Here is a 72,089-nt window from a genome sequence, read left to right on the forward strand (position 1 = left end):
TTCACTTTTTTCACTTATGCCTGCAAATGCTTTGAACAGTCCTCTTGGCATATTTAATTTGAGGCAATCAATGGTTTCTGTATTAAAAAACAGACACAGGAACAATTTATGAAAGACTGACTTCTGAGCCAAGCATGTAGACTCAGTAAAACTGGAAATGTAGAAAAGGACATAGTGGACCCAATTCTCCATGGCCCTGCACCTCATGTAGTTATTTACATGAGTCCAAAGTGGGCATAAAACACTGGTGAATCAGAATAGTTATGAATTACACGCCCTTTGCGCTGGTGTTAAGGACTACAAAAGATGGAGGGCAATGGAGAATCTGGTTCACTGTAATTGGCTACATATTAACAGACCCTTAGTACTCAGAGGTCTAGTCACCTTAAGATGCAGCACCTGCAAATACTACCTGCACAGTCTTTTGCTTTTGTTCAATTCCCCGGCTTTTGCCATCCACACACGCTCACACGCATAGAGCTGTAATGTCCCAGCTTGGCCTGGTGGTAACATACATGAGATAGGCACGGTGAATGATAATGTAAACTCAACTGAATTCACTTAGGGACAGGGCTTAAAACCTTTATCTGATGCCCAATAACCACAGCGTAAGAGTCCTGGGTCACCATTCCTTCCAAGACCACAATACCTAAAGGCATGTTCATGCAGTTTAAAACACTAACACACTTGTATGGTCTATGCTATGCACTTTATTTAATGAGGTAACATTGTCCCTCATCTTTCTGTTTAGTGTAAATATATAGGGAGAAATATAAAAATTACTCCATCTCATGCATTAATTTTCCTTTCTTTCCCTTCCTGGTTTCACTACACTTTTTCTTACCTAGAATAGGACATGGGCTATCGTCTCCTTCCATGACTGTTTTTCTTTCTCTCTCATTGTATTTCCTGTCTTTGCCTTCTTCTTTCCCATCCCAATAATCTCTTTCTAAACCACACTTCTCTTTTCTAATTTACCTGACGAATCTGTCTCTGTCTTTCTCAATCATCCACACACTTTCTAACTGCTGATTTTGTCTTTCCCCTGCCTTTGTTACCTGTTTGTCTAGGAAGATGCTTAACTTTGCTGGTGTGGATAGAAGAGGAATTCTCATCCATTGCTTTTCTTCTACCCTCCTCCTTTTTCTTTTCCTTCCATTGTACGTACATGTTAAGTCCTGTCTTTCTGATTCTCCCTCCACAAGAAGTTAGTTTTCTTATGTCCCACAACAATTACTTTATGGCTTTTTCTCAGTTTCCTTCTATGACTCTTGACCCCCTCTCCTCGCCCTTTTTTGCATTCTGAGCATTCTGATTATGTGAGTAAAATTCAGCCTCTAAAATTGCATGACAAGAAGCGGAGTAAACCCCTCTGCCTTTTACTGGTGAGAACAAATGAAAAACTGCACTGTCTCCTTTTGTGGAAATGGCAATGCCCAATTGAAAGCACACTGATATCAAAGGCTATCTTTCCATGGACTTTACCGGGCTTAGGATCAGGCCCTTCATGTCCAGATTCACTGGCTTCACATTTTCATGTGCATTTTTTCCCATAGATCTAAGACTTTCTGTCCTTAAACAGTCCCTTATGACTTCCTGTATATTTTAGATGGCACGGCTAATGGCTCAGATTAGCTGCCAGTGCTGCCAGATTTTACATTTCTTAAGCTACACATTAATGATACAAAAAAGAAGGGGGCCAGGAGTGGGGAAGGAGAGGGGAAATGGGAACTTGACTTCTACTGCGCTACAGATGAAATGACTGAACTTCAATGAGGAATTTAATCTTTATTTTTATGATAGCACAATAAACTCACACAGTAGCATTGATCTGTACTTATTTAACAAAATACATTCTAGCAATTTACAAATTTTTCCATTTGAAAACATTGCATAACAGTTTATTAAACACAATATTTTATATATAGAATTTTCATTGAAAAACATATTTAATTTTATATTTCCAGTATTTTTTTCTCAGTAGAGCACAGCCTAACAAAGAAATTGGTTCCCCCTTTCACAAGTAAGAAAAATTAGAACACTAAGAAGATGCCACCTGTCAATTTATTTCATCCATTTTAAATTAAGGTATTAGTGGAATGTAAACACAGGTTAATTTTACAAAAGGCTCCTTATCAGAGATACATGCAGAAATCTGAGTTCCAATGTATTTCTTATTACATTTGTTTTCTAATGTAATATAATTTGATAAGCCATTATTAAAAAGAGTAGCCTTTGGCACTTTGAGTAAAAAAAGAATATATCAATATTATGTAAAGAACACAATTTCAATGATTACACAAGTGCTTTAAAATCTTTTGTTAAGAAATAGGAAAGCTTGATAGGAAAAATATCACACTGCACTTGAAATAATGCAGCAAATTTCATAGTAGTAAAAGCAACATATGCTAGATACCCATAAATGGCTCAACTAAAACCAAGGAATAAAGAGCAACCACTCCCACCAGAAACCCGGTCATCTCCAAAACAGTTATACTGCTGGAGAGAGTAGTGTATAATCCTTGGTTTATTGCCAGTATTTCCAGTTGCAGTTTTCCATTTCTTTTTTCAGGTTTATCTACTTATGTCCCCTCCTCTTGAATTTATAGGCCAGCAATGACTGTGTCATATCCATTCCATTAAAGCTAATCCTACTTGCTTAATTGTACACCCAAACTAAGCTAAAGCCTACATATTTTATCCAAGACAATCCACGTGTTTGCAATCCCTAGGAAATGTGTAAAAAAGGTTTGATATTAAATACCAAGGACTGAAGACTCAGTTTTATTTATATAAACAAAAACAAAACAAACCTTGTAACTATTGTAATCTGAAACTGCATATTCTAAAAAATTACTTTTCTTTTCTCACCGTTCCCTGGTTTCTATGGTTACGTTCACCACTATAGTGCCCAGTAGTAACACTCACCATTAGTAGCAGACTACACCACCCCCACAGGATAGTTCCTTAAACATAATCTGCAGAATTCAAACTTGGAATCTCAGAGGTGAGGAGGTGGGGGCGTCTGTTCGGATTGGTGGGGAAAACAGATACTGGCTCCATTAAGGGTCTCCCTGCCCCCTTCCTTCAGGGGTTTGGGGAAGGGGAAAGCATCACCTGAAGTGGTGGGCTGGCCAGCAGGGCTCAGGTCAATCATTTGTCCCTGTACACTGGATTGGGGAGAGGGTATATAAAGCCTGTTCCTCCGGCTGGAATCCCCCTCCATGCCTCCAGTCCCTGGGATTAAAGTAGGTCCTGGGATTGTTTGGTCAGCTGTGGGCATTGCACTAGGCACCTTATTTCGGACTAGGAAGGATTTTTTCACCTTACTGCCAGATTGGGGTTTTTTTGCCTTCTCCACAGCAGCTCAGTGACCTGGTGGAGTAGGTTAGGAGATTAAGTTCAAGCTGCTGCAATTTAGTAAGTGGAAGATGTTCAGTACAGGTACTCATTCTATAGGGGCCCAGCTCCCTCATGAACCAGAACTGGAAGTTGATTTAGGGGTGCCTTCCCCTAAAGAAGTTGACTTAGGAGGTGCCTGGAGAGGAAAGGGGTTAGGGCTCCTAACGTCTGATTCAGCAAGAAGACAGCCCCCCATCATCAGCCCCTTATCCCTCCTATGAGGGCTCCCAGTGGGGTCCCAGCAACAGGCTAGAGACCATCTGTGGAGAGCTGGGGGACTGATCCACTAGGTGGAAACAATTAAGGAAGGAATCAGGACCTGAACTGTACAAGACATTGCCTGGTAGTTTCCAGATGAGCTAAAGTTGCAGCCTAATTACACCAAATCCCTTGCATCTTGTCTGTCCTCCTGCATGTCCAGGACAAAGCCATTTTAGTTCCTTTTAGAGTCCAGTTTAGTAATTCCTGGCAACACAGATTCTAAGAAGGCAAGTTACTTCCTCATATTATAAAAGTATTACAGGAAGAATCACACCATTAGGAGTTCATCCATATTCTCTCCAGTGCCAGGACACAGCCCTCTTGATTCCTAACTGAAAAAAAGCCATGTTTAAGGAGGGTCTTATGAGTCTGTCCCAGGGCCCCCAGTAGCACCCGAGGCACAATGCAATACTCGTGTATTGATTCTGCATACTAAGACATTCCAAATTTAAAGCAAAGCATTAAAATAAGGATCCACTATGACGAGAGTGAAGCTTATGGTCATTTTGTGCTAAGCTAAGCAAGTGAAGTGTGTACATCCAAGTGTGAGCTAGAATGCCAGTTAATCAATAGTTAGTGACTGATCAGGCAGTAGCAATTTCAGTTTTCATGGCTCACCTTCTTTCACAGCAAATTTCTTTGCAGTTATCAGTGTCAAGCATTATCTAGTTAAAAATTAACAGAAAAATATAAGGTCTGCAGAGAGACAAAATGAGAGCTTGTAAAATGCAAAATCTGTATTATTTTATGTGCTTTAAAAGATCCCTTTAAAAACAATATTTAAAACTGTTCTACAAGTTAGCCCACTAAGAAGAAGCCTCTTCATTAGTAGCACCTGTACTTAAACAAAAGTTGAGCAGCAGCAGCTAAACTATTCAAACTAGATAGTTATTCCACTCCAATGGAATGTCACCCACATATTTTTTTGTTGCAGTAAACATTATTTCAAAGAACTACACAAAATCTTTGCAATCTTTTAATGTGACAAATCCACTATAACAAAGCTGTAAATATTTCCTACTCTACATGAATGCAGCCAGCATCGTCCTAGTATTAGCAGTATTACTTTTAAAGTAACTGCACATCAATATGTCATGTGTCGAGTTTAACGCATATGTAAATTTTCAAAATATGTAAAGTTATAGTCAGCACCACCCTGTATTAAAGTTTTGGTGCAAAATCTGCAAAGGTGAATATACAACACTGATACAGGCTTTGCTGTGAAAAAATTATTTGTCCTCAGACATAAATATAAATAAAATCAAAAAGTTGGCACATTCAGGAAATAAAGTGTCTGTGTTCAAGACCATCACTTTGATTGATATCGTCACCCTCTGAGAAATGTTTTTAGTCTGACGAAACAAGTTGTAAGAAAACTCTTTGTATTAGGTTCTTGCATTGTGCTTTCCCCCTCCCCCCCAACCACATGAAATCCACAAGCTCATGCACACCATACATCAGCAACATCCAACAATAGTCAGGCCGATGCTCAGTAAATTTGGCACATCAAGAATATTTCTGAATCTGCTCAAAAGAAAGAGAGCACAAGCTTTATCAAAATGTGTTAATTCTTGGTCATATGGATCAGCTGACATGTCTCTTTTCATTCTTTGTAAGCTCTTGTGGGGGATGTTCCTTTATAGAAGATGTTTCTAGTGTTCTCTGGGCTGCTCCCTCTTTCAGGGATTAAAATAATGTTACCTTTTCTTCGAAGTGTGGAGTCACGGCTTGAAGAGATGGACAGAGTTTCTGAGCCAATCTCACTTCCCTCCACTGGTGTGACTCTTATAGTGGTAACCCCATGATGGTGATGCTCACTGTTATCTATGTTACTTCTTTTCCTGTCACCAGACCCATAACTGTCTTTCAAGGAGTCACAGCTCTCAGAGTCTCTATTGAGATCATTTAGCTCATAAATTTGACGAAGGCTACCTTTCTCGGGAGCTTTCCATTTCCAAGATCCACTCCCTTCACCTTCTGATGGCACCTGAATTATGGGTCTGTTATTTTCTGGATGGGCCTCAACTCTTACAATACCACTGGGTTCATGATCTGTCAAGGTTTTATATCGGATGGCTCCAGTGCAGGTGACTGTGCTGCTCTCTGAATTCTTAGGACTGCTCTGAAGCACTCCTTGCTGCTTTGACATGGCTATTACTTGCATGATTCTTGGCTGACTGTTACTTCTACATGCAACGCTTTTCTCTGCAGCTTTCAGCCATTTGGCCCTAGCTGAACTACTTTTGGGAGATGTGTTTATATTTTCCTGGGTCTCTTCAGGAATATGGACTAGCTGTGAAGAACCAGGACGTGACTGAATAGAGACTCTTGGCCCTCCAGAAAGACCCGCGTTATTACAACCCGGAACACTGCCAGGCTGAATTTTGAGGTATTGATTGCTGGGGCCATGATGATCACCATTAACACCCACTCTGGATGGCTCAGAGCTTGATCGCATTTCAATAGCCCTTGGTGGTGAATGGCCGGATTCAGTCTCTATTACTTGCAAAGACAATTTTCGACTTTCGTTCTTGTTCTTCCATTGAGAAAGAAGTTGCTTGGAACGGGCAGAGTCCATTGATGCATGAATTGTTGCGTTTCGCCTTGCTGGATCTTCCAGTGATGGCGTGTTGACTCTTGGCAAAGTGTTGCTGAAAGTAACCATATTTTCCTTTCCCATTGGGCTTCGTGGAGTTATAATCTCTACATCAGCATTTGCTCTCTTGATGTTAGTCAGGGATCCAGAATCTCTATGGTTTCGATTCAGAATACTCTCAGAATGGTGAGAGGAACGGCCGTCACTATTGCCACCATTTTTACCCGGTAAAATTCTGTTGGCATCTTGACTCAGGTCTGTCAAAGATCTTAATGGTTCTCTTTGCAGATTCTGGTGAATTACATTCTCTTCACTTGGCAAGAAGTTCCCCACAGCATAAAGACCCTGATATTTGGATAGAAGCATTAGATAATTATGGAAAAACAAATATTTTCAGACACTTTAATTATACTTTCATGGGTTTAAATAAATAGAAAACGCATAATATTAATACAGCTAAATGGTTCAGTTTGTTTTCTTTCCATTACTACTTATCCTCACCAATACAAATCTTATTTATTGTTCCAAATTTTTCCCTCAGTTCTGTACATGCAGGTATGTATAAAGTGGTACCATTGTGATCCTTTATTACACCCATGTAGTCTAAGAGAATAACTGGGAAAAGCAGAGGATTATTTCCCCCTCCTACAAAGCAGCAGGTACAGTACAAGGGAGAATGTTTTGTTTTTAAAATAATGTTTTCACAATTCCTGGCCTTCACTTAAGTAATGTTTACAGCTACACAACTGTCTGCTCTGATTTACTGAAACTTGTTCCAGCTAGATTAGTTCTCTGCTCAGTGGTTCTGCCCTTTCTACTGTGTAATGACCATGTAATACAATATCTACATGATAGAACAATTTGAATCAATTGGCTTCCAACGTATGCAGAACTTCAACAAGGTTTAGCTTCGTGACATTTACTCCATTCAGTGGGCCAGTTGTAAAACAATATCATTTTAAAGAAATTCTAGTGAGAGAGAATATTTAATAAACAGTCCAAATGCTTGAGCTAATCACTCAGGTTAATTCTTTGCACTACTTCCAGATCTGTTTGTAATTACACAGTATTAATTTCTCCTTCTCAACCTCCCCATTGATTTTTTTTTTTTTTTACTTTTCAGAGCTGATTTGCTGGCTGCAGAGTATTTAGAATGAAGAGTCTCTGAAGTAAGCCATCATGCAACAGCCTATGAGCAAGCTTAGTCAAGAACATGCTTGAGTGTGTGTTTCAAACATAGGCACAACTCAATTTTGCTGTGAATTTTGTATGTCTTTACATGCACTTGTCATTTTATGTGGCATCCAGAGTAAAAAAATCAATTCCAGATCAGGTTACAATACACAGGAACTGACCATTTTCATATACAGTGTGATTTCAATAGTCTACTCATATTGGTGTTACTTCTACCACTCTAAAAGCTATTGCCTCTAATATCATCCTCTGGTGAGGGCATTGCATAGCAAAGGTTCTCAAACTTTTGTACTGGTGACCAGTGATGAGCTGGAGCCGGTTCGCACTGCTTCGCGCGAACCGGTTGTTAAATTTTGAAGCAGTTTTAGAACCGGTTGTTAACCCGCTTCCCTGCAGGGGGCGCTGAGGCTTTGATGGGCTCCGGCCGAGAAGTGATGTAATTCCTCCTCTGGCCGGCGGGGGCGCTGCGCTGGGGGAGCCATGTGGGCTGCCGCCTGGCCCTGAGCATAAGCCCTGTTGCTGCTGCTGCTCCCCTGGCCCTGGGGCTCCCGATGCTGCCTGGTGGGTCCCTGGCTGCTCTGCTGGGCCTGGGCTGCGTCCTGCTGCTCTCCCTGTGAGTACCCACCACCCTGCCCGCAGCCACCCCCGCACCCCCTGCCTGCACCAGCCCCTGCCTCCGGCGACCCCCGCACCCCCTGCCCGCAGCCAGTCCCTGCCTCCGGCCACCCCTTGCGCTGCCTGCACCAGCCCCTGCCGCACCCCCTGCCTTGCCCGCAGCCAGCCCCTGTCACACCCCCTGCCTTGCCCGCAGCCAGCCCCTGTCTCCAGCCACCCCCTGCCCTGCCTGCACCAGCCCCTGTCTCCAGCCACCCCCTGCCCTGCCCGCACCAGCCCCTGCCACACCCCCTGCCTTGCCCGCAGCCAGCCCCTGTCTCCAGCCACCCCCTGCCCTGCCTGCACCAGCCCCTGTCTCCAGCCACCCCCTGCCCTGCCCGCACCAGCCCCTGCCACACCCCCTGCCTTGCCCGCAGCCAGCCCCTGTCTGCAGCCAGCCCTGCACCCCCCTGTCCTGCCTGCAGCCAGCCCCTACCTCCAGTCAGCCCCTGCCCTGCCTCCAGCCAGCCCCGGACCCTCCTGTCTCCAGCCAGCTCCACACCCCCTGCCCTGCCCACAGCCAGCCCTGCACTCCCTTGCCTCCAGCCAACCCCGCACCCTCCTTTCTCCAGCCAGCCCCCGCATCCGCTGCCTCCAGCTAGCCCTGCCCCACGCCCTTGTCTGCAGCTGGCCCCCATCCACTGATGCCCTGCAGTTCCCAGGGCAGTAACCCTGCACACCTGCTTCAGTGAGGGGGGCAGGGAGCAGCTGGGACCCACACATGTGCACGCCCTAGGGTGACCAGACAGCAAGTGTGAAAAATCAGGACAGGGGGTGGGGGATAATAGGAGCCTATATAAGAAAAAGACCCCAAAATTGGGACTGTCCCTATATAATAAGGACATCTGGTCACCCTAGCACACCCCCAGGGAGTGGCAGGGACCCACACATGTGAAACTTCGCTGATTTCTAGTTCAGGCCCATCTTTTTAAAAAAGAACTTTAGGCAGGGTTAACATACACCGTATTTTCCCGGACAGGTCAGGCTTTTTGGTTCTTAAATCGCCGTTAGGGAGGTTCCTCCCGGGAAAATACAGACATATGGTAACCCTGCTGGTACAAAAATACATACTGGGGCACATACCTTAAATCACAACTTTTAATAGGGAACCGGTTGTTAAAATTTTGGCAGGTCATCACTGCTGGTGACCCCTTTCACACAGCAAGCCTCTGAATGTGACCCTCCTTATAAATTAAAAACACTTTAAAATATTTAATGGTATTATAAATGCTGGAGGTGAAGCAGGGTTTGGGGTGGAGGCTGACAGCTTGCGACCCCCCATGTAATGACCTTGCGACCCCTGAGGGGTCACAACCCCCAGTTTGAGAACCCTTGGCATATAGCCTGTACTGTCAAGTGATTACCATGATGTGACTGAACATCATCTGTTTTAATACTATATTGAAGAGCATTTCTGACTCATTTTGCTTCATAGCTGGATGCAGGGAAACATCTTTTCCTCACCCACACAGGACCCAGGAAAAATGCTGTCACTAGAATTCCTTGAGCACTGGGGAGGCTAGGAGGTAGCTAGCCTAACAGTGTTCTGAAGACTTAAGATGATGTAGATCAGTCAGACTGGGGATGTGTCCAGAGCCCCACTTCCTAGCACACACAACACCAAGCACTGGAGGAATACTTGCTATGCTTTTCACCAACAGATGTAAGGAGAGCTAAGCCCTTCTTGAATCCTTCTACCCTATACACCTGGAGTGCCTCAGAGGATCCCTGCTCAGGCCGCAGAGTTCTGCACAACCTCCCAACATGTTCCAATGATGTACAAGGGCATTACGTTGCCCTTAGTTTATTACCAACTTGGCAATTTATTGTACCTGTTTATGTTAATTTTGGCCGTTTTAAAGTTCATATTTAATTGTGAAAACAAAACTGATATTTGTAATATAAACTACACATGGCAGCAAATTCTGATCTAATCCATTATTTTAGCTAGTGTTTGGATAGAAAAGTCACAAGATACTTTCAGATAGCACACAGTCTTAGAGCTGTTTCCATGTTCAATCTTAAATTACATTTCCTTTTAATAGCAACGTTGTACATTATGTTATTTTCACTGGGTGACTGGCTCCTTTAAGATGAAGCAGGGTCCAATGCACTGCGACTGACTGGCTTTCCTCCAACAGGGGTTATGAGATGGCTCTGGGCCCAAGACGGGAGGTTCAGGAAAGGGCAGGGTGAGCTGTGCCTGAGAGCACAGGCTGGAGGAGCAAAGAAAGGGTCAGGTGAGAGCTTCTTGGGGGAGACAGGGAAGCTGCAGAGAATGGAAAGCCCTGCAGGCCTCCGTGAAACAGGGAGGGAGGCCAGGCTAGGAGACCAGCGGCGGGGCTAGCCTGCTGAGCTGGGGAGCCAGTGCTGGGAGGTTGAAAAGGACTAATCCTGTATCTGGGGTAGAAGAGTCATGAGACTGCTTATTCCCAGGTGGATGGCCTGGAAAGGGAGGCCCTGGAACAAGGCAAAAAAGAACAGGGAACACGGTGCTGATATTGACTTTTGGGTGGGTGACACAGCGGTTTTGTCCCTGAGGAGGAGAATGGAGAAAGTGTTGTACCTTTATATGTTTACTGTGGGTCTGTGGAGAATGGTTTTACTACAAAGGTTTTGGGGAAACTGCTGCTTGTGAATAAATTATACCTAGAGATGGGGCTTTGTGTTGGACACTGAGGAAATTATGTTCCTTTCATGGATGGAGAAAAAGGAAACTGATGCTAACACACCTATAATGCTGCAGCCTGCTGCATGAGGGCATCCCAGGTGGGGTGTCATCCCTATGACAGGCAATCCATTTTAAAGCCATCCTGTTCCCCCTTTATCAGTTTATCTCCAGAAACGATACTTGTGTAGAATTCACTAGCCCATTGCAATATGAATGACTTGTGTTTTCTAAAACTTAGAACACATTCATACTGTATTTACCAAATAGAGAGCAATTCCTCCTCCTATTAGAAAACCACAATAGACATCAACTGGATGGCTCTTGTACTGGGTGATACGAGTCAGGCCACATATAATTCCACAGATGATAAATGCGAAGACGAGAAGAGGTTTCAGAAGTTTGGAGGAGTCGGTTAAAGTGGAATTGAAGTACATCTTGAAAAGAAAAGAAAAAGTGATTTATGAAATTTCAGATTGATCTAAGAGGACATGACTTTATTTCATGTATGGTTTCTTCAACTGAATACAAAGGAATGCCTGGTATATTCTTATTGCATCAATTTTGTTGATTTTATTTTTCATTCTTGGTAAAATCCATTCAACTGCTATAGAAAAATCTTTAATCAAATGGGACCACTTCCAAAGGCCTTATCCAAGCCAAACTCTCACCGAAGACAATGCAACTCAGACCTGAGTAAGGATTTGGTGTGTTGCAAATATTACTAGCTAAGGAGATAGTGCTTTTGGAACATAGGAATTGTCCAACCAGATAAGACCCATCGTCCATCTAATACAGTGTTTCTGAGAGCAGTTAGTACGAGATACTTTAGAGCAGTGTTTCTCAGCCAGTGGGTCATGACCCCTGGGTGTATGTCACAAAAAGCAATCACAATGTGCTGAAAATTTTATTATAATCTAAAGCAAAGAAAATCTTGCTCCTCCACTTCCCTTAACCTTCATGGTCAAGTATTGTCTGTTGAGTATATAACCACACACACAATTAAATTATATAGACCTATCATGGTTATCCTTAATATATTTTTTACTCTTATTTTGATAGTAAGTGTAAGGGGATGGTGTAATGTTTTGACTTTGAATAAGGAATCACTAACCTAAAAAGGTTGAGAAACACTGCTTTGAGGAAGGTACAAGAGATCCCACAGTGGGCAGATGTGGGGTAATCAATCCTTCCCCCCCCCAGAAGGTTTCAGTTTAATCAGTGGTTGTTATTTATTATTTATTTGCATTGCAGAAGTGCTTAGAAGTCCCTCACGAATCAGCACTCCATTATGCAAGTCACTGTGCAAACACAGAACAAAAAGACTGTCTGCAGTAACTGATTTAAGCCCGGAAACATAAGGTTTCACACTGCTTCCAATCCTCCGTTAGCATTAACTCTAGATATTTTTGTTGTTTACATAAACAGCCACTTGCTCTTTGAATCTTGCTGAGTTCCTAGCCTCTGACCTGTGCTCCTCCTAGATTTTAAAAATTAAACATTCAACAAAGGCACAACTAACCATAAATTAGCCAGCCAATCCTATTGGTAAATATCAGTGGAGCTATTCACATCAAACAAACAAATTCCTGATGTAATTCCACTGAAGTCAATGCAGCGATATCAAGTAAGAATTTGTCCCTTAAAGTCTAGAGTTTGGATGCAATGTTTGAAGTTAGATGGGAGGAAGAAAAGAGGCAGGATATGTTAAGCATTATTTGAACGCAAACTAAAATATCACTTTATAAGACAAGTATCATATTTTGTATGCGAATAATATGAAGCATTAAATATGCTTTAATGTTACACTCCACTACAAAGGATAATGTTGCTAGATAACAAACTGTGTGGAACTACTGTGTCCCTACTGTTTCTTTTATAGTAATACAATATTGAGTTTATTTTAGCTATTTGTAATTTCATTTTGCTGTCAGGCTCAGAGGATAAGAGCTTATTTATTTCCTTACTACGTTAGGCAACAATCTAAGTCAAGTCACTTTACACCAGAGAGTAAATGACATTCTGACTTTTCTCTAGTACAAATGAATAATGAACAGAGTTGATTACTTACCGAAATATATACAGCTGCAAAGGCTGCCAGAGTCGCATGTTGAGAAGGGAATGACTTTCTGCCAAGGAAGGATACTCAAATTATGCTTCTCAGTTCAAATACACTCTGCGACTGCTCATTTAAAAACACATGGGATGGTACAGTCTTTTTTAACTTATGAATCACAAGCAAATAAATTATCTTTTATATTTTTTCCTAAGTCCCCATTCCGTATTCTGGGGAAAGGATCAGCTAAGAACTGAATTAATAAAATAATCACATTTTGTTTTAAATATTCAACACCAAATCATTTTCTGATATTAAAAAACAAACTAGATGCACCAAACTCTGAGATAGTTGATTTCTTTAAAGGGGCAAATATATATATAATTACATTTCTGGATATTTTTTCATGATGGGCCATATCCTACAAAAGTCTGTTCATATGAGTTATATAATTATTCCGTTGACTTCAGAGGGACTTCCTTTTTGACTAACAACTAATAGTAGATGTTTGGATGATTGGGTCCAAAGAGATAAGCTCAAAAATCTCATTAAAAAAAATTCTTACATAGTAAATAGATTGAGATTTCATTAATTCTTTCTTTAGGCGGTTAGTGACTGGAATGAGTATTACAGGAAGACTGCTACACATTATCTACCTTATTCTTTTCTATCAATATAGGTAGTTCTGATTGAGGGGAAAAACGTGAATAATTTATTTGAGGCACATTGTTTAGCCATCTATAGAGCTAGTCAAATAATGGAGTTTTATTATTTGTGAATAATTTATTCATCAACAATATTATTCTACTGCTAGTCAAATAATATGTGCAAATAATTGATTACATTATATATATCTCCATAATCTTAATCAATGAAGTTCATGGCTCAGATGATTAGCTGTGGCCTAAGAGTGCGCAGCACAGGTCAGGAAGCAGTCTGCTTCTGCAAATGTTGGGCCATCTGAATGCCACTCCTGGGGGCTGCTCTAATTTGTGACTGCTACCAATGTACTGTTATAGTAACTGGGTGTTGCTGGAGCATGAGGGAGTTGTGGTCACACCCGGTTTTCCCTAGCTATGCCCCCTGAAGAGTCAGTCAGGATGGTGATTAGAATAGTTGTTGCTACAGTGTCTCTACACCAACCAAGGATCACCCTAAGCAGAAGAGCTCCTCTGGTGCCAAGATCCACTGGCTGAAGGGCAGCTTTGCACCACCAGAATAGCAGAAAGTTGCTTCGCCAAATATGAGAAATGGGGACCCACAAGTAAGACTGATAATATGGAAAACAGAAAGCGTCCTGAAATGTTGTAGGTGGTCTGGAGGAGCAGTGTGAAGGCTTAATTTCTTCAGCACTCTGACATCCCCCTAAATGTCTTCCTCTGACTGCGCAGAGACCCTGCATCCTCTCTGTGCTTTCTCTCTCCTCCTTCCTCCCCATATTACTGTTGTGAAAAGGGGGGAATAACAATGGAGCTTTCTTGTCTTAAGGAGGCGGGCATAGTGAACCTTCATTTTCTCTGTCTCCTGGTTCCTCAGATTCAGCTCCCAGTAGTTCCTGACGTGACAGGCTCACGTACGGCAAAGGAACTGGAGAAAGCATTTCAGGATAAAGTAATCCAGCCCCTTCACCCAACAGCTAAAGGAGCAGACCAGCAAGACAAAAAAATTGGAAGATTCCTTGAAGATGTCAAGATTGTGGGGGACTCCTGATTTTTGGCCGGATTCTGCAACATGCTGGGGGTGGGGGGAGGCCTCAGCTCCAAGTGATGACAGAGTTGAGTACTCTCAGCACATTCCAGGATTGAGTCCCAGATAAGGAGTTATAACGAGGGTGAAAGTTACAATGTGTAGCTTAGCGTCTATTATTTTAGAACATTTGCAGCCAGAACCATAACAGCAGTAGCTAAATAAAACTGTCACATCAGATATTCTGGATCTTGACATTTGCCCCTTTATGATTGCATTTCAACACCTTCTTTTCTCTGAAAAGAAGAACAAAAAAGTCACAAGGGCATGAGAGGAAAAAAAAATAAAGGGCTAGATTCAGTTTATAAAAAAAAAAACAACCTCTGTTGTACAGCCAGGGTTCTTGACCAGAATCCTAGTTAAAGGTCTGTGGAAGATGAACGGAACGACTCTGACCTTTAAAAAAGGGCACTATAAATAGAAAATATATGTCAATTTGTTGTCATAAATATGCCCCTCTTAGAACGTTACAGCAATGCTAAGAAGATGTTGTCGTCTACAGTATGTCCTGGTGAATTAAAGAATTGTTTTTTCTTTGAGAGGCTGCATCATATTTTTTTATATTCTGCGTTTTGCTTTGTCTTCTCTAAATAATTCTGTGTAAATGAACTCTGTGGCCCAAATTCAGAACTAGTGTGAATGCAACTCCACTGATCTGAACTTTGTGTCCAGGCCCTGGTCTATAGTGGGGGGAGGGGTGGATTGGATCTAAGTTATGCAACTTCAGCTACGTGAATAATGTAGCTGAAGTCGACGTACTTAGATTGACTTACCGTGGTGTCTTCACTGCGGTGAGTCGACGGCTGCCACTCCCCCGTCGACTCTGCCTGCTCCTCTCACGGCACTGGAGTACAGGAGTCGACAGGAGAGCACTCGGGGATTGATTTATCGTGTCTAGACTAGACACAATAAATCGATCCCCGCTGGATCGATTGCTGCCCGCCGATTCGGCGGGTAGTGAAGACATGCCCTAGCAATTCCTCAGTTTTGACTCTGGCTAAATAGAAATGTGTTAATTTCTCATTAGTAAGGTCAGAGATTTAGATCTTTGACTCCTTTGTAAATTCTGAGAGCCTTTCACAAGGAATATCCATAAGTATTAAGAGTGGCATAGGGAAGAAAAACAAAAATCTTCCCTCCCTAGGACATGGAGCCTCTATAGCAGACGTGGGCAAACTATGGCCCACGGGCCACATCCCGCCTGCGGGACCATCCTGCCTGGCTCTTGAGTTCCGCGCCCCTCCCCTGCTGTCCCCCCTCCTCTGCAGTCATGTTGCCACGCCGCCAGCGCTCTGAGCAGCAGGGCTGTGCGCTCCTGCAGGGCAGCGTGGCAGCATGTCTGCCTCCGGCCGGGGGTCACAGCTGCCAGACATGCTGCTCTGAGTGGCATAATAAGGGGGCAGAGAGTGTGTGTGTGTGTGGGGGGGGGTTAGATAAGGGGCAGGGGGTTCCGGGGGGCAGTCAAGGGACAGGGAGCAGGGGGTGGTTGGATGGGGTGGAGGTTGGATGGGGAGGGATTGGGTAAGCGTGAGAGTCCCAGGGAGCCTGTCAGGGGGCAGGGGTGTGGCTAGGGGTCAGGGCAGGCAGGGAGCAGCGGGGGTTGGATAGGGGGTGGGGTTCTGAGGGCAGTTAGGGGCTGGGGGTCCCAGGGAGGGCGGTCAGGGGACAAGGAGCAAGGGGGTTGGATAGAGGGTGGGGTCCCGGGGGGCGGTTAGGGCCTGGGGGTCCCATGAGGGGGCATCAGGGGATAAGGAGCAAGGGGGGGTTGGACAGGTCGGAGGTTCTGAGGGGGCCAGTCAGGGGGTGGAAAGTGGGAGGGGTCAGATAGAGGGCAGGGGCCAGGCTGTTTGGGGAGGCACAGCCTTCTCTACCTGGCCCTCCATACAGTTTTGGAATCCTGATGTGGCCCTTGGGCCAAAAAGTTTGCCCACTCCTGCTCTATAGGCTGTGGTAGAAGCCACTCAGTTTCTCCCCCAATTTGGGTGAATGAAACCATGTATTTCTGGTCTGCACATCTTTGTCAAAGAGTCAGTTGTGCCAATGAATAGAGAGAGAGGCCTGAGCACAGCACTGGATCCAGCTGTCTGAACTTTGACAAAGTTCAGGTCTGGGTCTTAATTTCATGACTTTGATGTGTAGCTGTGTCATTGTGTTTTGGTTTATTTTCTGTTTACTGAACCTTTTTGTTTTTTTGCATTCAGTGCAAATGCAGGCTGTTACAGAGGAGAGGTACATACAGGGCTCTCTCAGGGAGATATTAATTTTATTCTTTCTTGTTTTGTTATCTTTTAATTTTAAAATGAAAATAATTTTGGCTGAAAATGTATGACTCTTCTTTGTGAATGGAAAGCATAACATCTAGTATTAATGTGGTAGATAAATTCAGAGTTCTGAAAGAAAACCTACTCTGAGCACAAGAAATAAGCTACCACTCAGAGTCATGAAATATAAACATGGGGGATAAAACTAAGGAAGCTATGAGAGGAAAAATAGTTCATATAACATGCAGAGTGTAAGAACACACAATGCAAAGGGGATAAAGAGGATTATGAAAGAAAACAGAGAGTATAAAACTGATTAAGAAAAATAGAACTAACAAAAGGAGACAGAACTCACCTATGATATGAATAAAATTATGGAAAGGCACTTTGACTATAAACCGGGGAAGAGACTGATGAGGAATGCCACTGGACCACTAAGGGATAACAGAGAAAATTAATTTTCTCTATCAGCTGAATAATTACACAAATTCTTCTCTTTACTGTTCACAGGGGAGTCTGGAGGCTAGTTACGACATATGGAAACAAAGTTTCTGGTGTATTATAAATTAAAAATGAAGGCCATTAGCAATCTCACAAAAACAAGACTTGTACAAGTTAAAATCACGACAGTCAGATTACTCTCCAAGGTTGGAGAGATTATACCATAAAACCCCAACAGGGGTGACTGAAGAGTCTGTTGGACCAATAAGAGATATCTGACCACTCCAGCATGAGTGGAGAAGGACTTGAAGGAAACAAAAATAATAATTAAGGAGGAGCCAGAAAATTATAGATCTTCAAATGCAATCTCAGTGTCAGGAATAACATAGAGATATTAATATGAGATGAGATCATAACATTTCTGAAGAAATATGAGCTGATTAAAATTGGCCACTGGCTTCATAAAATATTCATCTGATGTGACAAATCTGATTGATGTTTTAGAGGTGATGATATGCGAAGTGAGGGGTGAAGTACTATTCTGAAATTTCTAAAAGGCATTTGACAGAGTGGACTAATAAGTGCAGCAAACACAGAACAGTAGATGCCCTACTTGAAAGGATAAAGAAATTACTTGGAGCAAGGGTGGACCTATGGAACCCCACTGAACTCAGTGGGATTCCATGCAGATGCAAGGTACTGCCTGCACCAGTCACCTTGCAGAATCAGAGCCTAGGTGAGAGTAAAGGCTTATGGGGTAGGAAAGAACAGAGTGAAGAATTAGCCACTATAGAATGATAGAAATGTAGGGCTGGTAGGGACTTTGAGACGTCATCTAGTCCAGCCACCTGTGTTGAGGCAGGGCCAAGCATAACTAGACCCACTCTGACAAGTGTTTGTCTAACATGCTCTTAAAATCCTTCAGTGATGGAGATTCTGTAACCTCCCTTGGATATCTGTTCCAATACTTAATTATCATTATAGTTAGAGCCCCGCGTGGACACACAATTTATATTGGTGGGCATAAAGTAGATATCTGCGGAGCTGAAGGGCTCTAGTGACAGCAAGCGAGACCAGCAGGACCATGGTCAGCACCTGGGCCAGGAACCACACAGTGAAAGCAGCAGCATGTCAGGCCGCCGCTTGCAGGAGCCAGTGCCCAGCCCAGGCAGCTCCTCTGGCATGGCTGTACTGCCCCCAGCCCTGTCCACTATGGTGGGCACCAGGCTCACTGGCAGTTGTCCCTGGTCACGCTAGTGTGTCCAAGCAGCTCACATGCTCCGGCCATTCTATAATTTTGCTGAATCTCTTTTAGATACCTATGTGCAAATTAGAAAACCACAGTATCGAACATTCAAGGGATTTCAACATGAATGATAAATTAGAAAGGAGAGTTAACCTATTGTGGGAGAGCTAGGAAAAACTGGTGGTGTGTTCAATGGAATAAAGAGTTTTAAGAGGAGATGTGACTGCATTTTTCAAGAGCCTAAAAGTATAATTAGGGTAAGTTTCTTGAACTAACTGTCAAATATTAAGACTCATGGTGAGGACCAGGTGCATCAGAGCAATAGGATATAGAGTCCTTCATCTCTAGGAGTGACTGTTTTACCATCTGATGACTGCTGGCCTGTCTAAAACGCATTTGTGGTCTCTGAGTTCCCAGAGAACTGATGTCCAGCATACATAAACTACCGCCACAAATAGCGTTAACTTCCATGCTTGTTGGCCATCTCCATGGGAGTGATCTCCCTGAGTGACCAGAGAGAATGAACTATCCTCTTGTCCCTAGACAGGTAAGGACTGAAGCTCATATTGGTTGGGGAGTGTAGAGTAGTTTGCAATGCTGCGATCTTTTCTTAAATAAGGGACTTCAGTCTCAATGTCTGTCAATGTCCTGACTTCAGCCAAGCAGAAAATGCACAAAAAAGTAGTAAAGAGCAAAGTGTAGTGGACTTCATGAACTAAGGTATAAGGAGACCTCAGGTAACATGGGTATTTAGCTATGATCTTTCCCTACACATCATGTAGAACTTATGAAGACCCTATCAAAAGTAAAAGTAGAAGCAACCCAGGTTGAAAAATGAATTAGATACTGTGCCTACTCGAAAGGGAAGAAAATTGTTAGTTAATAGTGGGTACCACCACACCGTTAGGCACTCAAGACTGTCTGAATACTCTCCAAAGTCTCCCTTAGGCCTTAGTTAAGTTTACAGTAAACATATCTAAAGATCAACTTATTCACTGAATTTTGTTATAAAAACTGTCAAAACTCACTCAGAATTGATGATAGTTACTGATTAAGCCTGGTAAGTGGGACAGATAATTAAAAATAAGAGTGAATACCTACATCCTTTAAAAGCAACCATGTAAGGAAAGATTATTACACAATGAAATATGGAACTAACCTTCCACCATTGATGATTATGGGATCAGATCCTGAACAAATGTCTTCCACAATGTAAGAATTTTCTGAGCAGGATACATTTAGGGATGTGTAGTTAGGTTTGCATACAGTCAGGAAATATGGTGTCTGATACCCTGTTGACAGCTGTATGATGTCAGTAATGAGAGCAGTAGAACAAAGGCCAAAGACATGAACACCTAGAAAGTAAAACAAACCAGCTGGTTAAACTTAGTTAAGATCATTGGATCAAATTCACTGCAACATGAGTAACCACAGCTCCACTGCATTCAGTGGTATTAAACTTGCTTACGCCAGAGTTTAGGTACGATTTAAGTGGAATATTATTTAGTCTGTAAGCTTTTTGGGGGAGGGCCTGTCTTTTTGTTCTGTGTTTGTACTGCACCTAATAATATCCCCGCCATTACTGGGGTTGTTAGGCATCTGATAATAATAATAATTAATAATAAGCCTTTTGTGGGCCCTCTGTGCAGGGGTAAATTTGGCTTATAAACTGTAGTAAACTGTATAGTGTTCCAGTATCATATTGGAAAATGTATATGATGTTATGAATATAAGAAATGGAGATTCTGTACTTTGGAAAATTGACTCTACACTGATTTCCTTTTTTCTCTCCCAATTTTTTTGGCTTTAACTTTAATAACCAAACATCTTGTTAGCAAGGATTTTTAATAAATCTATCAAACTGAGGTACCGTATAACTGGAAACTATCAAACCTAGTACCTATATAATAAGAAAGGGGAAAAAGTGATCTAGGTAACTACAGCCCCATTAGTCTGACCTCAATAGTATGCAAGATTTTAGAACAAATATTAAAGTAAAGAATAATTAAAGACATTGACGTAAAATGAAAATGGGATAAAATGCAACATAGGTTTACCAAAAGTAGGTTGTGTCACACAGACCTGATCTTTCCTTAAGCTAACTGATCTTTTAGATAAGGGAAATGTGGTAGATCTAATCTACCTGGATTTCAGTAAAGCATTTGATACAGTTCTATTTGGTTTCAGAGTAACAGCCCTGTTAGTCTGTATTCGCAAAAAGAAAAGGAGTACTTGTGGCACCTTAGAGACTAACCCATTTATTTGAGCATGAGCTTTCGTGAGCTACAGCTCACTTCATCGGACCTGAAGTGAGCTGTAGCTCACGAAAGCTCATGCTCAAATAAATGGGTTAGTCTCTAAGGTGCCACAAGTACTCCTTTTCTTTTAGATCTATTTGGGAAATTATTAGCTTACCTGGATAAAATGGGGATTATTACAAGAATTATGAGGTGTGTAAGGAACTGGCTAAAGGAGACACAACAATTGGTTGTTCTAAAAGAAGAACTGTTGGGCTAGAGGAAGGATATTAGTGGAATTCCTCAAGGATCTGTCTCTGGACCAATCTTATTTAATATTTTCAATAATTCATTAATCTGTTCATACACCGAACTGGCAGTAGAGGAAATGGAAGTGATGACAGTGCAAGCTTTCCCACACTGCCCCAAGGATGGACAACTCTCTAGGCATGAGAATATGCATGTTCATTCAACACTTGTTCGTTCTCGTGAGATGGCCACCTGTAGTGCCAAATAATGCCAACTGGGATGTGTGGTGTTCTTTTGTTTTCAGTATGGACATCTGTCTATTAATAAGGGATCTGAGAGCACCAGCTCATCTCCCACAGACCACCAAACACCAGTCAGATTGTAATGACTTTTGGACATTGCAGACCTTGTTTGTGTCCATGCAGTGGTTTAACCCTTGAATCACAGTGTCACTCTTTTTCATTATATTACAAAAAACAAACTAAATTGTTTAGTTAAACTGCACTTCCTGTTAAGAGTTTATCTATTGAAAAATGCAGTCTTCCTCCAAATGTTCTCTTTTTGTTACTGACTAATAACACTAGTATCTTGAATGCCAAATTCCTGAGACAGAATATATATAGTTCAAGTAAATGTGGTTGCTTTACGGTGCATTTTTTTCCTGCTTTGGATGGTTTTCAGATTTGTTTCCCTGATCAACTTGAACTGTTTAAAGTAGTTTTTTCCACTGGAGAACTTGAAGAAGGCTGAAGTTATTGCTTTATCATGAGATGATTAAATAAGACATATAAATGAAAGATCAGATTCAGGGAATAAATTAAGGGTGAAATCCACACACCTCCAAAGCTTGGTTTATATGGAGTTGGAGAGGGACCCCCTTAGGTGGGATAGAGCAGGATATGGAGCAATTTTGCAGCCCTCCTTCATAGCTATTCTAGCCTTCTCAGAGTCCCCACCACTGCTGCTCTTATGTGAGGGTTTCTGGCCACTGAATCTGTGCTGTATATGGGTCCAGTAACCTCCTCCTTTTCCCACTCTAGCACTTTCCTCCATTCCAGCATAACTGGAGCTGTGGTGAAGCCCTCCGCTGCTCAAAAACATTGCCCTCCTGTGCACCTGCTCTGCCCATGCAGGTTTCTGCAGCATAGAGGACTGTGCTTTGAATCTCTCACCAACAGGTACACTTCATTCTACACGAAGAGCAAAGAATAACTGGTCAATTCAAATCCAGTGATGGTCACCAATAATTAAAAACAAAACAAAACACCTAATTGCCTTCTTATCAATGGCTTATATGAAATGAATATGTCAGCCTTCATCCATTTTCCAGGAGATAAGGGGTAGATTCACAGAGGTATTTAGGCACTTAACCCGCAGATATAGGCAACAAATTTCCATTTTTAAGCACCATTGCAATTCACAAAACTCCTGCTCAGCTGCCCAAACTCAGTACCTAAGGTTTTGCAGTAAAAATTCCCTAGGCACCTATGTTTCTGTACACCTCTGTCTCACTCTGTGTCCAGACGCCTATCTCCTATCTCCACCACAGAGTGATTCACAAACCAGTGGAAGATAGGTGCTCTTCCACCTAACTTGTGTAGAGACCCAATCTGGCAAGCATACACAAGGCCACCTACCTCCAGGCAGAGCAGCCAAGGAGGAGACTCTCCGTTATAACCTTTAGTCCAGTGGTTGGAGCACTCACCTGGGCTGTGGAAGACCACTGGTTCAAGTCTTCCCTCTTCCTGATGAGGAGATGGGATTTGAACAGGCACCCTGCCACCTCTCAGGAGAGTGCTTTAACCATTGGGCTACTGGATATTGTGCTGGGACAGTGGGGGAGGTCTCTCTTCTCTCCTATTGAAGTTGTCCCATTTAATTAAATAACTGAATATTATTTGGGCCAGAGAGAGTTAGAATGATACTATGGGCTACTGGTTAGGCCCCTCACCTGAGAGGCAGCAGATTCCTGTTGAGTTCCCTTCTTCTCATCAGGCAGAGGAAAGACTTGAACAGCTGATCCCCCCACATCCTACGTGAGTACTCTAACCATTGGGGTAAAGGGAGGTCTTCTATAACACCTATGTCCTTTTGTGAAGCCAGCCTCAGAGACCCACCATCCACACATGGAATATCAAATCCACTGATATTTTTTGATAGGGCTATCAGCTCAAGCGGTTTCTATTGTGTTGCTCATGAATAGTGATTCTTTTTACAGGGCAAAAAACATTCAAAACAAAACAAAACCCATACATCTTAACACTTAAATGGACTTTGAAAGGAGATGGGGGGGTTGGTGGGATAATGATAAGCCAAATTATTGATTTAGCAATACTGATGATAATGCAATAGATGAAAGTGAAAAATGGACAACAGAAGTGTTACGTCATTGAATGTGTGTTTTTACTTTGCAATACCATTCAACAGCTTCTCTTGCACTTTTTTTTGGCAGGATGAGAGCTATGCCAATAACTGCCGTTTACTGTCCTAAAAGGCTATTTTAAAGAACAAAAAAAACCCGTGTAATTAAAATAAAAAATACGTCACAAAAGGCATTTTTGGTAACTAATACCCAAAACCCACCAACGAATCTGACAGCTCTTCTAAGGAAAGAGTTGAAGTTGCAGCCTCCCGCATTAATATTGGCCTCGGCTCCAATCCCATTTCTTCTTTTAGACAGGCAACAGTAGAGAATTCCTTCTCCTACCATTATCTGCAATGACAAAGGAGGTATTCATGGCATAGGTAGCAGTTATGCAGCAGTTAGTGACTGGATTGTAAGGGCTGAAATATATTATAATAGAACAAATCTCATCATTCACAGATGTGTACTTGCCTTTAAAGGATTTACATCAATATGTAAACATTCACAAATGCCATTTCCCCTGAGTGAGGGCAGGTGAGAAGATGGCACTGACATTAAATATAAATGACATAAGCTCTTTGGGTCAGGGACCATCTTTGCATTTTGTGTGTATGTGTGTGTGTATAGTGCCTAGTGCATGGAACGCTGGCCCTGCCTGGGGCCTCTAGGTGATACAATAATATAAAAATGTAATAATTAGAAAATGCTGCATCATAAATGTGAAAAGCCATAGCACTCCCATCGCATTTCTGGGGTGGATTTAACACTCAACCTTTGGCTGCCTGCCTGCCTAGCAATCCCTGGCAGCCTAAAATTCCATGACAGCTTGTTCTTCCCTAATTGTATAATGGGTTTGGTTTTTAACCAGATCCACTGCAGAGACTGGGGTTCTGTCCTTATAGCCATATAAATTAACAGAGTGAGAGAGATAGCAAGCTACTGAGGGGTTACAGTGGAGCTAGGAAGGAGAAAGTAGAAGTGCAGATGAGTGGCTGCCTCATGCCATCCTGGTGGCCTCAGGGCAACCCTGCCTGTATGCAATCCCTTATCTCAGTTTCCCTTCTTGGATCCCCAAATAAAGTCCACACAGGGTTTCCAGTCCAATCACAACAGCCTTCCTTACTGGCTGATTTATTAATTAAAGTTCAAAACTAAATACAAAAGTCTTCCCTCCAGCCAGGTACAGCCAAACTCCCCTGGTCTGGGCAGAGTCCTTCCTGTATTGGTAGGCTACTCCCAGCCCTTCCTAGCTGTACCAGTTCCCCTAGTCTCAGGGTCTTCCCTGCAGGAGCCTCTCTCACTGATTGCAATCTCACTAGGGCTTTTTGAGCTTTTCTTACTATGGCTCCTTAAAGGAAAGTCCCTGATTCCCCTCAAGTGGGGCTCATTCTGTAATCAGGGTTGGCTTGCCCAGAGCAAGTCACCCGGATATAAGGAGGAAAGTGTGATATTGCTCTATGGAAGCCATGACATGGTCCTAAATTCCACACACTCAGATTTATTTGATGTTTCTGCTAAAATTCTCAGCAGTGATATAGTTATGTCAGCAATGCTGACCAGAGCTGTGTGAATAATTGTTTTCTTATATTTGTTGGCAATTTTGAAAAATCATAAAAAAAAAAAATGGGGGCAGGGCAGTGTCAAATGAAACGTTTTGTTCAACCTGAAACTAAATGTTCTGTTTCACTTTCAAGGTATTTTTAACATTTTTATATATTTTAAATGAAATTGAAAACATTTCAAAACAAAAATAATTTCAAATTGAAAACTGAAATATTTCCTTTAGAAAATGTTTAAACAAAATATTTAGACTCTTTCTCTATGTTTTTTTACATAAGCAATTTGGCGGAACAGACACATATCTGCAAAAATGTTTTAGTGTCAACGAATCTGCATTTTTCACCAAAAATTTTTGGCTGAAAAATTTTGTCCAGCTCGAATGTTGGCAAGTATATTGTTTTTAGACTTCAGAGTTAACACTGCACTGATGTGAATGGGCAGTTCAGACCTCAGAACAGATTCAGATTGTTTGTCTGCAGATTCAGTAAAATGGCACTGTGTAAGGTGTGATTCAAAAGATTTGCAATGTAGCTGAATGCTAAAAACTTTAAAAAAAAATGAAGACAAACTATGTAGGACCTGATGGAACCATCAGACAAGTGCTGATGCATTGTACTATCTCAGTGAAACCTCCTGTACAGGGGGGAGGAAATTAAATGGGACAGCAGTTTCTGGACAATCAACCCCCTGCTGACCACTCATTTGTTCTTAATTGAGTTTCCTTTCTTCCCCTGGAGCAAAATAAATGCAGTGAAGGTTGCGTCAGTATATGGGAAAGTCAATGGTAGAGGAGATGTAGAGAGTTTTATTAGCTAAGAGTTAATTTCACAAAGAGTCTATAACATTATTATCCATCTCAGTATCACCATTATAATGCTAAGACTTTGTCCAGGAGCAAGCAGTGGGATTTTAAATTAAAATTTTACAGAATCTTAAATAGCTTTTGGCAAGCATCAGGGGATATTTGGCAAGGAGAAAAAACCTGGAAAGATAGACCATCATGTGTTATAGAAGGGAAATCAGGGAAACAAAGCGGACAACATGGGGTAGTATATGCAGCTGATCATGTTGGTGTCTTTCCGGAGAACTGGATTAATCATGTTAGAGATTAAGGCTGGCAGATTCAGCAGATTGCGAATTTGCTCTCCTTCTTAGGTAATTTACAGGACAAAAGCTTGGACCATGGTAAAGCCAAAAGTTGTGCTACTTTACTAAATATTTCTGGGAGTTTTTATTTTATTTTACTCAACTGGGTAGTTGTGTTGACTGAGAAGGGGATAACATAAAGCTGCTGCAGTGGTGCAAAGCCTCTATTCTTTCTGCTTTGGTACTGTCAATCAAACTTGCAAACTATCTGATAAACTATATGATCTAACATTCAGTTACTCTGTGACAAAGCAGATAGGTTGCACAAAGGGAGCAAACAGTCTTTAGCCATCTAACATACACTGACATGGCTAAAACAACCACACCATATGAATTTTGTATGCTTTATATTTTCCTTGTAAGAGGAAAAAATATTAGAGGCCTGATTCAAAGCCCACTGAAGTGAATGGGGGTCAGGCAAATGCTGGAGATGCAATACCCATTTTGAGAGTTTAATACATATGTGTCAGAGTCATCTTGTCATTGGGAGTTACTGGAAAAAAATCCTCTGTGTGTAAATGTGTGTGTGTGTGTATATTTAGGCATACACACACACACACACACACAACGTATGCCTACACCAAGTACAGGCATTTTAGGAGGAACCTCAGGGCTGCAAATAAGTCTAGTTAAAAACTGCTACTGTTTAATGGAACTGATAGTGAGCAAAAACTAATTCGGTTTGATGGAAAGACACAGATACTCCTAAAGTAATAGCTTGGGAAAATAAGTTACTGGATGATATTGTAGTAAAGACTATTTACTCTAAAGGAAATAGACCTAAAACATACTCTAAACATGGGATAACGTAAGTGAATATCTCACCAGATAACATAGGCAAACTGATTCCTGCTCTAACTGTTTTTACCTTTCTAGGCCTCTGGGTAGAGATTGAGGTTGGGGGTTCAGAAGGGATTTGTTTTTCTTCTCCCCTTTCCTTTTTGTTAGCCATGATCATTAAATATTACATCAATTTGTATATGAGGTTTTTTTTTAACATGATTGTCATAAATATAAAGGAAAGGGTAAACACCTTTAAATTCCTCCTGGCCAGAGGAAAAACCCTTTCACCTGTAAAGGTTAAGAAGCTAAGACAACCTCGCTGGCACCTGACCAAAATGACCAATGAGGAGACAAGATACTTTCAAAGCTGGAGGAGTGGAAACAAAGGGTCTCTCTGTCTGTGTGTTGTTTCTGCTGGGACCAGAGCAGGAATGCTGGTCAGAACTCCTGTAAAAAGTCAGTAAGCAATTTAGTTAGATATGCGTTAGATTCTGTTTTGCTTAAATGGCTGATAAAATAAGTTGTGCTGAATGGAATGTATATTCCTGTTTTTGTGTCTTTTTGTAACTTAAGGTTTGGCCTAGAGGGATTCTCTGTGTTTTGAATCTGATTACCCTGTAAGGTATTTACCATCCTGATTTTACAGAGGTGATTCTTTTACTTTTTCTTTAATTAAAATTCTTCTTTTAAGAACCTGATTGCTTTTTCATTGTTCTTAAGATCCAAGGGTTTGGGTCTGTGTTCACCTTTGCAAATTGGTGAGGATTTTTATCAAGCCTTCCCCAGGAAAGGGGGTGTAGGACTTGGGGGATTTTGGGGGGAAAGATGTTTCCAAGTGGGCTCTTTCTCTGTTATATTTTTTAGACGCTTGGTGGTGGCAGCAAAAAGTCCAGGGACAAAAGGTAAAATAGTTTGTACCTTGGGGAAGTTTTAACCTAAGCTGGTAAAAATAAGCTTAGAAGGTTTTTCATGCAGGTCCCCACATCTGTACCCTAGAGTTCAGAGTGGGGAAGGAACCTGGACAATGATATTCAGTTCCTGTTGCTCCCATAATGTAGTAAGTTATGTATGGATCTCTTAGGCTTCTGGAAATTTTATGTTAGAGTATTGGAGTTCCTGGTATGGTTCTCAGTGCTTCATTTTATATATTGCATCTTTTGCATGAATTATGATTCCTTGGAAAATTAATGAAAATTTAAATACAAAATACTTAACTGTGCAACTCAAATTTTGCATAAGTATATTCTTTGTGCATTAACTTCCTAGGATTTTTATTTAAAGGAAAGAAGGAAAAAAATGAAGAAAGGTAAGTCTCTAGTTCCATAATTCACAGGTACCAGTGAGTAACAGACAACTGGTGTGTACCACTGTCATTAGTTTCTATTATTAATACAAGCTAAGTATGCATTTTGGTACAAGGAAATGTACTGGTGTATGTCCTTATTAGTATGCGTGAATTAAGGCATTCCTAGAGCTGGCTAATAATTAATGGTTATAACTTTGACGCTTCTGGACTTATTTTCTTCAAATTTGGCTCAGTATTTAAGTCTCAAAAATATTTTAAAAAATACTCAGACAATTATAGACAAGCCAAGTTCGGAGAAAATGGCTTCAGGAGTTTCGACATTATGAACGTTTAAAATCAGCAAGATAGTTTTGAAAAAGGCACAATGAACTAACTGTGATGCATCTTTTATTCCGTAATCCTGCTTGATTTACACACCTATTTAACTTGACGCATATGAGTAGTATCACTGACTCACTCTGACTACTCATGTGCATAAAATAATCTCACATGTAAATCTTTGCAAGATAAGGGCTTAAGTACGCACTTGTTGAACACAACATTTTCTACTGCACAGTCTCATGCAATTTTAAAATAATCATAACTGGCAAATCAAAACCATCTTTTTTAAAAGCAAGAAAATGCACTAGTCATTGGTGAGGATTATTTTCAAAGTAGGTTTTAATTTTCAGCCTTTTTTGCATTTAGCCCTGTCTAAAGCAATATTGTGATTAGAATTGTTCACAATGGGAAAGTACTTTTTTTTTTTTTTGGCATTCTCACTGAACTGAAGCCTAGTTCAAGGGATTTTGCTCAGACTTAGGTTTTGTCCACACAAACACATAGTTCGCAGCAAGCTCGGGTATAAATCTACCCTGAACTGGCCTGCCATGCACTAAGTGTCCATGTGGCCCCCCCCACCCCCCCCTTTTTTTTTTTTTGCTATGCAGCAAAAATTTCCTAGTTCCCTTTGATCTGCTCCTGCTTCCAAGTAGGATAGACCAAAGTGCATTAGAGAACTTTTTAGCATTTGACAGCTGGGTCCACACGAACACTTAGTGAATGGCAGGCAAGTGCAGGGTAGATTACACCCCAGGTTGTTGTGATCTAAGTGTTTGTATAAATGAGCCCTTAGAAAACATAATCTTCAGGCATATACAAAGCATTGAAAATTTCCATCCAATGGGTGGCTGAGTAAATTATGAGCGTATAAAAACAAGGGGTTAAAATAGGAACTATTTTGCAATCTTAGAGCATTCCAGTTGACTCGTACATAGAATCAGAGAAATGTGGGCAGTTCCTGGCCCAGAGGCATGACCAAATAAGTCCTATGAATCCAGTGTCAAAAAAGACATGAAAAACTCATAACATACCATGGTTCTTCCATTCAGGCTAGAAGTGCTCCCAGAACAGAGATTACCTCCATTGAAAGTGTCTGTTAATAGTCAGCTTTGGTGTAAATACACTGACATCAATAAAGTTCAGTGCACTTATGCCAAGACTGCATCTGGCTCATAGTCCTTGAGCCTGTATGACTTCAGTATGACTCCTGCAGCTGTTCCCTGTAGATGCCAGTGTGAAAATCCATTCTGACAGAATTAAAAAAACCCATAGTTACCCAGCCAACCTGCTCTCCAAGGGCAAGCCTTTTGGATCTAGTTTAGTCAGCAGTGAATAAGCCCAAGGTGGCCACATACACAGCAACATTGCCAATCTCTTGTTTTTATCACAAGTGTCATGATAGTTCATATTTTTTTTAAAGCCCCTGCTGCTGAAACCATATTATTTACATGAGACCTATAAAAAGAAACCAATAAAAAAAAAAAACCCTCATGATTCTTTAAGTCAATCACATGACTTTTTGAATTCCACTCATGATTTTGAAATGCTTCGGCTGGGAATACTGAAATTAGATGCACACCAACATGAATGACCCTGAGGCGGAATTCCTCGGTGAGATGGAAGGGACTGTGGGCAAGAGAGGAGCAGCTGTTCAAGAATGATAAAGAATGTAGGTGAGCTTCCTACCAGTTTATGAACATGGTTGTTCTTAGCAAAGTTCTCCCAGTGTATATACAGGGCCCATAGGTCACTTTCAACGAATTTTGTCATTCATTGCGTTGCACATTCAAAAAGGTGGGATACCCGAACAGAAGTAGTGACACAGATGTTTACCAGCGTGCCATACCTCTATTTAAAAACTCATAGGGTGAAATCCTGGCTCCACTGAACTCCATGGGAGTTTGGGCATTGGCTTCAATGGGGGCAGGATTTCACCCCTTCTCTTCATTTCTGTATATGCAGAGTCGCATTTTAGAGTTTTCACAATTTCATATTATCCGATCTAGCACAAAGGAATGAATTAATCCCTGGTTAAACTCAAAGGAGTTAGGAACAGGGATGAATTTGTTGCCCTGCCTGTTCTTGTGTACTAGAGGTAGCTATAGCATTGTAGTATCTAAGTGCACAGTTAAATGAGCAAATGAGTGCCCCAGTAAAGCAGTGTAGACAGCACTCTAAGTGTACATAAAAATAACGTTTTTACATTTCATTTTACCTTCACATTGTCATTCCAGCAGGGTTATTATACTAGTAAAGATCATTTTATTTCATTTACTATATAAAAGTAGTTGAATTGCTCATACACTGATATTTAAGTGCTGTACTGGGAAGGTTCTGTTAAAAATTTGTTCTCCCTTTGGATGAGCCATTGAATTAATTTCCTTCCTGCCTATCCTATAGCTTACAAGTTAGATACTCCAGGGCACTTTTGGAAAGAATAATAAATAACCACAGTGTCAATATTCACTCACTGAAGAAACCTGGCTCTTATATCTAAAACTGCATGTAAGCCACTGCTGAGTGTAACCTGGCATCTCCATTTGCCAAAAAAATCCTGCACTAGTGATCACGGTCATTAACAAAACTATGAAAGGTCCTGTACAAACACTATTTCATTCAGCATAATATACAGAACAGTGATTTATATAGGGTGATCTTCACAAAGGGACAGAAGATCCATGCACGCCCTCTAATGTTCATGCCCATAGCAAAGAGGGCATGGGTGGAACTCCACAGTCTCTCCTGTGGACTACAGATGGAAATATCTTTATGCTAGTTTTAATTAGGCCAGTGTTAAGGACTTGTTTGATTGGCCAATGGGTAGTCAGTGGGATCTCAATTTATGGAAATGAATAGTCAAAAAACACTGTGGAGGAGGCTGGGAAATGCACTGAATGAACAGCCATACACAGCCTGCTTTTCATCCCAGGCTGTAAAAGGTGAATTCTATCCCTCACACCCGCCTTTGTTCTCTGCACAAAGCCCAGTTGCTCAGGGAGGGGTGAATCGCAACCATAATTTACTAGTGTGCTACTAGGAGTCCTTTTAAGACAGAGTTAAGGGACTTTTTCACATTGTGTAGAAACTTTCTGCTGTTCCCAGCCTACACCCACATGTACTGGCTCCATTTTGTTGTCTTTACACTCAGGCAACTACAGTGAGTGTTCATTGGAATTGCAGATTGCTTGATAGATTGTCTACACTGACACTTTACAGTGCTGCAACTTTCTCGCTCAAGGGTGTGAAAAAACACACCCCTGAGCACAGCAAGTTTCAGCGCTATAAAGCGCCAGTGTAGACAGTGCACCAGCCGCACTCCCAGCGCTGGTAGCTATTCCCCTCTTGGGGGCAGCAGCGCTTTAACGTTGCTGGTGAAGACGTGCCCTCAGAGCAGAATTTGGCTCTGGCTCTGTAACCACAGGAAGATTTACTTGACAAAAACGTCAGCACACGTGAAAAGGTATTTAAAGTCTGAGTGAAAAGGAGAGAACAAAATTAATTTGCATTTAAGAGTGTCTTCCATGATAGCCTTTGTCTGATTATGCATTTCCGATTAGCATCTCAATATAAACAGTTAAGAAGGAAACTTTCTTATTTACTCTCATCCTTTTAACATACTTTAACATTTTGTGGGTGTGTGTGTGTGTGTGAGAGAGAGAGAGAAATTCCATTGTTAATTTCAATATGATGAATATTTTATTCTTAATTCATAACTGTACCACTTAGGATTAATGGGTAAAATTCTCAAAATTGCCCAAGTGACTTGGGAACCCTAAAGCCTATTAAAAGTCAATAAGAGATTTTTAAAAATCCACACTTTTCTGTTGTAAAGTTTGGGGCCCTATTAACATTTTGTGTTAGAAGGATAAAAATTGCATGTTAAAACCTAACAATCGGATCATCAGCTCATGTAATTCATTGAACTCAATGGAGTCATATTGATTTAAACCAACTGAAGATCTGCTCCTAAATCTTTTTTTAGGGGAGGCAGGTGAACATTCCCATAACTTACTGTGATTGCAGGTCCAGCAAAAGTCAAACTAAGCAACATCAGGAAGGGAACAGCCTCTTGTGTAGGTTCAATGTATGGCATACTCAGACTCCTGTCATAGCAGCTGAATCCAGAGTGAACTGGCTTGAAGACATCAGTAAGCTCAAGAAAATAGAGACTAATAACAGAAGATGCCAGTATGGGCAACTGGGAAGGAAGGAAGGAAAAACAATTCATTGTTATTTCTTTGTAATAATAAACCTAAAAACCCAAACAACCCTATAATATTTATGCAAAAGCAGCAAACTGTGGCCCGCGCCGCTTCCCGCAGCTCCCATTGGCTAGGAACAGTGAACTGCAGGAGCTGCAGGTGGCCGTGCTTGTGGACGGTCAATGTAAAAAAACGGTCTTGCGGCCCACCAGTGGATTACCTTGACGGGCCGCATGTGGCCCGTGGGCCGCAGGTTGCCCACCACTGCCTTAGTCAATTGAGCTGGTCAAACTATTTGTTGCAATCTTATTTCCCAAACAATTTAGCCTTTTCATCGGTGAGACAATCATGAACAGACTTTGATTTTTTCAGAAGTATGCTCCAATCCTGCAACATAGTGAATTCAGGATGACATGTCTGGTGCCCCAAGGATTACTACATACCGGTGCAGTGGTCAACTTGTTACAGGATTGGGGCCTCATTTCCTATTTATAATTATTTGACAAAAAGGTTACACAAATATATGCCAACATATGGGTTGTTAATGAAGTCTGACTATTTGCTATATATAGTGAATGACTGTTCAGGTAAATCACATGGTATTGTTTCTGTTTTCTGCTTGAATGACTTACTCATCAAAAGTGTCAAACACCCTTGTTCTTTCAGATACGTTTTATGAGCTGTTCAATCTTAACACTTGCCCCAGAAGTACACCAACAGCCACCTTTTATCCTACTCAGTGTTTTGCTGTTTATCGTGGCCTTTTGTTTAGGGTCCTTCAATCAGTTTTCAATCCACATGACAGTGTATATACCCCTGCCAATTTGAGTTCAATTTCTAAGGAAGATTTTATGAGAAATTGTATCCAATGCTTTTCTTTTATATATATAGAGTGAATTGCCTTCACCTATTCATTATGGGTGAAGGCTTTTTTTCTATTAAAAAAACCCAAACAACTTTGCCTGGCAGGATTTACTCCTGTAGAAAATGCTGATGTTTATGGGTCATGGTTCCTTTATCTAGATGTTTAGTGATTTTATCCTTTAGAGATTAGTTCCATTAATTCATTAGGGAGAAAAGTTAGACTTAAGGAGGAAACTTCACCCAGGCTCTCCCTGAACTTCTGAAAGCACCGATTCTATCAGAGGGCCCTCTTTGGCAGACAGTGTACCAGAGAAGCTGTGGCAATGGCAAGCAGGCAAAAGCACCCTTCTACGAGGGTGCATGTAAGGGCCAGTACAGTCCACAAAGTGACCAGGGTTGGGTGGGGGAGGCAGCTTGGCGGGGGGCAGCAGCATATGATGATTCACTGCATCCCCATGCTTCTCAGTTTCCATTGAGGAGGTCCTCACTGAGTGCTCAGTAGAACTGAAATCTGCATTTACCCAGCATCACCCATGGAGGAGGGCCACAGTAGAAGCACCCTGCCTGCCCTCCCTTAGGCTGAAACCCCTTGGGATGCAATGAACCTGGCTGACACAGGGAGGTAAGATTTGCAGTTCCCTGCAGCAGTGAAGGTAAACATGACTAATGGAACGGTAATTGCTAGCATTACTTTTCCTTCTTATTTTGAAGGTGGCTGTTATGTTTGCTTTTCTTCCACTTCTTAATATAGCTAAAAGTACAAACTTGCAAGGTCCACAAAGATTTGCATATACCTACAGCACCAGACAGTGGAGATATTTCATAGCACCAAACATGAATTATTCTATTTCCCTTGCAGAAAATATTCTTCTATGCCAACACATCACACTGAGAAAATGTAGTTTTCCTTCAGAATTTAATGTATCACTGGATTATGCTGCATTTTAAATCTTTATTGCACATTTCATAAAAAGGGATAAAAGCAGGTGATACATTCTGCTTATATCCATTCTGGAGTAAAACAGAGTGAAGACTGGGTGTGTAAGGTATGTCAGGTGACAAGATAATGAATGATAATGTTTGTAAAGGGCAATGGGAAACTGTCTGGATCCATTAATTAGCCATTTCCAAACTTTAAAATGTTTGCTTTTTTTAGTACAGGTTTTTTTAAAAAAGAAAATGTAATGGGGGGGGGTGAAAGAGGTTGTTAACTGGACTCCACTGAAACAGGCTTTATAATGGGTCTTGGTTTTTGAAAATAACAGCTTTGCTTTGAAGCGCTACACAGCACAAAGAGCTGCAGAGTTTAGTTTGTCTTCAAAAGTATTGCTATGAAAAGTGCACTGAAGGTAGTCTAAGGAATAACTTTGCATTCCTTGTTCTCAGTGGTCAGGTTGATTGTGTTGTAATTACATTTTTGAGGCTGATTGTGATTGCATAGGAAAGGAATGTGAATTGACATCCTGAATAAAGCAAAGAGTGGCATTCCCAAGTGTGTCTTGAAAATAACACAAGAAGTCCATTAGATTTACTTAAATAAATAGTAAATTCATCCCATTTGAATTTTGTGATTTCTGCTGTCATTGGAAATAACGTTTTTTAGTTAGATGAATTGTTTAATTCTCATCTCACATTGGGCACTCCAGAGAACTCCCTTTGATTTCAGTGACAGTCCTGCATGTGTAGTAACTCAGTATGATTGCATGGATAAGTAAGGAACAAGGAGCTTTCCCCTGGTTTTCTCCCCCAGCAGTTGGAAGGGACAGTCACAGTCCCTGTGCTCAGGGGATTATTGAGACTGCTTCTGGGTGCACAAATATCTCCAAATGGGGTGGGAGGATGGAGGCTTATAGTGGTGTATCCCCTTATCTTCCCCTGATGCACTCACCCAGAGCTGTTCAGGTGGGTTCCACTCCTGTGTGACCTGGAGCAAATCACATAATCTCTTTGTGTCTCAGCTCGCGGGAGGTTGGGAGATGTCCATTCAATGGAATGGTACAGTGTACGTGTTATCCCCACCACTGGAAAACTCAGAGAGGGATAGTGGCACAGTCCTACCTTAGCTCCACCTGGGCCAGTGCAGCTCTGCACCATTCTATCGTGGCTAGGCAACACGTAGGCCCACACACAGTGTGATTTCACCGACACCACACATCATGGTTTAGGCAATTGTAAAATCTGACATCAAAATCATTATTATTATTATTTGCAATATAGTAGTACCTAGGGGCGTCAACTGAGATCAGGGCAGCATTGTGCTAGGTGTACAAATCACATAATTAGAAACAGTCCTGGCCTCCAAGAGCTAAATTGACAAAACAGGCAAAGGAATAATTATCCTACTTCTTACAGAGGGGGAGCTGAGGCACAAAGAGATTATGTGATTTGCTCCAGGTCACACTGGTGTGGACCCAGATTTCTTGAGTTTTAGGACAGTATGTTACCAACAAGTCCGTATTTCCAATCTGATTGTTTCCCAGCTATATAATTGCATTTATCTAGTGAGATTCAGCTATTATTAAATATGTAATATTTTATATAGTGATGTAGTATAATGAGTTAATGGGCCTACAGATCATTTTCGAAGGGATCTGCATTCTGCATATGCTAACTGCAGTTTTATTATTGTTAATTACAAAATCCAGGAAACATCCACATTTGCTTAGAAACCCCCACAAAGGACAGGACTCCATTGTGCTTTTCACTTCTAGGTTTACCATATTCTTTCAGAACATAACCACCCTCTCCCCAAAAGAAAAGAATAACTCTAAAGGCCTAATAACCCCTACAATAATTCCTCAGCAATACAAACAAATACTTTTATAGACAATTTGCAATATATTGTATGTCAGGTCTCATAAGACATCTTGTTCTCGTATCTTTTTTATCAACCTAAATATAAAATGCATCTTCAAAAAGGCAAAGAAAATAGAAGTGTTTGTTCAATATCCTAAATAATTCTAAGTTGCTGTTTAAAAATACGAATACTGATTGAGTATTCTGCTTAGGGCAGCATAAGCATTTTAATTACAGGCATTAGCTTCTGACACCCTGAACATGTGAGACATAATTAGAAGGTAATAATATGCATTGTTTTAATTACAAAATAGAAAATCTTTTTCTTATTTCTAATTGGAATACAAAAAATAAACCCAATGACCTGGGCTAATGAGTCTTCGTGTTCTGACATGATCGGTCGATTGAGAAATTTCTGACTTTTAATCTCTGCTCTGGATTATAATTTATCCCTGGAAATAGAAGATCTGATACAAGCCCAGTGAAATCAATGGAAAGATTCCCACTGGTTTCAAAGGACTTTGTATTAGGATCATAATCAGCACAGTTAGGAGAAGAGCTGGTTACAAAACTTCAAATGTTGCCCATTTTTGCTCAAATTTTCATGACACCACCCCCACCCCCATTCTAGTTAAGAGGCTTTCTTAAGACATAGAGTTGTATTATTCATTACTGTGATGATTATTATTTATATTGCAGGGGACCTAGCCCTATCATGCCATTCCCCAAAAAACTTAACAAGAGATAAACATATTCACAAATACTTTCAGGAGAAGAATAAAGGCCAAATGCTCCTTTGTGTTTCATGATGTAGTGCAAAGCAAAGGAGCTCTAATTAGTCAGCAAGACCCAAACCTTATAGAGGGGGTCCCAGATCTGGTGGAAGCCCCTCCAAGAGATTTTTGTAAACTCATATACTCATAGTTTCTAGTGCAGGGGGGGGGGAAGCCAGGCACCAGCCACTCTGCACTGCGTATGCCTTTGTGGCCATATTCAAAGAGTAGTTATCAATGGTTTGCTGTGAAACTGAGGGAGCGGGGGATGTCTAGTCAAGTGGGAGTTCCACAGGGATCAGTCCTAGGTCTGGTACTAATCAATATTTTCATTAATTACTTAGAGAGTATACTTCTAACATTTGGAGGGGAGGGGTTGCAAACACTGGAGGACAGGATTAGAATTCAAAATGACTTTGACAAATTGGAGAATTGGTCTGAAATCAATGAAATTAAATAAAGACATGCAAAGTACTTCACTTAGGAAGGAAAAATCAGATGCAAAACTACAAAATGGGGAATAACTGGCTAGTTTGTAATATTGCTGAAAAGCATCTTGGGGGTTATAGTGGATCACAAACTGAATATGAGTTAACACTGTGATGCAGTTGCCAAAAAGTCTAATATCATTCTGGGGTGTATTAACAGCAGTGTTATATGTAAGACATGGAAGTTAATTGTCCTGCTCTACTTGGCACCAGTAATGCTTCAATTGGAGTAATCTGTCCATTTCTGGGTGCCACACTTTAGGAGAGAGATGGACAAATTGTAAATATTCCAAAGGAGAACAACAAAAATGATAAAAGGTTTAGAAAACCTGATCTATGAAACAGGTTAAAAAAATTAGTTATGTTTAGTCAATTGTTCTCTATGTTCACTGAAGGTAGGAAAAATAGTAAGAGACTTAATCTGCAGTGAGGGAGATTTAGATTAGATATTAAGAATAAACTTTCTAACTATGAAGTATGGTTAAATTCTGGAATAGGCTTCCAAGGGACGTTGTGGAATCCCCATTACTGGAGGCCTTTAAGAACAAGGTGGATAAACACCTGTTAGGGATGGTCTAGGTTTACTTGGTCCTTCCTCAGTGCAGGGGGCTGGATTTTGAGGTCCCTTCCAGCCCTACATTTCTATGATTCTTAAACCAAAATATTTCCAAGTGAAAAGGCACACAGGACTGAATGCTCCCAGAAGCAATAATCAGTTACATTCTGCCGCCTCAGATGTTATCATTACCACTACCATTCGTATTGCTGTAGTGTGACTGGTGCTGAGTGATGGTGACAAACCCCTTTTACTAAAGAGCAGAAGCCTGCAGAAGGGTAAAATCAATGCTGGGTTAGCACAGAATCTGACTCGATGCTTCTAGCCACAAACCCCTCCTGCTAGCTTGGAGCACTGAACACAGTTAAAATCTTGGGCCGAGGGCTTTACCCTTTCACAGGTTCTTTTCAGAATCCCGACATTTGCATTCATAACCATGCTGTCCAGCCATCAGAAAAAAAAAAAAAGCTTTTCCTCCTCCTTGGAGAATTTTCCAAACCAAAGCTTCATTTTCTCTGCAAGTGATGTTTGCTCTGAGTCACTAGCAAGCAAATATTGACCGTTTCATGAAATGACATTGTCAAGAACTTTAGGTCCAAAATATATGTTTTCTTAAACAAAAGAAAAGAGACAAATAAAAAACACATTCCCAGTTGGAAAAGCCTATTATTCTGCCAAAGAAAATGCAATCTGGTCCCCCCAGTATGACAGTATTTTGCTGATGCTCAGGGAACACAAAAATAATAAATTCCCTGACTAAAAAACTAAACACCTTGATGGTCAACTCTGGTTAGCATCTTTACAACAACTCACCTAGTGAAGACTTCACACGGATCTTCACCTGCATGAAATTGTCCTCATAGATCCTCTATGTATCAATAATACATTGTATGACACATCTATGCAATCTTTGTACTTCTTCATAACATGCTGTACTCTACACCTGTTATTTGTTACCTATGACTCTCTTCATGATCGTAAAGTATATGTATTATCTTATTTACATTATTGTTGTTGTGCCGGAGCGTGTATGTGGCTGCCAGCAGGCGTGTCTTAGATCTATAGGCTATGAAGCTGATGGATGTGTTAGCTGCCTTCTATCAAGGGTAAATGAGGGAGCAGTTAGCCTCTTCATTTCATGATAACTGAAACAACAGAAGAAACCATCAAAGGCCATGCCTGAGTAAAAGCTGAGCCATGTGGCCAGAGGGGTTTGCCTGGAGACTGACTGCAACGCAGGGGCTGGGGCATTGATTTGATTGCAGCTGTCTGAGGCCAGGCCTACACTATAAACTTACATTGGTATAAATAATGGAAGTGGATTAACTGTCATGGAAGTGGATTAACTACACTGACGGGAGAAGTTCTGCTGTAGCATATTAACAGCTTCACTGAAGTGCTACAGCTGCACTGCTGCAGAGTTTTAAGTGTAAACCTGCCCTGAGTGTGTGAAAAGAACGGGAAAGTGAGCAGAAAACCAGAGAAACCATGTGAGCATTGCCCTAGGAGGAAGCCAACAGAGAGCTTTCTTTTGTGCAGAGTACAGGCTGGAAAGACAGGCTTTGAAACTGTGAGCAGAGAAACTGCCTCCTCTGCCTTCTGCTTTTCTTTCCTACTGTGATCACGGAAACAGGACTGTGGGTGCATTCTACATAAAGAAACAAGATTGCACCAAAGAAATATCTGACTAGTAAAATCAATTTCTTGTTCTAACAGAAACAATCCAGCAAGGCCCTGAATACTGACTTACTGGTTAGGCCAAAGGACAATGTTGTTGATAAATTTATTTAATACCATATATTGCAGTATCACCGAGAGGCCACAACAATGGGCTAGTAGGTCATGGGATCTACCACACTGCTGCTTAGCCTCGGGGTTTCAATGTGGAAATCGGGGCTAGAGTTAAAAGACCATGGTCCCCTTTTTTTGGAAGTGAGTAATATTTTAAAGCATGAGTTTCTGAGGGGGAACTCTCTTTAAAGAGACTTGCACACAATTATATATTTTTTGTTGTCTGCTCCACAGCTTAGGAGGGTCATTGGGGTGGGTCCCAAGAGCAACACTGCCAAATGTCCTCAGGGCACAATATTCCCACCTCCTCTCCTTCTCATGAGCTGCTGGAGAGGCTGGCAGGATGGTGGTGTGGAATGCAGGTCTACAAGTGCATCCACCATGCACTTCTAGTGGTGCAGGGGGCAATGCATAAGGAGTTATAAATGGTAGCAGTTGCCAGAGCAGGCTCAACCTTTGGTGGAAGCTGCCTGACTGAGCAGCAGACACCTCTGTCCTGGCCTCAGAATGTGTTAGAAGTAAGAACAAGCAGAGCTCTCCTTAGCATGCTTTGGCCAGGTCTTGAACATAATTCCCCCAAACAAAACTGACTCCTGTGCACCTTGACCACACTTCAGGGCCAGCCAAAAGATTTCAGTGGAGCTTAGAGCTTCTTTCAGGTACATACCAGACTGAACTGACACCTTTCACATAAAAAGGTATGTATGTGAGGAGAGTGGGTCATTAGGATGCCCCTCCCCAGCCTCCTGCTACTGCATGACCCAGGTGCTTGTCCATTTCACCCCTCATAGTTGCTCACATGATTAGCTTAGGAATAGTAAACTGATGCTGCTATCTTCACAAGGTAAAGGGCTAGACATATGATCTTTATTGTGATGAAAGTGGAAACTCCCCTTCATGGGACCAAATCATCAAAATGATTGTGTGCAGCTCATCAGTGTTACCGGTTACATTTTTATTTTTATTTTATTTTTTAAGATTAAACATGCTTTTTCATTGGATTTAAATTTAGGGAGGAAAGTCCTCCATTGTGCCTCCAAGAGACATTGGTGTAGTTCCTGACTCTTTCTGAACCCTTTAATTAGCATACAGCAATTGCCCTTTCCCCGAAATTGAGGAGCTGATCCTATAATTCCTTATAGAGGTAAAACTCCCATTCTAATCACTAAATTCCCATAGGCAATGCATATCCTGGAAGTCAAGCCTACAAAAACCTTGCAGAGTCCTAAGCAAATAATTTTAATGCAGATGTGTGTCATGCATAGCTACACACCTAAAAAATCCAGAAATGACTGAGAAGTGGAATTTTTGAGATACTTAGTGATGTGCATCGACATCTGACATTTTGAATCTCACCTTGTCAGTATAAGTTAAAAATGAATGGGAACTAAGTTTCTGGTCCTGAGATACACTGAACATCCTCAACACCCATTTATTTCAACTGGAGCCGAGGAAACCCACCAGTTTACAGAACTGACTGCTACAATAATATAATAGATCTCTTTTGTGTTTTCTAAGGTACTGCCTACCCCTGGCTTTCTAGCCTGTCTGGTAGCCAACAAAAGTGGATGGATTATCAATTCTCAGAGAAGGGATCCACATTATAACAGTGATTGGTTGGGTCACATACTGTCTGCTTGAGGAAATACTGCCAAAAGAAACCCCATTACCACCTTACATATCACATGAAAAGGTAAGGAACAAAACTTAACTCTGTGGATAGTCTCTCTGAGCTGCATTCACGACTCAGCAAACCCAGAGACAAGTAACTGGTGTAGGGATATTCTGCCAATAAATCCACAGTAACACAAAGTTTATAGGCCAATTATTCAGCTAGCATTTAAATCTACGGAGCTTTGCTGACTTACAGGAGTTCAGGATCTGGCATTCTGTATTTCAGCGTACTGAAAATGGGTGAAATCTTGACCCCATTGAATTCAGCGGGGCCAGGATTTCATCTACTGAGCCTGATTCTCCGATTCCTTATACCCATTATACATTGGTGTAACTTCATTGACTTCAGTGGGGTTACTCTATATTTATACATGTGTAAGTGAGAGAAAATTAGGCCTTCTGTGTTTGTACATGCAAACCTGAAGACAAAAGGCAAGGGGTAAAATCCTGTCTCCATATAAGTCCGTGGTAAAACTCCCAGGCTCCAGGATTTCACCCCAGATATTTTTTGATGTTTGGTTAATGAGTGAAGAAAAATCACACACAGATTTTTCCTTGAAACAGAGCATATTCCTGTCACTATGAATAAATGTATTTGTCCATGCCACATCTGCAGACATCTTCATCCTCTGGGGAACAGGAGGTATATATCCCTGGAAGTTTTCCAGATTCATACTTAAAATGTGAGGCACTAAGCTTCTGGCTATTGTCCTTGAATGTACTGAGGATGTACTCTGAATATGCTAACGAGGGAAGATCAACAAAGCAAAGGGCAGATCTCTTTCCAGGAATGGTCACAGACAATGGGCTTGTCTATACTGGCACTTTACAGCGCTGAAACTTTCTTGCTCGTGTGAGGAAAAAACACCCTCCTGAGCGCATCAAGTTTCAGCGCTGTAAAGCGCCAGTGTAGACCGCCAGTGTAGACCGTGTACCAGCGCCCCTCGTGGAGGTGTTTTTTTCAGAGCGCTGGGAGAGGTCTCTCCCAGCCCTCTGCCGTGACTACACAAGCCACATTAAACCACTGCTGCGGCAGCGCTTAGTGTTGCCAGTGTAGACTAGCCCAATGTTTCAATTCCTAATATTTTCCTGATGGTGATAGATCTTTCATTATGAAAATATCCTTCTATTTAAACAGATGCAAACTGAGCTTCCATGAGTAGTCCTCTCCCTTAGTTTTTAAAGACGAGGCCCAGATTATCCACATATTCTATACAACTGTGAAACGTACAAACATAATTAAAAAATAACACAGATCAGTTTGTGTGGAAGTGCTGATTAATTTACACTTCAGGTAGGTAGCGATGCACAGGTAAAACTAAATCCAGCCAGATCACGTGATATGTGCTTCTGCAAAGTGTAAGACTCTTACTGTCATTATAATAGGGTCATTTAAAACTAATGTTTAAATACACTTTAAACATTTTTATGAGATACATACTAATTCACGAATAGTGAAAACTGCAAAAAGTCATGAAATGTTTTATGCTGTGTTTAATAAAGTTTCATTAATTTTTTTGTAGGTTTTCTGCTTCCCTATTTTTTCAGCCTAGACCACATCCACTGTATCTGCTGCTCTAATTCTTTTCTGTATGTCTGTAGATTTCCTTCTCACTTCTACAGCTTCTAACCCATGGGCCTGCTTCTCCGTTTATCTAATCTCTGTACATTAGGAATAACTCCACTGAAGCCACTAATGTAAAATTGGTGTAAGTGAGAGGAGAATGTGGCCCTGTAGCTCTAATAAATTAAGTTAGATAGGGCCTGATCTGATCTTACATCATTTTTATGTAGAATGTAACTTGGTTGAGTTTTGTTCAGTTACTATTGATTGACACTGCTATATATCAGATCAGAATCAGGCCCACAATTTTTTTTTAGATTGAAACTATCAATAGAAATGCAGCCTCGCTTGCTAAGTTACTATATAATCATATTTGGTCCAGTGTTATAAATCCTTATAATCATAAGTATTGGTTACTAACATGAGTAGTCTTGTTGGCATCATGGTAATAAACACTGTGCCTAGTAGTAAGCATCTGCAGGATTGGAATTATTGTCCTCCTCTTCTGTCTATCACTTCCTCATCCTCTCCCTTAATTGTAGTCTCTGACTGTTTTTTGTCTCATTTTAGGGCTCAATTCTGCAAACAGATATTACTGGACATAATTGTGCTTATTCCTCTGAGTAGTACTTGACTTCAGGATAGTAAGTACTGCTCCCCATAGTGCGAGTTTGCAGGCTCAAGCCCTTTGAAGGCAGAAAATCTGTTTGTTTTAATTTTGCTCTATAAAGTTCCATGCATGTTTAGGTTACATCAGTGACCATAAGGCATCTTTTCCTTCCCTGTTTATGTATTATGTATTACATTATGCTTATGTATTAATCTACCCTTCTATATTGTGTGATTTTGGTTTTCCATTTTCTCCTTTTCCCTGGATAATTTTCTGGGCCCTTCCCTTTCCTCTGGTGTTCGGGGAAATAATGCCTGTCTACAGTTTCCCATTATTTTGCTGACATTATTAGTGATAGATCTGCCTTCTTCCTGTGGCCCTGATCCTCCAGCATTTTCTGATTGGCATTTCATTATTTATTTGCACCGGTGAGAAAGAAGCTCCTCATGTCTTTCTCAAAATACAAAATGAAACTAATTGTTGCTTAGCCACAAGGAGCAATGGATTGGGATTTGCAACTAAGAACGGGCCAGGGGAGGGCAAGCCTGACCTGAGAGTAGGGCAGAATGGAATGGGAAGGAAATATACAGAAAGGTGAGATGTACAGAGGGGAGAAATTGCATTTTTCATCATTTTTCATTATTCACCTACTGAATTAAACCCTTTAAAACATTTTTGTTATTAAATAAATTTTGAAAATCCCAAATTGTGTACATTTAAGAGGTGGCTGGTTTACTTAAATCTTGTCTCCTATATTCATGTTTACACTTATTTGGATGATGATGTTGCCTATGGTATGCAAAAAGCATCCACATTGTGTACTAATGCCAGTTAACCTCACAGGGCCTGCCTGTCTTGTCCCTTACATTAGTAGCTCTATTGACTTCAATAGAGCTATTCCTGATTTAAACACATATATATGAGAGGTGAGCCAGTTTCACATTCTTCTTTAACTAATCACAATTCAAAAATGTTTAAGTCATTTTCCTCCTTCTGCTAATGCCACCGCAGGGGCTATCAGGTGGCTGTTTCATTAATCTCAGTATTATCGTGTACTATAAAGTTCCAAAAAGAAAAGGAGTACTTGTGGCACCTTAGAGACTAACAAATTTATCTGAGCATAAGCTTTCGTGAGCTACAGCTTACTTCATCTGATGCTGTAGCTCACGAAAGCTTACGCTCGAATAAATTTGTTACTCTCTAAGGTGCCACAAGTACTCCTTTTCTTCTTGCGAATACAGACTAACACGGCTGCTACTCTGAAACCTATAAAGTTCCAGGAGCACATTCTCAGGGATCAGATTAGAGTTGGATATATGTGGGTAAATCATAAATATATGTCTTACCACTAGAAACTGAACAGAAGAAGAGTTGTGGGGGAGGCAACCACAACAATTTTCTAATTTGAATACTGGATACTCTGGACTCAGTCCACTTTTTCGCAGGTATCAATTAAGTCTACTGAATTTACTCTCGATTTACACAAGTGTAACTGAAAGCAGAATTTGGCCTTCTGTCTCAACAAATATACCTGCAGGTGAAAAGTAGAGAAATAGAAGAGTAGGACAATAGCCTCAACCCTAAACCTTTAGGGGAACTGGAGTTGGGCCCCAGTTGCAAAGTTTGAGTCTCTGGATTTGGATCCAAATTTCCGTAAATGTTGTATCTGTTCAGATCTGGAGCTTTGGTTTTGAACAATACACAGACCGGGGCCAACCATAACATTCAAATCTAGATGTGAACATCCTCAGTGCTGCCAGGTGCTAGACATGGGCAAGGTGGAAGGGTCCTCACAGCTTGTCCTGGAATCCTAAGGTTTTCAGTTTTAGTTCCCCTCTCTACTTGTAAGGGTCTGTATCCTGACAACTTTCCTTACAACAGATGAGGACTGAAGCCCACTTCATCTGGTATACAGAAAGCCAATTTCTGCATAACAACATGGATATGCTAAAAACCTCTCCACTCTGCCTCTGCAACAGCAATAATATAGCATGGGAGATTCCCTTGCTTTTCTAGTTTCTATTAAACTCATTCCCCAAGCTGGGCATATTCCTGCAGCCCACCACTGATGAGGCTGGTGCACAGAAATACATACAAAATCTATTTGCTTTATCCTTTACAAACAAGCAGTGTGGGGTCTCCTCTCTTCTCTATAAACATATGTAACTCCCACTGACACTAATGGAATGTGCATAAGAAGGGGGCAGAGTCCTGCTTAGGCCCAATGGAGGTGAATCAATAGAAAATGGAATTTAATAATGAAGAGTTTAAAAACAACTACAACAAAGAAATCCTAATTATTAAGGACATGTGACATTTTGCAGTAATGCAGTTTGTCACCTGACAGCATTTCCCAAAGTGTCTGTGCACAGTGGGTGAAATTTTCTAATCCTACATAAAGCCCAAGCACAATGGTCATACTTAAAAACTTGTCTGTTGTCTTAGATAACCATCAGCAGTAGCAGTTTTCTCTAGGTCAGTGGACAGACTATTATTTGTATTATAGTAGTGCCTATACTAGAGGCTCCAACTGAGATCAGAGCCCCATTGTGCTAGGTGCTGTACATACACAAAATGAAAAACATGCCTTGCCCAGAGAATTGCAGCCTAAATAGAAAAGAGAGACAAAGGCTCCTCTTCACAGCTGAGGAGCTGAGATTCAAGGAGATTAAGTGACTTACCCAAGGTCTTACAAAGAGTGTGCAGTAGAGCTGAGAACTGGCCCCTTATCTCCTGAGTTCCAGTCCAGTGACTTAGTCATAAGAGCTGCAGTCGCTTTAGTGTGGTTTGCAGTACTCACTATACAAAGTACAGGGAGTTTCTAAGGAATACTGCAAATAGATTCCAAGGCCAGAAGACAGGTTTCAGAGTAACAGCCCTGTTAGTTTGTATTCGCAAAAAGAACAGGGGTACTTGTGGCGCCTTAGAGACTAACCAATTTATTTGAGCATAAGCTTTCGTGAGCTACAGCTCGCTTCGCATCCGATGAAGCGAGCTGTAGCTCACGAAAGCTTATGCTCAAATAAATTGGTTAGTCTCTAAGGTGCCACAAGACCAGAAGAGACCATTGTGAATATCTACTCTGACCTCTTGTATAATAACACAGGCCAATGAACTTCCACAAAATAATTCCTAGAGCAGATCTTTTAGAAAAACATCCAATCCTGATTTAAAAATTGCCAGTGATGAATAATTGGTAAATTGTTCTAATCGTTAATTACTTTCACCATTAAAAATGTACACCTTATTTTCACTATAAATTTGTGTCTAGCTTCAACTTCCAGCCATTGGATTGTGTTATACCTTCATCTGCTAGTTTGAAGAGCCCGTTGTCAAATGCGTATTCCCCATGTTGGTATTTATAGACTGTGATCAAGTCACCTCTTTAGCCTTCTCTTTGTTAAACTAAATTGACTGAGCTCCTTGAGTCTATACTAAATTCTGAGGTAATGTTATCCCAGGCAAAACTGATTTTAAGTGTGACCACTGTTCTTGGGCTATGTGCTACTGTTCGAAAAAATCATCCCACCACAGTGTGGGATCAGACCATAGAGTTGCAGTGCAACCCCTCAAATCCCCAAGTGGCTGCTGCTCCCCTTGTGTGCATGTGTGAGGGGGCCCTTGGTTACTAGATCTGCATCAGTATAGAAGTGGTCCCTTCCCTTGTCTGCCCCCTAAGCCCTTCTCAGTGATGGGATGGCCTCCGATAGTATAGAGCCCTCTGCTCCAGTATGAGGAGGATAGAGAGGCCCCCACCTAGCTGGCTTCTCTACCCATGACCTCTTTCCTCTGACAAGAATACTACAGGAATTATGTGGCCCAGAAGGAGCCTTCCATCAGTGGGTACATTTCACCAAGTGGGCCTAATCCACAATAATAAGACACGTCTGTTACTTTAAAATCTAACATTCTCTGAAAAGTATCCCATCCAATATTATTTTTAATATGATTCATCTCCCTTGTTCCAGGCAACTAGTAGGGAATTTATGGGGAAGAGAGACAGCTTCCCACCACTTACAAGCCCCTCTCATACTGTGGCCTCCTATCTCCCAGTATATTTAAGCAAGATTTTTAATATTGCCGTTCTTGTTTGCTCTTTTACTTACTGTCAAAAGAGGCTAAAATCCTCTAAGCAATACACCAGTTCTGAAGCAGTGAGAGCCTGTGGAAGTGTAAAAAGAAAAGGAGTACTTGTGGCACCTTAGAGACTAACAAATGTATTTGAGCCTCTAAGGTGCCACAAATACTCCTTTTCTTTTTGCGAATACAGACAAACACGGCTTCTACTCTGAAACCTGTGGAAGTGTAACTTCACCTGGCACCAACAGAGCAGCCATGACATGTTTCAATCTTTCAGTACAAAATCTTCTGAGAAACTCTTTCACTTTTTCAAGATACAAAACGTGCATCGTTACCTAGCTATCTCTGACAATCCAGGCAGGTTACTACGGACTGATTAAAAACACAATGCTGATTATCTAACAACTTTAAACCATATTCATTTTTTTAACATTCCTTCTACAACATGACTTTCCTTTCATGGAGATAATACATGCAATATCTGTTTGCATATAAACCCCTCTCTGAAACATGTCTTCCTGTTGAGATGATCCTATGTCTGTGACATGGTTTCATTTCGCTGCCAGTCCATTTGCAAAATGACTCTCTCGGAAATAATTCCCATAAAAGCAGCCTGTATCCTGCAAGGAAGATTTTAATCTGAAACCAGCTCTTCAGAATACTGATGGCTGTCTGGTACTGATTTTATTATGCAAAGCATCACCTACATATTTTACATGAAACGGTTCTGAAACATTACCGACATGAACTCTCTCTTTTTCGAGATGTAAAGAACATCCCTCCCCCCACCCCACCGTGGATTACAGCTCAGATGATGTAGACCCAGTTTCAGAACCAGACGTGAACTCCATGCAAATATATTACAAGCAAAGCTTAATGTTACCCTAACTGAAATCCACAGCCAGGTACGAGTCAGACCCAGAACCCAGACACATGCTGACATAACACACACTGACAGAGGAATGAGACACACTGCCATACTCTCACACACGCATAATACGCCGATGGAACATTCTCTCGCTCAGCTTGTACAGCTCTCCCCAGTGCTATTCTCTACATCTTCACCTAGGCAGTGAGGAAGGCACTAACCAGAGCAGACCCCAGTGAAAGACGCATGCTGTCAGGGACCAAAGTTGTTCCTAAAATGCCTCTAACGAGCTGCATTATGCTAAAGCTGAAGGGACACGCGCTCAGGTGCTTCACTCACCTCCACAAAATAAAAGCAGGGCAATAGAGTGACGCTGTCCTTGGTCACTTTGCCTTTTTGCCTCTCCTTCGCAGACATGCTGGCTAAGGGGCTGAGCTGGGCTCCTCTTGTAGGGATGGGGATGAGTGCTTCGAAGCAGGCTTCCTCTCCTCCCGCTCCGGTGCCTTGTGTGGATGTCACATGCCCCAGAGGCCCCTCTGGAGAGCTCAGCGTGACGCTTCCCCCTTCGCAGCAATCCCTTGTGCCACACGCAGGCAGCCCAAAGCCTGTTCTCTGCGAGAGATCTCCTTCCTCCCCCAAAGCCGCCGCAATGGCTTCCACCCCCAGCGCAGAGCCCTGGCTTTCTCTGCCCGAGGAGGATTCGCTGCACTTACAATCCTGAAGCTTCGTACAATATTCATGGGCTTGACGTCAAGAAACCTACTCCAGGGAAAACGAAGGGGCCCCATTAGCCTACAGGAGGAGGGGAGCGTGCTCCAGCCACCTTAACCCTTTCCCTCCTGGATGGATTGGTTTTGAGTATTCAGGAAGGGCGGGGAAATCCGGTGGGCAGCAGAGCTTGGAGACGGGATCATGGGGAAGATGGGCAGGAAGGCTGTAAAGTGGTAGGAGATAGTTGCAGCAGTTGAGGGGCAAGTAGGCCCTGAGATTCCTGCGGAGCACAAGGGGAAGCTATGTAGGAAGCTCTGAAGAGGGAATGGCCAAGTGCAGTAGGTGACCGTGGCTCCACCGTCCCACAAGTGGGACATCAGGGGTAGCAATGATTCCCCACTTCCTCCATGGCAGGGACAAAAGTAGCTGCAGCAGGCCCCTCCTCACATACAGGGTGTGGTGGCCTGGTGGGGAAGGCAGGAGTGATGTGAAGGTGAGTCCAGTGGTTCTTCCTCCCGCTGCCCCCTCAGCATAGGGGAAACAGGAGGCTGGAGTGGTGGGTAACCAGCAGGTGGCAGATATGTACATCATTGGCTGGGGGGTCTGTGTGCTGGTTGGGCAGGCGGGATCTGCCCAGGGGTGAAGGAGAGAGCTGAGAAGGACCTGCAGAGCTAGTTGGCTTTTCAAGAGTAAGATCCAAAGTTGCAGCGCTCCAGAAGCATTACAGTGGGGGAATTTTCAAGTGGCTGGGGTCACTTTGACAAGGTAACTAGTTTGGTGGATAGGAGGAATGCGATGGACATAATATACCTGGACTTTAGCAAATTTTTTGACACAGTCGCACATTCTGTAACTAAACTGAAGAAATGCAGGCTCAGTAGACTACCATTAAATGGATGTATACTTGATTAAATAACGCTGGACCCAGAACCCCTGTGGAACCCCACTCGAGACCTTCTTCCAGGCTGACTTCATTCATTAATAGTTACTCTTTGTTTGCGGTTGTTTAATATCTTTATTAATTACCTGGATGTAGGAATAGAGGGCATACTGATAAAATTTGCAGATGACACAAAGCGGGGGCGGGGGAGTTGCAAACACTTTGGAGATAGAACTAAAATTCAAATGGATCTTGATAAATTGGAGAACTGGGCGATAGACAACAAAATGAAATTAAACAAAGACAAATATAAGGTGCTACACTTAGGAAAGAAAAACGAAATACACAAATACAGAACGGGGGAAACTGGCTTGGCAGCAGCACTGCTGAGAAGGATCTGGGAGTTGTGGTGGATCACAACCTCAACATGAGTCAACAGTGCGATGCTGTTACAAAAAAAGCAAATGCAATTTAACAGAAGCATAGAATGCAAGTCACGGGAGGTGATAGTACCGCTCTACTCGGCACTGATTAGGCATCAGCTGTAGTTCGGTGTCCAATTTTGGTCACCAATGTATAAAAAGGATGTATAGAACCTGAAAAGGATCTAGAGGTGGGCGATGAAGATGATCAAAGGGATGGGATGCAAGCCATATGGGCAAAGACTGAAGGAACTGGGTATGTTTAGTTTGGAAAAGATGAGGTTAAGGGCGGGACATGATAGCAGTCTTCAAATACTTGAAAGCCTGCCAAAAAAAAGGTGCAGAAAAATTGTTCTCTCTTGCCACAGAGGGCAGGCCAAGAGGCAATGGGTTCAAACTACAGCATAGCAGCCTTAGATTAAATCTCAGGAAAAACTTCCTAAGTGAAAGAACAGTGGGACAATGGAACAAACTGCCTCGGGAGGTTGTGGAATCTCCTTCACAGGAGGTTTTCAAAAAGAGGCTGGATGGCCATCTGTCTTGGATGGCTTCGACCAGGGGTGGGCAAACTTTTTGGCCCAAAGGCCACATCGGGGAATAGAAAGTGTATGGCGGGCCATGAATACTCACAAAATTGGGGTTGGGGGGCAGAAGGGGGTGCAGGCTCTGGGGTGGGGCTGGGAATGAGAGCTTTGGGGTGCAGGAGGGTGCTCCGGGCTGGGATTGAGGGGTTTGGAGAGCGGGAGTGGGATCAGGGCTGGGGTGTTATGCTTAAACAAAACACACGAGATCTTTTTATAGGGGAAAAGACAACACGCCGCATTTATTGAGAATACAGCAATTAGCATATGCTTTTCAGTCACACACACACACCATGCACACAGTCCTGCCAGTCAATGTTTATCGTTACCAGTCCAGAGTCTGGATCAATCTAGTGGCCAGCCAGATTGGATGCAGAGAGGAGCCGGGCTCTGTCGGTTGCAATCCGATGCTCCTGGAGTTGCTGGCAAAATGAACCCAAAGCCCCATGGCAAAGCACCCTGTTCTTATAGTCCTTTTTCTCCGTTGAAGTCTATGGATTTTGCTGTGTCAGTTTATGACTGGTTACTCCTCAGTGGGTGTTATCTTTTGATGGCCCAAAACACCTCCGGGAGCATCATCCTGTCTGGTTTCAATTTAATCAATTATCTTGTGTTTTAAGGGTGCCAGCCTTCACCTCAGGTCGTCAGTCTGCCCCTCCTCAACCATGGATGCAGCTTGATGGTTGTCTGGCATCTTTAAGTCTCTTCAGTCTCTTCACGCCTCCTCCGTTGGTCATCTGGCTTTAACAATGGCCTTCACACCTTATCTTTTCCTGAAGCATGCATTCCTCATTTACACAAACAGTTCTTTACAGAGACCTCCAAAAGGTAAGAAATAGCCGTGTTTTATATTGAACAAGAAAGGCATCGTAAATTAGGCCTTACTAAGGGCATGGCTACCCTCGAAACTTCCTGCGGCAGCGCTTTGAAGCGTGAGTGTGGTCACGCACCGGCGCTGGGAGAGAGCTCTCCCAGCGCTCCTGGTACTCCACCTCCATGAGGGGATTACCATAGAGTGCTGGGAGCAGAGCTCCCGGCGCTGGGGCACTGTTTGCACTGACGCTTTACAGCGCTGTAACTTGCGGCGCTCAGGGGGGTGTTTTTTCAATCCCCTGAATGAGAACGTTGCAGCGCTGTAAAATGCCAGTGTCGCCAGAGCCTAAATCTTGCAACTGTCTTTTCCTACGCTGGGGCCTAGGCCTTCGAAAGTCCTCTACTCTAATTAACACAGACACAGACGAAATCCTGCCTGTCACTTGCAAGGCATGAATAAAAAGAAAATGGCTAATACTAGTATCCACTATCCTATTCATTTATTCTAGTACCTTAATTCCTCCTATAAAACATACACTGTATATAGCCAAAACATAACCAATTATATAGCACAGTACCCATGGTACAGCAGGGGTTGGGGGTTGGGGCATGAGGAGCGGCTCAGGGGGCGCTTACCTCAAGCAGCTCCCGAAGGCAGTGGCATGTCCCTTCTCCAGCTCCTATGGGAAGGCCAGGCCAGGTGGCTCTGCGCGCTGCCCCGTCCGCAGGCACTGCCCTTGCAGCTCCCACTGGGGCACGTAGGAGCTGGAACGGGGCCATGCCGTGGCTTCTGGGAGCCGCGTGGTGAGGCCCCAACCCTGCACCCTGGCTGGAGGGGTCCGAGCTGCTGGTGCAGCCCCCGACCCAGCGTCCTGGCTGGAGCGCCGGAGCAGGGCCTAGCTGCGAGGTGTGGCCCCGACCCAGTGCCCTGGCCAGAGTGGGGCCATCCGCTGATGCAGCCCCCGACCCAGCGCCCCGGCCAGAGCGCTGGAGTGGGGCTGAATCACTGGTGCGGTCCCTGACCCACCGCCCCAGCCAGAGCACCGGAGCGGAGCCGAACCATGTGGATGACTGGGTCATCTGGTCTAACCTTGACCTAACCCCTGCCAAGATGCAGGATTTGTTGTGTCTAAGCCAGGGGTGGGCAAACTACGGTCCGCAGGCCGGATATGGCCTGCGAGCCATTTGTGGTCCATTCTAACCCTATGGTTCTATGGTTCTAAGTTCACTTCGTGCCAGCTATATCAGCACAAAGCAGACTCCATACACAAGGAAATTGGGGCCATTGACCTCATTGGAGTTACTCCTGATTTACCCCAGTAAGAAGGAGAAGAATCAGGAATAGAATATTTCAAAGTAAAAGCCACAAGGACCACTGATTAAAGTCATCAAGGGAGTTCTGAAAGGCAGGGCCTCGTACCAATTTGATGGTTTCATGGTACCAGTGTGATGGTTTGCAGTAGTTTGCCAATTCAATCACCAAATCTCACTTTTTAAAACCCCTTTTAAAGAGTTTTTCAACTGCAGCAGCTTTAATATGTACTGTTGGAACATGTGAATCATTGTGGCTGCTGGCACCAGACTTGCTCTCCAATAAATCTTTATTTAAGGATTGAAGATGACCTTGTCCCTAGTTCAGTGAGTGGGTAATGTAAAGAGCTGTCAAACGACTAACAAATTAATCACAATTAATTGCACAATTAAAAAAATTAATCATGATTAATTGAGTGATTAATCGCACTGTTAAACAAAAATAGAATACCATTTATTTAAATATTTTTCGGATTTTTCTACATTTTCAAATACATTGATTGCAATTACAACATGGAATGCAAAATGTACAGTGCTCACTTTATAGTTATTTTTATTACAAATATTTGCAATATAAAAAACAACAGAAAGAGTATTTTTCAATTCACATAATACAAGTACTGTAGTGCAATCTCTTTATCATGAAAGTTGAACTTACAAATGTAGAATTATGTATAAAAAATAACTGCATTCAAAAATAAAACAATATCAAACTTTAGCGCCTACAAGTCCATTGAGTCCTATTTCTTGTTCAACCAATTGCTCAGTCAAACAAGTTTGTTTACATTTGAAGGAAATAATGCTGCTTACTTCTTGTTGATAATGTCACCTGAAAGTAAGAACCGGCATTCACATGGCACTGTTGTAGCCAGCGTCACAAGATATTTACATGCCAGCTTCGCTACGGATGCATATGTCTCTTCATGCTTCAACCACCATTCCAGAGGACATGCGTCCAGACTGATAATAGGTTCTTTTGATAACAATCCAGAGCAATGTGGACTGACACATGTTCGTTTTCATAATCTGAGTCAGATGCCATCAACAGAAGGTTGATTTTCTTTTTTGGTGGTTTGGGTTCTGTAGTTTCTGCATCGGAGTGTTGCTCTTTTAAGATTTCTGAAAACATGCTCCACATCTCGTCCCTCTCAGATTTTGGAAGGCACTTCAGATTCTTAAACCTTGGGTCAAGTGCTGTACCTATCTTTAGAAATCTCACATTGGTACCTTCTTTGTGTTTTGTCAAATCTGCAGCGAAAGTGTTCTTAAATGAACAAGATGTGCTGAGTCATCATCTGAGACTACTATAACATGAAATATATGGCAGAATGTGGGTAAAACAGAACAGGAGACATACTATTCTCTCCAAAGGAGTTCAGTCCCAAATTTAATTGACACATTATTTTTTTTAACGAGAGTCATCAGCATGGAAGCATGTCCTCTGGAATGATGGCTGAAGCATGAAGGGACAAACGAATGTTTAGCATATCTGGCATGTAAACACCTTGCAATGCTGGCTACAAAAGTGCCATGCGAATGCCTGTTCTCACTTTCTGTTGATATTGTAAATAAGAAGTGGGCAGCATTATCTCCCATAAATGTAAACAAACTTGTTTGTCTTAGCAATTGGCTGAACAAGAAGTAGGACTTGTAGACTCTAAAGTTTTACATTGTTTTGTTTTTGAGTGCAGTAATAGAAAAATCTACATTTCTAAGTTGCATTTTCATGATAGATTGCACTACAGTACTTGTCTGAGGTGAACTGAAAAATACTATTTCTTTGGTTTATCATTTTTACAGTGCAAATATTTGTAATCAAAAATAATAATATAAAGTGAGCAGTGTACACTTTGTAATCTGTGTTGTAATTGAAATCAATATATTTGAAAATGTAGAAAAAAATCCAAAAATATTTAATAAATTTCAATTAGTATTCTATTGTTTAACAGTGCGATTAAAACTGCGATTAATCGGGATTAATTTTTTTAATTGGGATTAATTTTTTGAGTTAATCATGTAAGTTAAATGCAATTAATTGACAGCCCTAGTAATTTGCATGCCTGTTCGCTTTCTTGCCTATTTCTTAGGCTACCTCTTTAGGGCTTCCTTTCTAGAGCAGAACAGCAATTCCATGTTACCTCTTGTAGGCACAGAAAGTGTCATTAAAATTTGAGAGGGCAGATATTTGAATTACTCATCACCATTGGTTCTGTGATAGGTGCATGCCTTCCCAAAGCCAATGCTTATTGGAATATATTACCTATAAAATGGCCATATTTATCCAAGCCATGTCTGGAGGGAGGCCCTGCAACTCTGTTCAGTCTCCTGGTGGCCTACTGAGTCCTGGCTGATTGGCTGAGGAAGCTAGCTGGCCGGTTCTTAAGCCCAGGAGCAGCAGCAGTAGCTCACTGGCTGCTCAATGGATTTGGCTGTGGATTTGGCTCTGTTTTCCTGTGCTTGCCTCACTCCAAGCCCTGCTTCTGCTCTGCGCCTGCCTTGACCCTGCTCTGTAACTGGCCTCATTCCAATCTTGTTCCAGACTTGCTCCTGCCTCTGAAACCAGCCCTGCTCCTGCCTTCTCTGACTCCAGGTAATCCAGTTCTGACCCTCAGCTCTGATTCCCGGCTCTGACTTTGTCTCAACCCTTGGCTCTGGAATTTGGACTCTGATTGCAGTTCTGATGCTGAGCCCTGGTTTCTGGTGATGACTCTGTCCTAACCCTTGGCTTTGGCATTCAGACTCTGACTCTGGTTCTGATGTCCTGGTCTGGCCACTGGTCCTGACTGCCTACAACCTATTCTCTTAGCAGATTGGAGTGACCAAATGAACCATAATTGATGTATTTAATAAACTACTCTCTGTACCCTATATGTGTTTAATGAGGTTTAATCTCTGATAGGTTAGAATCTTCCAATTCTATGCTGATTGAGGGGAAGGGGATATAAGTGCTGAGATGGATACTAATATGGAAGCATATGATATGATATTTGCTTGGCTGCCTGAGTGATCCCGCCTTTTTGGATGGAAAATGGGCACTGTTGAGTCTGACTGTCCCTGCTGGATGGAGGAAAGGGCATTGCACACCATAGCGTGTGTATGTTTCCCACCTTGAAAATGTGAAGAGATCCTCAATTGATCTAGTGCACCAGGACAAGAGAGTAGGAATTTAGGCTATTTTTGGAGGTGGAGATGCTAGCAGTAGTGGGCCAAATGTCTTAAAGCATCCCACGTGTCAGCGAGGTCTTTTAGAGATGACAACTGGCTAGCTTGGTGGATACACTCTGTAGGACTTGGGGAGAACCAGAAGCACTCAGGCAGTGGTTACGAGATGGATGTGCTAGGAGGAATCACTTTTAAACATCAAAAGAAGCTAGCTCACAAAGCATCCTTAGTGAGATACCCATCACTTAGAAGAGAAGATGACCTCTGGCATGACCATACTTATTTTGACCAATTTGGGATGGTTACACACAGCAAAATATTTCAAGAGTGGCAACGTGCTGTACATGAGGTCACCCTAGCTAGTGAGAGCAGCAGTTTTTACTATACAGAGCTAGAATGAAAGTTTGTGAAATAAAAAGACAGAAATCAATCTCAATATTTAGCAGCAAAACTTTGGACTCTAGACAGCAAATGTGTACTGCATGCACTGAGAAATCTGAAAGCTACGCCTGAAGGCCTGGTGAGAGACCATGGAGAGAACAGACACACATCCCTTGTGTTCGGGGGAATCTTTCTATAAAGCATAACAGTATCCTGGAACTGGGTATGTTAGTCACGTAATCTATTCCTGAGAACCCACTCTTTTTCAGTTTGACTTGCCATTAAGGGCTCAATCCTGCCTTCAGTTACAACCAAGTGGAGTTACACCACCGTAACTGAGTGCATAATTGAGCCCTTAAACTCTATATGCAACAATGACGCACACTCGCTGAAGGATCTTGTGCAATTTCTGCCAATATCTCGAAAAGAGCTGAGTTACCATGAGCAATTGTTTCCATGGCGAAGCGTGTTATTCTGGGACAATGTTTATTGGTCAAACCTGGCAGCCTTTCTCAAGCTAACTCCCATTGATATTAATGAGAGCCTTACCTGAGTAAGGACTGCAGAAAATACGTAGCATAGCACAAGTTCTTATTTTGTAATGCCATTAAAATGCCTGTGCCTGCTATATTGTGCCTGTGAACCTAGCTCTGTGAAAGGAGTAGGTGATGGAAGGGACACCCCACACAAGATCTGAAAAGGTTAAGGTGGCTAGATAGGCCAATTAACTCCTCAGGCTGCACCTGGAGAAGGAGCCAGGGAGCAAGGATTGAGGAGATGAGGCTCAGCTGTACAGGAACAGGAGGGGCCTGTATAGAGCCCAAGAACAGAGCAGGAGGGGTGCAGGGAAGTAGTTTTCTGTCATTCCCTGGGTGTGGGTGTTTAGGACTATAAAGGGTAGGCCCAGTCATTCCCTGGGATGTGAGGAGTTTGGTCTGGTAAAATGAGATTCTGTGTGGCGGAAGGAACCAGAAAGGTAGGCATCGCTCAGGGGAAAAGCGGTAAGGAATAAGGTAGTGCAAAACTTGGCTGCTGGTTATAGGGCCCCTGAGCTGGAACAGGGGTAGGCCTGGGTTCCCCTATTGGCTGGGCAGTGAATGGGAAGACTGCCTGAGCAGTCAAGATACATTTTGGTAGCCTGGAAAGGGGAAACACAGATAGTGACCTGGCCAGGGGGCTAAGTCATGAAGAGGAAGCAAGCAGCATTAGAGAGCCTCAGATCTGGAAGGAGCTAATCCTCAGAGTGGCCAGGAGGAGGAGCCCATAGTGGTGATTGGGGCCCCGTGATAGGGTGGCATATAGCTGCACCATCCCAGAGCAGAGTGGAAAGGAAGTGTGACTCAGGTAGTCATAGTTTATTTCCCCCAGAAATAAGGGAGGAGCAGGGAAGAATCTGCTCCTGGCCCTGGCTCCTAACTAGTAGCAGTTTATTGCCTCTTCATATGAGTTTGGCTACACTAGCAGTGCATTATGGGATGTGGAGGTAAGGCTCAATCCAGCCCTTTCTCTTTCTGACCACTCTCTTCTCACCTGCATGGATGGGGAACAGAGGGTGTGCATATGTGGCATTCCCCAGCACACATGAAGTGGATGTGCAGAGAGGCTACATGGTAAAGTGTATTGCTTTCCCTTTATGCTGCTGTGCAACCATGGAGTACCAGTCTACAATCTGACTCTAAATGAAACTTTTCAGAGTTGTTACAGGCTGGCAATGTTTCCGTGAAACATCCCACCTAGTTAGCAGATGCTGATCCTGCTGGGACACTGAAGCAGGTGACTCTTGATCTCAACTGGGAGGCAGGAGTGGCCCTCTGGGATGAGGGCTGGGCAGTTCTTGAGGGGGAACTCTGGAAGCAGTAAAGCTGCTTGGAGAAGCTGTGAGCTGATCTTTGTTCTTTATTAAGCTAAACCCTGGGAAAGGGAGTGGAGTGTGGCCTGTACAAGCATGAGTACTGTTTGTGGAGAGACACTGACTCACAAGCAGTCAGGCATTTTACTTAAATTCTCATATGTTTGAGAAACTCTAGCTAAAGGTTGAGATCATGAACCAGTTAGTAGTTAATGGAGAAAATCCCTGATAGAGCAGCATTTACTGAGAGTGGACTTCCCTATCAGTACTGCCAACCCCAGGTGTGGAAAAATCATGAGTAAGGCTCCAAAAACATGAAATGGGATTAAAAATCACAAGACCTCTTAAAAAGTAACAAATGTGGGCTTCATTCTTGGTTTCTGGCCCATTAGGGCTCATGCAGGCCAGGTTTCCAAGCTTTTCTCACCAACGGTGAGGGTTGGAAATGTTGTTGGTTTTTTTTTTGTTTCTGTTTTTTTTTTATAAACTGAATGTCTCACATAGCTGAGTGATTCCAGGAGTTGCAGCTTTAACAAGTATGTCAAATATGGAGTCAAATGATAAAATCCTATGAGCTGACAAAAGCATAGTGACCAATCTCCAAAAATAATTCTCCTGGCTCTTGACAGCCAGGACACCACTGTCAAGACCTCATGATGTCACATACTGTCTGACCTTGCCAAATTATAATTGCCTCCTACGCGGATGCACTCAGAGCTCCATGTCACTATTCTAGAACACCAGTGGAAGGCAGCAGTAAAATTCAGTCCTGTGAGGGGATGTATAGACCCTACCTGGCAGCAGACACTAAATGGGTAATGAAGAGAGCAGTTACCCCACCCCACCCACAGATGGGGCTGAATGGCTGGTTAACAACAGCTGTGATTAAAAAGCTGCAACCCAGACAGAGCAGGAGCCACCCTAGAGAAAAGCTTTACAGGATCTGATGGGGGGAGGGGGAAGCCACTGTAATCTTCAGGGTGCAATCAAGACAAGTGAGGGGCTGTGTCACTCCTGCCCTGCAAACTTACAATACCTTGCTGCAGTAGCTCAACCTGGGCCGCTCACAAATAGTCTGCCAGCCTTCAAGTCACATCTCTGAGTGTGAGTGTGTGTGTGTGTGTGTGTAATTGCAGCCTGCCCCCAACACATGGATTGCACTCTGGCTTTTACCACCCTTGGTTACTTCTGCAGGGTGATCCCAACACAATCCCAGTCTCCGATTTCCCCCCACAAACAAGTTCTGTACTGTCCAGCCCTCTTCTGGACAGTCCAAAGATATTAGAGCCATTGTCCCTTTGAGGGAATAATAAACAAGAAGTTGCCACCTTAAATGGAGTTACCCAGACAATAATTTATAACACTGGATTGGATCAAACAATTTCATTAATAAAAGAAGATGGGATTTTAAGTACATACAAATAATGAAGCATAAAAGTCAGAAATGGTTACAAGAAAAATAACACTTCCTAACTTAAACTATACTTGAATCAAGGTAAAGTCCTTACCACATTCTTCAACATAATTACTGACCAAAATGTTCAGGCCTCCCGCAAAGGCCAATGGCTGTTTTTTTTTGGTCATCTTTGGTGTAAAGAGAGAAATGGACAGGGAGTGAGAGACCTTGGGGCGTTTGCCCCTCGCTTTTATAGTTAAGCTCCCACTCATAAAGTTCTATTCAGCTGAGCAGAAAGAATCTGGTAGGAAAGATGAATCATGCTGTTTTCTTTCACCTGTGTGTGTGGATATGAAGATTTTCTTTGTCTCTTTTTCCATCTTGCTGTTTGGTGACCACTGCTGTAAACAGTCAACCAGTAGATCACGATCCCACAAATGTAAACAAACTGTCTGGCGGCCTGCCAGCAGATTATCCTGACAGGCCACAGGTTGCCCACCACTGGCACAGACTATCATCAGCAAACATCAGACTGCTGCGCTGGGCATCACAAAATGCGGAAGAGATGGCCAGCCCTCTGTGGAGATAGAGGCGGTTAGGGACTATTTAGAAAAGCTGGACATGCACAAGTCCATGGGGCCGGACGAGTTGCATCCGAGAGTGCTGAAGGAATTGGCAGCTGTGATTGCAGAGCCACTGGCCATTATCTCTGAAAACTCGTGGCGAACCGGGGAAGTCCCGGATGACTGGAAAAAGGCTAATGTGGTGCCAATCTTTAAAAAAGGGAAGAAGGAAGATCCTGGGAACTACAGGCCAGTCAGCCTCACCTCAGTCCCTGGAAAAATCATGGAGCAGGTCCTCAAAGAATCAATCCTGAAGCACTTGCATGAGAGGAAAGTGATCAGGAACAGCCAGCATGGATTCACCAAGGGAAGGTCATGCCTGACTAATCTAATCGCCTTTTATGATTACTGGTTCTGTGGATGAAGGGAAAGCAGTGGATGTATTGTTTCTTGACTTTAGCAAAGCTTTTGACACAGTCTCCCATAGTATTCTTGTCAGCAAGTTAAGGAAGTATGGGCTGGATGAATGCACTATAAGGTGGGTAGAAAGCTGGCTAAATTGTCGGGCTCAACGGGTAGTGATCAATGGCTCCATGTCTAGTTGGCAGCCGGTATCAAGTGGAGTGCCCCAAGGGTCGGTCCTGGGGCCGGTTTTATTCAATATCTTCATAAATGATCTGGAGGATGGTGTGGATTGCACTCTCAGCAAATTTGTGGATGATACTAAACTGGGAGGAGTGGTAGATACGCTGGAGGGGAGGGATAGGATACAGAAGGACCTAGACCAATTGGAAGATTGGGCCAAAAGGAATCTGATGAGGTTCAATAAGGATAAGTGCAGGGTCCTGCACTTAGGACGGAAGAACCCAATGCACAGCTACAGACTAGGGACCGAATGGCTAGGCAGCAGTTCTGCGGAAAAGGACCTAGGGGTGACAGTGGACGAGAAGCTGGATATGAGTCAGCAGTGTGCCCTTGTTGCCAAGAAGGCCAATGGCATTTTGGGATGTATAAGTAGGGGCATAGCGAGCAGATCGAGGGACGTGATCATTCCCCTCTATTCGACATTGGTGAGGCCTCATCTGGAGTACTGTGTCCAGTTTTGGGCCCCACACTTCAAGAAGGATGTGGATAAATTGGAGAGAGTCCAGCGAAGGGCAACAGAAATGATTAGGGGACTGGAACACATGAGTTATGAGGAGAGGCTGAGGGAGCTGGGATTGTTTAGCCTGCAGAAGAGAAGAATGAGGGGGAATTTGATAGCTGCTTTCAACTACCTGAAAGGGGGTTCCAAAGAGGATGGCTCTAGACTGTTCTCAATGGTAGCAGATGACAGAACGAGGAGTAATGGTCTCAAGTTGCAGTGGGGGAGGTTTAGATTGGATATTAGGAAAAACTTTTTCACTAAGAGGGTGGTGAAACACTGGAATGCGTTACCTAGGGAGGTGGTAGAATCTCCTTCCTTAGAGGTTTTTAAGGTCAGGCTTGACAAAGCCCTGGCTGGGATGATTTAACTGGGAATTGGTCCTGCTTTGAGCAGGGGGTTGGACTAGATGACCTTCTGGGGTCCCTTCCAACCCTGATATTCTATGATCATGCATGTGTTTCCTTCTGTATGTTCCTTATAAATGCTTATATACATACATCAGAGGGGTAGCTGTGTTAGTCTGTATCCACAAAAACAATGGGGAGTCTGGTGGCACCTTAAAGCCTAAGATTTATTTGGGCATAAGCTTTCGTGGGTAAAAAACCCACTTCTTCAGATGCATGGAGTCCATGCAGGGTTTTTTACCCATGAAAGCTTATGCCCAAATAAATCTTTAGGCTTTAAGGTGCCACCGGACTCCCCATTGTTTTTGTATATGCATACACACGGTATAGCTGCTTGTAGAAGATCTGCATTAATGAGAACTGCTTTTCTGCCATGTTTCAAACAGCTTGTGATTACAAAGTATCAGGGAAATATGCTCAACTCTAACAAAAGAACTTAATTATGTTGATGAAAAAACTAAAAATGCCATGAAATAAATTAGGGAACAGAAAACAAAAGTCCTTGATCTGGAGGATGTGGCATCTCTCTGACTAGTCTGTAGCAAGTAATAAAGAAGGGTGACTCCCATTGACTTCAATAGAAAAAGTAAGGCTAGGGCTGTTGTGTTTTTAAAACTCTCATGCTGAGTCTTTAAATGTCATCCAGGGCCAAATCCTGGCCCCAGGCTATTTAGTCAAAGTAAACTAGCTTTGTGAAAGGGGCCTATGCAGATGCTGGAGGGAAACTACTTTCCCTCCCAGTCTTAAGGCAAATTGAGAGCACTGACGCAGCCCCTGCATGGCTATGGCAAACATGGTTTGAAATGAGTTTCCATTTTAGTTCATCGGTACCTGTGAGGCTGTACCATATGATCCACTAGCAAAGGTGGGTCCTTTTATTCCCTCTTTATCTAGGTGCACAATTCCTCCTGAGACAAAACATTGCCCTCTCTCCCTGAATGTAGCCAGTTGTATTACTTTAGAGGGAGCAAAATGTGTGACACTTAAGGGGGTGAGGGGAAGGTTGGCAACCCCTGTGCACTATGAAGCTGTGCTCTGCATGGCATGCTCAGAGATTTTGGGTAGTGTCATGACGGCCCAGTTCCAGAGGATCCATCATGACTGTGCATATCCACTAGTCAAATCCTTCAAGAGGGGTGGATTGTAGCAGCCAGTGGCTCAACCCTGAGGGTTTAGTACCAGCTATAGAGTGGTGGCTGCTGCTTCATAGCCTGGGGAAGGATTCTTCCCACTGGCAGCCCTCTGGCCACCCCAGAACTCCCCTGCTCAAAAGCCACTTGCTTGGGCTGCATGCAGGGTCCATGATTAGCCCTTTAGCGTCAATATGTGGTTTTGTTTGGTGTGGGTTTTTTCTTTTTGTACTAAGCATAGAATAGATGACCTGATTAAAACAATAATCCTCACATGAAGCTTGAAGGGCACATGAAGGGAGACCAACATATGGGAGACGGGGTTCCCTGTGTAGAATTGACAGCTGTTCTGTTTTTGTGGTTTTTTTTTTTTTTTTTTTGCTCTGTTTTGCTTATGTCAGAATTATGGTACAACTTTTTTTCTCAGTCCTTCATAAAGTAATTTGGTGTGTGGAATTTGCTCTGTGTGTAGAATTCACATATTACTCCCACAGAAGTGACTCTGTCCGCTATGGGTGGTATGGCGATTTTCTTATTTCCCAGTCTCTCTCACGTATGAGAGATTTGAGTTCATAAGACATGGACCTAGAAATATTTAAGATACTCCTTCAAAAGGTTGTCCCCTCTGTGGTGCAACTGTTTTGATACATTACTTTCTATGGGGGTGAAATGGTGGCTCCCAGAGCAATCCTCTCTGCAGACATCTTGCCAAAATTTTGCTGCATGTTACCAGGCAAAAAAAATCTGGTTAATATCAGCAGGGAAAAAATACTTGCAGGATAAGTGAAAACTATTTTTGAATGACATGAAGGCCAAGCAATCACTTAATAATTAACATTTACAATAGCTTTCAGTGATTGTAAGTTCCCCCCTTTAGTTTCTCATATAGGACAAAATTCTCCTCTTTGATTCACACTGTTAGCAGTGTGAAACTCTCTTGAATACTCTGAAACCTCTCTTGAATAGCTGGCATGTGACACCAGTGGTTGTTCCACAATGGAACAAGTTCAGTATAGGCAATAGACGTCTGCAGTGCAGACTGGATAGGTAAATTCTGTCTTAAAGTTGCAATTACATAAAGTAATTGTTTCTTTTCTACAATATCTAACAATCTCCTGTCACAAAGCTGTCATTTCTTCATAGTTGCTATATATAGATCACTGGTTTTGAAAGTCATAGAAGCACACAGTGTGATCCTAAGAGCACCTCAGTGCCTGCCAGCAGAAGGCCTACTAGGCTGTAACTCATACCAAGCCTGACACTCACTATCCCTAATGCACAGTTGTTGTGATAAGTCTCCAAAAAGTATCTTATAAGCTATCAATGTGTAAATGGTGACGTGATGGTCAGGAATATCACTGAGTGATGTTGTAAGGGATATATGGGACTCGTGTGTCTTGAATGATTAATAGCTAATGATTCCTTCTGGTTCTCAAAAATGATATCCCACCTCTCTTTATCCCAAAATAGGACCCACCTATGAAGACAATAAAAAAATGGTTCATCAAGTGAGACCCTTTTGTCTAAGAACGCACAGATCAGATAAGATTGGGCATTTCTTCTCCCCAGCTGTAGAAACTAAAATAGCTAAAGGCGGGTGGTGATAATCACCTCGGCAAGAATCTGGAAATATGTTCTTAAAATGTGTTTTGGAGGCAGTGACTAGATCAAGCCTGCATTCCACAAAGAAATGTGGATTTACCTGTCTGACTAGCTTGATTACAGGAAGAGGAGAAGGAAAGTATATTTACATATAAAGTAAACAAAGCAATTTAAGCTAACAAGCAGCAGCTTAGTGAGCTCATCCTGGGATAGTGTCTCCATCCTCGGGAAGTCATCCTGGCTCTTGAGGCAAAGACAATGGACTGTAGGCAACATAAGGAGAGCAAAAAGACACTCTAGTTATTCATCACTTAGGGGATGAAAGGGGCAGCACCCTCTGAATCTCTTAACAAGAAAGGCTGGAGATGCTGTAAGTGACAGAGCTGTTTAGGCAATGACATAGCTTGCCTGAATTAAGTTTTAGGCAGCATTTTTTGTTTATTTGTAACCATATCTGTCTCTTTCTCTTGCTTAGTTGCACTTTATTAATAAAGAATAGATTTTAACTTCTTTTTAGTTTTACTATAAACCATCACAGGGCCATTTATATTGAAGTGAAGAGGGAACCTCAGTTAACCTAACAGGCTGGTGTGTATGCTGTCTCTTTGGAGGTAGCAAGATAATGATGATTTTTCTAAGTGTCCGGTGAGAGGGACTAGACACTGCAAAGAGATGTCTCTGAGAAACTAGGGTTCACTAATTGTTACCTGCAAGGCAAAGTTAAGACTGGCAGAGTCTCAGAGTGTGCTGGTCCGGTGGACAGACTGGGGTGGCAGGGAGCAGACAGTTTAAGCCCCAACAAAGCTCTGCCATGCTGAGGCAGAGGGGTAACACAGTGGCTTATGGTTCTGAGTGTCCTGAGGAGAGCAGCATACACAGATAATACCTATTTTCATGTTATCTCTTGGATTATAATGTTTGCTCTAGATCCAAGTTCTATACCTTGTTTACATGATCCGTTACTCATTCCAGTAACTTTTTTCTTTATGTGGGGTTTTTGAATACCATCTAAGATGCAGTTCAAAATCAGTTTATGGATAGTAGCATAAAGAGACAAATATAGTTGTGAAATAAGAATTAGATGGTTTCTCTTTAAATCTTATACGCTACACATGGGTAAATCCCTAAACTGCCAGCCTAAACTGTACTTCTTTGTCTACTCTGAAGAACTTACTTCTATGTGTCAAATTTACTGTCTTAATGTCCTATATCCAAACTTCTGGGATATGTCGTTTGTGACTCTTGCTTGTCTGGAGTATATTGCTGAAGTTCAGAATCTAAATTCTGGTCAGACATATTACAGTGATACAATAGTTGTCCCTATTTTCAAGCACTTATAACTTCCCAACAAAAAAATCATACTCTGGGATGAAACTTGGAAGTAGTATTTTTAATTTGCAGACCGGACACCTTCAATATCATTAATGTCTGAGGGACTGAAAAAAGGAGCTGGAGAATTACCTTAATGAATGTAAACATAACAAATATTTTAGTCTCAGCAACAATAAAATTAGACTTTTTATCTATTTGTTATTGAGTTGCAAAAGCTATTGTTTGCTTGAACTATGGGAAGAAATCCGTTTTCATAATGCAAGTGAGGGCTGAAATAAGGAGGGAGCTGTGTGTATTTAAGCAAAGGGGAATCACAGTGTACAATTAGAAATACAAACATGTTTCCTTTAATTTTTTGCAAAACCTGATATTTTGAGTGTATAGCTGCCATATGACGGAGTGCTCAGCTATGCATTCAAAATCACTTTCTGGGTTCTTAAATTTCCTTTATGAAACTGTTGCTGTTTGCATGCACAACTGCGCATAGTGGTTGCCTGTAATGAATCCTTTCACAATGTAACTCATAGTGATTAGTTTTTTCCGCAGAACAGAAATCTGTGAGAGCATTTTGTTCAATAAGACTGAAAGGTTACAGATAACTTAATTTGGGTCCCATGTATTTGACTTTCTGATCTATTTATTGGGATCCACAATGGCTTTTTGTTTATCTAAAAGTTCCCCATGTTTGACGTTCAAACAAGATTATTTTTTTTTTTTTTTTTTTGGCCATAGCCTAGTGTATCAATTTGCCTCCATGGGAAATTGATCCCCTTCTGATCACTGCTTCTACTGCTTATATATACTGATAAGGCCTAGAGGCTGAGGATTTTGTGCAATTTGGTGGTTACAGTCAGTCCCTATTGAAGTCAATGGGAGTTGAGGCTGCTTAGCACCTGGTACTAAAAGCTTGATTCTGATTAAATAAATGAGAAGTATGTGCTGTATGCTCAATATAGAAACTATACAAAGTGAAAAGAAAAGGAGTACTTGTGGCACCTTAGAGACTAACAAATTTATTTGAGTACTCCTTTTCTTTTTGCGAATACAGACTAACACAGCTGCTACTCTGAATCCTATACAAAGTGAGATTTTTGTGGCTAAGATACTTGTATAACTTGTCAAAGTATAAGGTACTCAAGTAATCTCAAATGTATTTATCAGAACATCCTTAGAATCTCCATTTTACAGATAGGGAACTGAAGTACAGAAAGACTAAGGTCTGACCTACACTACAAAGTTTTGCTAGCACAACTATGTCAGTTAAAGTTGTGTGTTATTTTCTAATGTAGCTAAGCCAGCAAAAGCCTTAGTGGTAGGAGCTTTTGTCAGCATAGTTATGTCACTAAAGAATTTCACACACCCCAACATAACTATATTGACAAATGTAGAGCATAAATTAGTGAGTTACACAAAATCACAATCTCTGGAGCTGGGAATCAAACCTGGTCCCAGGCTACCAGCCTAACCACTGGACCATCCTTCTCTTTACTGCACCAAACACTTGGATATAGAATAATTAAAATGCAAGTAGAATTAAATAGCTTAATATCAAACAGAAAGATGATGATGGCAATAATGAGAAGATATCCATCAAGTAAGAAGGAGTGATTCATCTTGATGCACTTCTTCTTTTCTCCTTAGTAGGGACATCTTCAACACATTCCTGCCTTTGTTACTATTTGAGTTTTATAGAGTCTAAGTACTGAGGATTAGCTAGTTTAGGAAGTGGAAGTGTACATTTGTAACTTAAATAACATGGACCATCTTCTGCTCTGTCAAATCTGTATAACTCTGATATGACCTTCGGCTAAATTCACTCCATCATCTGTAAACACTCATTGTCAATTGCTTTTTAAAACTGAAATTACTGACAAATAAAAGCTCTATTATGTAAATAAGATATCTTATTTCATATATTTCTGCAAGACATTGGGAATAATGTTGAACATTAAGAGCATATGCAATTTTCAAGATCCGGACTCTAAACCACCTCAACTTAAGCCTGCTTCTCTTACTTTTAGGCAAAGCTCATACTGGAGCTGATTCTTTAGATTAAGTGTTTGGATTCATGTTGTTTTGGTGCTAGAGGTGCCAGGTTCAGTCCCCAATGCTGACTACTCTGCTACAGTTTGTTACACTTACACAGTGCACAGAAAAGTGCAAGGCAGTGGCGTGTGCCTGCAGAAGACGGAGTGAAGGCTGTGTGTGTTAAGAGCAAGCTGTGATACTTCCCCTCAGTGCAGAGGAAGTCCAAGAATGTTGCAGGCATGCTCCAGTGCTCATCAGTATATAGGGGGAAAAAAAGTGGCAGGATGTAGGTGGAAAATAGCCATGTCTGAGGATACAATGAAGGCTCTTAATTACATACCAAGTGGAGTTCCACAGAGATTGGTCCTGGGTCCAGTTCTATTCAATATCTTCATCAATGATTTAGATAATGGCACAGAGAGTACATTTATAAAGTTTGTGGACAATACCAAGCTGGGAGGAGTTGCATATGCTTTGGAGGATTGAATTAAAATTCAAAATGATCTAGACAAACTGGAGAAATGGTCTGAAGTAAATAGGATGAAATTCAATTATGACAAATGCAAAGTACTCTACTCAGGAAGGAACAACCAATTGCACATTTACAAAAGAGTAAATGACTAGGAAAGAGGACTGCGGAAAGAGATCTGGGGGTCACTGACTCATATTTAGCTTGTGCTCCACTGTGTAATACTGTTGCAAAAAAATGAACATCATTTTGGGATGTATTAGCAGGAGTGTTGTAACCAAGATACAAGAAGTAATTCTTCCACTCTACTCAGCACTGATATAGCCTCAATTGGAATATTGTGTCCAGTTCTGAGCACCACATTTCAGGAAAGATGTGAACAAACTGGAGAAAGTCTAGAGGAGAGCAACAAAAATGATTAAAGGTCTAGAAAACATGACCTATGAGGACAGAGTGGGGCAGGGGGGATGGGTTTGTGTACTCTGGAGAAGAGAAGACTGAAGGAGGACATAAGTTTTCAATTACATAAGAAGTTGTCACAAGGAGAAGGGAGAAGAATTATAGTTCTTAACCTCTGAGGATAGGACAAGAAGCAATGGATTTAAATTGCAGCAAGGGAGGAGGCTTTAGCACTGGAACAGATTACCTAGGGAGGTTATGAAATCTGTCATTGTCTAACTCCTAAAAAACCTCCAATTGCTGGTCTAGATACTACTTAGTCCTGCCTTGAGTGCAGGGGACTGAACTAAAGATCTCTTGAGGGTCCCTTCCAGTCCTACAATTTCTATGATTCTGTGTTCTCCTCTTAACCCCCATTTGGGTTGCTGCTGTCCTGAACTTGGTACAGACCAAGTAGGGACAAGGCAAAGGTTGCTCAATGCCACTTCTGTGCCTCCTGGATTCTCGGGGCAGCTGGAGAGATCAGTGTTTCCCAGCATACACTGGAGTAACCCCAGGTGTAACTCAAATTATGTTGTCTGCATCAATACCCCGTGGAGCCATCCAGCAATCCAGAATAGCTGGAGCTCCCCCTATTCATCTACACAGTGGGAATGTGAGGGACTGGAGAGAGACTGTTCTGCTGACCATGTAATCTTCCTACACTAGCAGCTTTCCTCAGTGGGATGATCTATCAGCATTATGGCCCCTTTACACCCACAGAGCTAGTATACAGGGGCTGCAAGCGACAACAGAATAGGGGCCTTAAGCTTTACTCCAGAAACTCACTGTCCTGCTCACCACTTCATCTTGTGCTTTGACATTCAAAATTCCACAATGCAGTGCACATTGAGCTGAGTGGTAAGTTTGTGTGGTTTTTTTTTTTTTTTGTTGGTTGGTTGGTTTGTTTTTTGTCTGAGTACAAGGACTGAAGACCTGTACCCTGTCTAATTTTTTCCAGAAAAAATTAGACCATTAACAATTTAATTTCAGAAACTTAATTCTACACTCATTGCCATGAGAATAATTAAATTGTGTATTAGCATAATAGAAATACCCCCCACAGGGCTAAATATCTATTCCTTCTAATGACAGATGTAAGATTGCAAAATATGGTGGTGTTGAAATGATTGCAGTATCAGAAGTCTACAGTGTATGTGTATTATATATGCAATATAAAATAACTGCAAATCAGTGTATATGTGCACAGACATTGATTTGCTGTTGATGAAAGCTATTTAGGATAACATGCTGTATTTTTATTTCTGCCTGTAATACAAATATGTAGGATTTGCCTATTTTGTGCTGAGGAAAATCTCTCTGAAAGCCCAAATGGGACAGAAGACCAGCTCTACAAAATTAGACAGTTCTTCCAGGCAAATTCAAGCCTCTTAACAGTACTCAAGTAATTCAGATTTAATAATTTTAATAATTCTGTAAATTCAGAAATGTTTTAATAATTTAGTAATATAAACTGACTTGATGTACTCCCTTTTTTTCAAGGTCAAAATAGCTGTCTGAATGGATTATAGTGCTTTTGATTAGTGTTTTATCCACAAATTCTTCAATGATTTACTAGTTCAGACTGGCTTGAAATCTATGCATAATTTGTTCCATAGCTAAAGTTTAGCAGCTTAGGTATTTTAATGTCTCAGGAACTCAGAGTAAATCGATTTTCCCAAAGTCACTGTGGTCTTAGGATTTAAAAAAAATGGGGAGCCACATTAATTTAAGCTGACTCACCATTTCTCAACCTATTAGTGAGGGTCAAAATTATTTTGACATCTCAGAGCAAAATTCATCTGACTTGTGTGCAGGAAGGATGGGTCATGGAGCCCTTTCTGCCACCCCCTATATGTGATAGATCCAGACAAGGCAGGATAAGAATCTAGGGCCTGATCCAGTTTCCACTAGAGAGTAAAAACTTCTCTGATTTCAGTGGGCGTTAGATTGAACACTAAAGATGTTCAATTGTATGCTGGGCAGAGGGACCAACTAATGCATCAAGTAGCATTCCATGGCCCCTCAATGAAACTGACCGTATACAAAGTGCTGCCAAATGCACAAAGTTCTAGAGTGGTAGCCATGTAAGTCTGTATCAGCAAAAATGAGGAGTCCTTGTGGCATCTTAGAGACTAACACATTTATTTGGGCATAATCTTTTGTGGGCTAAAACCCACTTCATCAGATGCATGGAGTGAAAAATACAGTAAGCTCTGTGTGTGTGTGTGTATTTTATATATATTGTATGTGTTTCATATATACACAGCACATAAAAAGATGGGAGTTGCCTTACCAAGTTGGGGGGGGGGGGTCAGGGCTAATGAGGCCAATTCAAATAAGGTGGAAGTGGCCTATTCTCAACAGTTGACAAGAAGATGTGAGTATCAGAAGAGGGAAAATTACTTTTTGTAGTGACCCATACACTCCCAGTCTTTATTCGGGCCTAATTTGATGGTGTCCAGTTTACAAATTAATTCCAGTTCTGCAGTTTCTTGTTGAAGTCTGTTTTTGAAGTTTTTTTTGTTGAATTGCCACAAACTCGAAATAAGAGAAATATTGTTTTGCAAAATACTGTGGAAGTTACAGGAATCTTACTAGTCCTCTTTATAGGTACAACAGTCACAAGAAGGACTGTGTGTGTGGTTTTTTTTTTTGTTTTTTTTGTTTTTTTTTTCAAATTGCTGGTGTCCCTTTAAGTTAATAGGAGTT

The 72,089-nt window shown here is 41.9% G+C and overlaps 1 protein-coding gene across 1 annotated transcript; it reads right to left on the reverse strand.

Moving 5' to 3' along the window:
• Positions 1-1,820: 1,820 nt before the first annotated feature.
• PLPPR4 (phospholipid phosphatase related 4) lies at positions 1,821-49,491 on the reverse strand. The gene is made up of 7 exons (XM_073356953.1): positions 49,098-49,491; positions 32,505-32,690; positions 23,595-23,724; positions 19,685-19,880; positions 12,847-12,904; positions 11,039-11,212; positions 1,821-6,604 (listed from the first exon to the last, which is right to left on the reverse strand). Exons 1-7 carry the CDS (start codon positions 49,173-49,175, stop codon positions 5,267-5,269), a joined length of 2,160 nt encoding a protein of 719 aa, XP_073213054.1. The 5' UTR covers positions 49,176-49,491; the 3' UTR covers positions 1,821-5,266.
• Positions 49,492-72,089: the final 22,598 nt, after the last annotated feature.

Source organism: Lepidochelys kempii, chromosome 8 (genome assembly GCF_965140265.1).
Source record: "Lepidochelys kempii isolate rLepKem1 chromosome 8, rLepKem1.hap2, whole genome shotgun sequence".
Classification (NCBI taxonomy): Eukaryota; Metazoa; Chordata; order Testudines; family Cheloniidae; genus Lepidochelys; species Lepidochelys kempii.

Coding starts and splice junctions, on each gene's coding strand:
- PLPPR4 (XM_073356953.1), bottom strand. CDS start 49,175: ATGTCTGCGAAGGAGAGGCAAAAAGGCAAAGTGACCAAGGACAGCGTC. Junction 23,725..32,504: donor TTGCTGGACCTGCAATCACA/GTAAGTTATGGG, acceptor TTGTCATTGCAG/ATAATGGTAGGAGAAGGAAT. Junction 12,905..19,684: donor ATAATCATCAATGGTGGAAG/GTTAGTTCCATA, acceptor CTTCCTTGGCAG/AAAGTCATTCCCTTCTCAAC.